General features: G+C 44.3%; 1 protein-coding gene across 3 annotated transcripts; it reads right to left on the minus strand.

Annotated features, from left to right (window-relative positions):
* Positions 1-912: 912 nt before the first annotated feature.
* arhgef25b (Rho guanine nucleotide exchange factor (GEF) 25b) lies at positions 913-50467 on the minus strand. 3 transcript variants are annotated; one of them, XM_018725978.2, is made up of 16 exons: positions 50039-50467; positions 18695-18993; positions 18069-18176; positions 12669-12796; positions 12206-12272; positions 11832-11935; positions 11434-11503; positions 8956-9045; positions 8480-8572; positions 7242-7292; positions 6763-6840; positions 6342-6533; positions 5691-5871; positions 5280-5494; positions 4000-4140; positions 913-1206 (listed from the first exon to the last, which is right to left on the minus strand). In XM_018725978.2, exons 1-16 carry the CDS (start codon positions 50130-50132, stop codon positions 1090-1092), a joined length of 2028 nt encoding a protein of 675 aa, XP_018581494.2. In that variant the 5' UTR covers positions 50133-50467; the 3' UTR covers positions 913-1089. The 3 variants fall into 3 exon arrangements, with proteins under 3 accessions (XP_018581494.2, XP_018581495.2, XP_018581496.2); XM_018725979.2 differs by lacking the exon at positions 50039-50467 and adding an exon at positions 49315-49372; XM_018725980.2 differs by lacking the exon at positions 913-1206 and having other exon boundaries at positions 4032-4140; positions 5740-5871.
* Positions 50468-65746: the final 15279 nt, after the last annotated feature.

The following is a 65746-nucleotide window of genomic DNA, read 5'->3' on the forward strand; positions in this document are numbered from 1 at the left end:
AAGTTGTTCACAATAAACACAAGTACTCAGTGGATCCTAGCTTGGTTTATTGTTCATCCTGTAGAGAACTGATCAATTGAAAAGAAAAATGGGAAATACCTTGGAGCAGTAAGTGTGTAAATGTGTTTTATATTTTGCTGAAATTAAGGGCTGATGACTTTTAGAGTGTTCTAGTGATATTTGGGAAAGTATCTGCGGTTTCTTGAATGGGCTGGGAATGCATTATTTTTCTCCATTTAAAATAATTTCAAATAGGCTTTCTGTATCCAAAATTTCAATATCTGCCCCGTTTTCAGGAACGGATTAATTTTGTAAGCGGAGGGATGCCTGTATTATGGGCGACATGTCTCAACAAGCTCTGCTCTACAAGGTGCAGTGAAATCAGACAAATCAGTCCTTAAAAGGGCTGCTCACTGTCTCCTGAAATGTTCACAACCACAACCCTTGACCACCTCTGACCTGAAAAAATTAAAAAGGCAAGAAAGTACTGTTCAGCCACATTATCGTAAAACACAAAAAGGTTCTTTCTTTGAGCGCTGTCCAAAGAGGACTTCACTGTGGCTAGAGTCGTCTTCTCACTTTGATCAGTAGCCTGTTAAAGACTGGTGTGACTGGCCCTTATTTTAGAATCCCTCAACTGTTATGTTTACATCATTTTTACATGGGTGCAAAGCTGTTCGCTATCCTTTAAATCCTATAGAACAGAGTAGACACACTTGACAAAAGACAACCCTCTTCCTGTGTGCTAACGCAAAATCCAGAATTCTGTTCTGAAATCTCCCAGTTTAGTAATGTATTTGTCTCATTTCTCCTCCAACCAAGCATTAATTAAGCATGGAAAACAATAGTTTTTGACAAATATTTTATCCAGCTCATGTGGTAAAAAAGAAAAAAGACTACTAGGACAGAGTCTTTAACCTTCTGGTCATTTATGTCAGAATGGTGGTAAGTAAAATCTGAAAGGTAGAAAAAAACATGGACAAAAAGAGTAACATCATTTAACAACCACATTAATGATGGCATAGACATTAAGACTCTGGGGCTCCTGAGTTGGACCTGCTCCGCACTCCCCCAGAAAAGTCCATGTGTTCACAGGTCATCCTCGTCGAGCTGTGCCAGGTTGTTGGGCCACTGGGTCGCAGATGGGCCAGATGAGCAGGGCACCAGATCCCCTGTGATGGCTTTCATACACCCTTCATCAGCTCTCTGTGTTGGGAGGGGGAGACACACTGTGAATGCACACTTAGCACAGTGGAATGCAGGCTGAAATGCTGGGGCTGCGGGAGTTTAAGCAGTGGGTGCGAGTGGGTTGTGCCAGGATGGGGCAATTTGGACAACTTGTCACTGAGGTTCCAACATAAAGTGGCTCTAGACAATTACATTACAGTCATCTTCACTTTTTTGCTTAAACCACCAGATTTCCACATTGTCACAGAATATCATCCTCAAAACCTTGTAATGGAAACTGTGCAGATTTCCGTGCAAGAGGCAAACACAAAGTAAAAATCAATATACAAATACAAAATAAATTTTAACCCAACATCTGGAATAAATAGTGTCCCAGGTTTGTTGTGAATCTCTTCTTTGGTCCTTCTGAATATGATCCCATTAGAATTCAGAGAAGATTTGTTTCCCCTCAATTACTGTTTTGTATTTTTCATCAGGGTTTGATAGCTCCAAATGATAACATCATAATTATTAGTTTTAAAGGGCTGTCTCTTTTCTGCTGTGTTCTGAATGTGACAGAAATTAATTATGTATTTGTTTTCCTAACCACCTGCTTTAATCCACTACAACAATGAAACATTTCCAAAGAGGTGGGTTCGGGAGGAATGAGGTGCTAATGACAGGAGACTTCCCTCCGGTTCTTGTAGAAAAGCAAACCCTAGTGGCCTGTGTTTTCGAATTCTTAAAACCTTTGGGAAGACGGATGCCTACATTAATTATTGTTCGCAGTAAATCCCTCCAGTTGGTCCCCGGAGAGCTGCCCTGACACTTTTCTCTGAAGCCCTCTGAGAAAACACTTTGCTGGACTTAGGATGAGCCCCTGAACTCATTCCAAAATTTAAACATGAATGGATGTGTCTTCTTATTTTACGTGCATTCTATGTGCTTTTTTGCAGACCTGTTTTGTCTTTAGGATTAAACCCAGGTCATACACGAACCCAGTAGAGTATTTCCAAATTCAGCCAGTGTAATGCAATCTGTTTTCATGCAAATGCTCACTGTTTATCAGCATTTCAATATACATACCTGAATATATATGATACCAAAGTACATTATTTTCAGGTAAAATGAATATGTAAAATTAAACTAGTCAGAGGTCCAAAAACTTTTCTGCATCCCAGGTTCTTCATCGTGTAAAAAAATAAAAATAAGAGATATAATAAAAAATGAACCAAGTCAATAAAAAAAAATCTAAACATTGACATCTTTACATTAAGAACACATCTGTTCCTTCAGTGTGACCAGTTCAACTCCTGCAGAGTTTCTGCAGATGCTCGGGGAAGACAACAGGATGTTTTGAATTTGAAAAGACAAGAGAACAATTTCCTGGCCAAAAAGTACTGTAGAAGAAATGGTTCAGATGGTCAAAGGTCTTGTACACACACTGTGGCGTATGCTGGAGTGTTTAACACCAGAGAAGAGGATCCTGGGAGAGGATCCTGCTAATGTCATTCCTCCGTGCTGAAAAAGCTTTTATTTTGGACTTGCTAGGCTTGATAGTCTGAAATACAGTGTGGATGCTCATTTGTGTTCCTACAACATGGGTGATACGCTGTAGACCTGATATAATGTGGGATCCCATACAACGCGGTCAGAGCTTGGAGCCCCAGTTTTTTTGATTGAAACCTTTCCACATGTTTCAAAGGTGGGTGGTTCCCAGACACATTTCCGAAAGTCGAAAGGTATACGCAGCATAGCGACTAGTACAACACAGACCGAGGGTGAAAAATAAAAAATGTTGAAATTTTGTGAAAAACCGTTCGAACGATGCCTAGTAGATCTCTGTTGTTTTCGTCACTCATGTTGTAAACCCTTTTATTTCCGTGATCTTTTGGTGTAACTTTGCTCTCTTGCTCCAAAGCAGTACAGCTTTAAATTGTTCAGATGTTGGGATACTCACACACACACACACACACACACACACACACACACACACACACACACACACACCATCTGAAACCGTTTGGCCCACACGGGGTCGCGGGGAGCCGAAGCCTAACCTGGCACCACAGGGCATAAGGGTGGGGGGGGGGGGTACACACCCAGGACAGGATGCCAGTCCAGTGCAAGGCACCCCAAGTGAGACTCAAGCCGCAGACCTACCGGAGAGCAGGACCCGGTCCAATCCACTACGCCACCGCGCCCCCGATGTTGGGATACTCCATTGCCTAAAGTGACTGAGGTTCTAGCAGCCATGGATACTGCGCTTCAATTGCTAGAGTCCGGAAATGTGAACAGGATTCACATCCTATCAATATCGGTGTGTCATTTTTGTAAATATCTCTAATTAAGTAATTTGTAAGGAAGTGCATTTAATGTTACAGAACTTATCACATGTGAATACTCTGGTTCATTCCATTGTGGTTCATCAATAAAAACAAGAATTCTTGAGTTGCACTTTATCCACTGTTAATAGTAATTGTGAATTATACATGTGTGGACGGTTGTTTTTATTTATGTTAATCTTCTCTCAGCAGCAAACTCGAGTTAAACTTTCTTGAACCTTTGTCGAAACCAGAAACTCGTTACGACACGGACTCACTTGTAACGGGGCATGAAAGTTTGGATCCTGCTGAGCACATTATATCGGGTCAATAGTGTATTTTGTATTTTCATAGAAAAACAAGTACTAGAAAGGAAGAGAATGGACTAAAAAAAAAAAAAAAAAAAACTGTGCACAGAAAGCAATGAACAGCAAACTGCTTTAGAATGCGCCACTCCAAGAGTAGACTTCCCCAGCAGGCGGCAATGGCAGATAGCAGCCGCACGTACCTGTGTATTGGGGTCTGCAGGGTTACACAACCCATTGGATACTCCTGGGATTGCATCGGACTGCTCAGGGAAGGCCAGGTGGATCTGGGCAGGAGACACTGTCCGGTTGTTCAGACTGGATACTACAGAGCGGCACGGACCCTGCACACAAAACCAACACACAGGTATAGATGGGAATGAGGCAAGAGTTCGATCAAAAAAAAAAAAAAAAAAAAAAAAATCATTGCAAATTATTCCTTTAAAATAGAGGCTCCAATGGTAGCATCTCACATATACAGAACACAACACTAGTCCAGGCTCGGTAAATATTCATTCATTCATCCACCCATCCAGACAGTATCAGTAACTCCTTGTCCAGTGTAGGGTCACGGTGGTTTGGAATCTATTCCAGAACCATAGAGTAGAACACCCTGGAGAGATATCAGTTCATCTCAATCACAGACTTATATGTATGAACGCAATGGACAACTTGACTCATCAGTTCACCTGAAATACATGTCTTTGGATTGCAAGAGAAACTAACATTAATAAGACCTAAAACTCCACGCAGACTAAGCTGGATTCAAAGCCATACACCGCGATGCACTGATAGTGCCCGCTGCACCACTGTGCTACCATTCAGTAAGCATATTGCTGTTGTTGGTGTTTGCGTTTCTTTGTCCTGGTTCTTTCAGAAGAGATTGTACATCACGGTACTCTGGTAAGAGCTCCAAGTGCTCTTCTATTACCCCAAATTATTTCATAGCTCAAAGGCTGTTCATTCAGGGCCATAAATTTCATATGAGGTGCTTCTCTTGGGGTGCGGTGGCGCAGTGGGTTGGACCGCAGTCCTGCTCTCCTGTGGGTCTGGGGTTCGAGTCCCGCTTGGGGTGCCTTGCGACGGACTGGCGTCCCGTCCTGGGTGTGTCCCCTCCCCCTCTGGCCTTACGCCCTGTGTTGCCGGGTAGGCTCCGGTTCCCCGTGACCCCGTATGGGACAAGCGGTTCTGAAAATGTGTGTGTGTGTGTGTGTGTGTGTGTGTGTGTGTGTGTGTGTGTGTGTGTGTGTGTGTGTGTGTGTGTGTGTGTGTGTGCTTCTCTTTATTTAGTATAAAAGCTGATTTGCAAATGAAACCCAGGCACAACTAGGAACTGTGGGTTGAACAGGGTTCATTGGTGAGACCTTTACGGGTGTATGACAGACCTAATAAGACAGAAAGGAGCAGAGTTGATAGCCTTTCTATATTCAGTCCACAAGTGCAGAATTTGCAAAAGAGAAAGCAAGGGCCCCTGAGAACACACCTCTTGCAGTGAGACCCCCTCCGGAGGGCCCTGGCTGGGGAGGTAAAGGGCGGGCAAGGAAGTGTTGTAAGAGCGCAGACAGGGCATTCGCTGCCGATCAATAGAGGCGGAGGAGTGGGGTCGTAGGGATGTGGTGGGTACTGGGGCCCGTATGGCCCGGCCCAGACTGTTGGACTTGCTTTCACGCCGCTGGTACTCAATAGGTGACTGCAGGGCTGTCAGGTGAAAGGGGACCGGAAAAGAAAATCAGGCACACCTGAACCTAGCACTGTCCAGCTACACAATTTCTCTGCATTTCACAGTGAGGAGTTTTGTGTTGAACTTTTCAAAACACCCATAACCTGCTTCTATTTTGCCTTCGCATGCGATAAAGGTTGTTTTCCAGTCTTTTTCCTTGTGCTTAGTGGTTACCGTTCAGGAAGTTGCGCTGCGTCTCAAGGATCTGGCCCACGTCGCTCACCCAGGCCCTGGAGATTTCAGCTGAGGCCGCCTGCAGGGTGAAGCGCACTGCATTTCCATCAGCCCCGCGGGACGTCAATGCGAAACGGCAGGGGTCTCCGTCGACACAGCTCTCCACTCCAAGACAGCTTACCTAGAACATGAAGTAGACAACAGGCTACCATCGGATCTTCATTAGGCCAACAGAGCCGCAAGGACACACCACACACGCATTAACAAGTGAGTGGGCACTCCGGAGGCCGACGAAGAAGACGTTTTCATGGAGAATTTCACGTAAAAATATTTACATCTAAGTGACTAATGAACAGAGACATCAGTAAAACAGCATAAGAAAGAGCATGGAGACAAAGTTATTGACATTTATATCTGGATTTCACTGCAGCTCTTCTGGTTTAATGGAATGAATGAGTGTGCAGAGCACTGATGCTTGAATGATAGATGGAAACTGAACATGTGATTTATGACCAGAATGTGACTATTTCCGTTTCTTTCAGTTCCTCTCTGGATACATATATAGACACAAATGTCACCAGGTCAAACACATGCAAATACATATAATAGCTTTAATACTGAAGCGTATAGTAGTTACAAAGACAAGCAAACCTTGATGCTGTTTTTGAAGATATATCCTGGAAGAGAGAAGCCTTTTTTCCTGTCTATTGGCTCACTGAAGATGACCAGCTGCTCAAACAGGAAGACCCTCCTCTCCTTGGCACGAGATAGGAAGCTGTTGTCTTGCTCAGTTACCATAAATGTGTCCTGCTGAAGTAATTTTCCTTGAGCTGTGATCTTTCCCTGAGAGTAAAAAAAAGACAAGGAGGTGTTATAAGCTACTACTGGTTGACCTCATTGCAGGCGAACAAATGGAGAAGCAGTTAAGGATAAGCAAGCAAATACTTCAACAGTCAATTCTTTCATGTGGAATGGAATTTGAATAGACCTCTGAATTGTCTTGTTGTGAAGTGCTGCAAAAGATCAGACAGCAAAATGATACCTGCCCTGGGTGTGGAATGTGAAACCTCACCTCAAAACCTTGTAGCCTTCCCACATTCATCATGTCATTGCAGCGTTTGGGTACAAAGCACATCACTTCCACAGCTTTCTGCTCAGGACAGAGGTAAGGTTCAGTCAGAACAAGCACACATGTACTTTCTCATTCAGTAAAAGAACCAGACTAGAGTGGCAAGTGAGATCTGTAAACAGGGGGTGCTGTGAACTTCCAGAAATAAATGAACAAGGCACTGAAGGAATATAGTTTTATAGAAGGTCATATATTAATATGTATTAAATGGGAGGAATTTTTAAAGATGCCCTCTCATATAGCAATACAGTTTATTCTAACTGCTCAACAAGGAGAAGTTAACAACGGAAACTACAATCTAACATTTTATTATATCATATTCTTGGTTTTGAAAATACAATTATTTTGTGTTCTTATAGGACATTCTAACAGGAACACAGAGGAGTGACAGCTTCCACTGTGGCCACGAAGCTAAATGGTACCTCTAATTCTGTCGTGTCCATTCCAGCCTTTGTATAGTACTTTAGGAAGTCCTGTGGGACAAAGCAAAGCAGGAGGCATTATGGGATGTGGAGATCAATACGTTTCAGCGTCCCAAACAGGGAAACAAATGCAATGTTAATGGGACAAACATTTGATTTGTTTCAGATTAGATGTCTGCCAATTCTGTCTGCCCAGGCAGACTGCCCATGGATGGATTCTGCACATGTCCATCGCTGCATATTAGATGAAATCTGGCTGTAGAGCTTTTTTCATTTCATCATGATTGTGTCCAGCCGCTGCACACTCTGTTAAGGCCCAAGGTTGTTCTGTATGACTCAGTCACACTTTGAAATGGAAGACATCATAATACATTATTACATAGATAGATAGATAGATAGATAGATAGAACAAAGCAGTGACAGAAAACACTACCATAACACTCGAAGAACAAGTACACACTTTTACATATGAGTAGAAAAAAGTGCAAATAAAAAGTGTGCAATGTAACACAAAAAAGTCACTTGGACAGTAAGAGGTTAGTATCATCTTGCTAGAGAGAGGATTCAATACAGAATTTAATAGCCACTAGAAGAGCGCAGCTGGGCTGGTCTATTAGTAAATATGATGTTTTTCCAGGATGACACGCAGAGGGTGAGTCATTGTCAACGATAGCTAGGAATTTGCTCTGAGTCCTTCTCCGTACTTCCTCCTCTCGGGAGTCCAGTCTGTCTCGGAGGACCATACCTGCCTTACTTTATTCATGTCTGCTGGCATCACCTACACGTGCATGCCTTTGAGTTACTTACAATTTCACAATCCAGTATAGACATTCTCAGAGAAGGGGCACGGGGTACAAGACTTTAACCTCTTTACCAGCTTTTACATTTTTCAATACAGCAAGTTCTCAATCAGAGCATTTGCACTGGAGTTCTGTCTGTTTGACAGTGCGATGACTGTGTGCCTTTTTAATGTGGAAATAAAAATTGCATATATTTTTAATACTTATCACTTACATGTCCTCCTGGAAGTTTTAGGTCAAAAGAACAAAAACAAGCAGCCCGTGTCCTTGAGAGGCCTAACATCCTCTGATTTAAGACACAGCTGAACTGGAGTTAGACCATTCAGCATTATCCAATAGAGCCTTCCCTCAGCTACCTGTAGCATCCATGCTGCACAGCCGGTGGTGTGTCCTAGCGCCACCCACTGGCAAAGAGGCAGCACCAGCAGCCAGACTCACCTTGAGCAGCAGCTGGTACTTCATGATCCTTTGCACGGGTTTGATGAGCAGATCATTTAGCTGCAGTCGGTGTCCGAGCTGCTGCCTCAGCTCCTGAGCGCAGGAAGGAAATGTTATCATCTTTTTCTACCTTCACACACAGTCACCTTTCACTCTTCAAACACAGTCATCTTCCACCATTACGTAGTCACCTTCCACCTCTCTCACTTGTTCATCTCCCAGAATAAGAGATTCCCGTCTTCGACCATTACAATAGCAACTTAAATGTCTCTCACTCAGCTGTAGAATCTCCTCATAACACTTATTATCTACTGTATACACAGTTCAGTATATACTAATACTATCACTACGGTACACTATCATATTTATATTCAGTCATATAGTTGCATTTACTTTCAGCCACATAAAGCATAGCTCTGCATCCAGCTGTGGTCTCAGCTTTTGGGACAAGGATGTCAAGGACAGCTCCCACTCACTTCGAAGTAAGTCTCAATGTACTCTGACACGATGTGCTCAGACTTGGGCTTGTTCTGACAGTACACCACGTACATGTGTAGGCGCCTCTCCTGGCACAGAAAAATACAAGCAATAAGCATCGCTCTTGGTACCTTAACGGCCATTTGAAGAGCTCGGTAACAAATTACAGTCCATGAGCAAATTTACATTTAAATGTGTTCATTTAGCAATCTCTGAGAACAACAGAAATGTACCAACAGAAGGAGAGTTTTGGATGTGGCCACATGATTCTTGAGCACGGTGAATTTGCCACATACTGCTGAGCACAATTCCTACTCGAAAAGCAATCCTAAAAGCCTCAACATGTATAAAAAAGCTTGACTGTTTGAATCAGTGAAACAAGTGAATGATTTGCCATTTCTGGTTCCTAAAATAGTCAAATTTTACTTTTAATCATTGAAATAAGGAATAGAAGCAAAACCAGTTATCAGTGAAATATAGGCAGAGCTCAAGATTTATTATTTTGAAATAATCTGAAGACTTCAGTAAAATGTAGAAATTATGTTTAAAATGTGCTTCTGCTTCCTTTCAGGCTGGAGTAGTCATAGGAATAAATATTAGTTTCAACTGTTTTGCAAATAATGGACAGCAATGATATGTTGGCTTGCAGTCGGGATGTTCATCACACAATAAATGAAAGCTCCAAGATAACGCTTGTTAATTCATGCTAAGTCATGCTTTCATACAGGATAGTCCTCCAGACTCATGGGCACAGTAGAACTGAATGTGAATGAGCATCATTTCATATATGATTTAACCATGTTATTTAACCACATTATACTGAATGCAGCATTAAAATTGGTACAATCTGCCTAGCAGCTGCTTTCTAGCATGACCTGTAAACAACTGGCTCTCCTAAGGGCAGTGCTTTTTGAAGGATCCTCAGAGCCCGGGTGTACTGCTCTGCTCAAATGTAGGGACCTATAGCCTGAGCAGGTGCCTCGACCCACCTAGTGAGCTGCAGGAAGAATCAAGGGCATGACAGGGAGTGTGAGGGTACTGTCACGTCCACACCCACAACTCAACCAATAACACCTGAGTCTGCTCCAGCACCTGACTAACCGCTCACCCTTCAAAAGATCCTCCTCAGCTCCCATACCTTTGCGGAATCTCGTCAGGGACAACCGCCCTTCCTTGTGACTCCTCACGCAAACGCATCTCCAGTTCTCAGTTCACGTTCTCCGGTTTTGACCCCTAGCTTTGTTTCTCGACCACGTCCACGGATCTTCGTTTCAACTCCGATCGCCGTTCGACCAACTCTTTGCTTATTCTCCTGACCTCGCCCATGGATTCCCGCTCTAACCCCGACCGCCGATCAACCGACCCTCCGCCTGTCCCCGATAATGAGAACTTGCCTTATATTTCTTTCTGACTCCAGAAAGAAAAACTCTGCACTTGGGTCTTTCCGTCCCGATTCTTTTGGCCTGTCGTGACAGGTATGAGGCATCTCTCCCAGCAGACGACAATGAGCTGTCAGCTTCTATTTCTGAACTTCTGCCTGGTTTTCATTTTAGCTGCACTCTCAGCCTCAACTTATTCTCATCATGCTTCTTTGGCCATTTGACACGTTCTGCTTTTCCCCTCTGCCTCAAAGTCTATTTAAACTGATCGCGCAGAGGACGCATTTAATTGCATTATTTCCTTCCAGAGCAGCATAGAGCTGCACTTTACCGACTGCGCCTAATTAAACAAGTGCAACATAATGAAAGAACCCGAAGAGAAGAGCAGGAGCCACAGCACCAGGAAAAACAAATCCATACTGATTCGAACTTCCAGCCAATACATCCATTCTTCTTCATTTCCAGTGCGCCCGATTTATTCATATGTCGGAGGGGTTACGTAACTTTAAAATTATTTATTCGGCTAGAACTTCAGTTTAGCGTTAAAGAATTCCTGATGTTTAAGATGCTCCATTTATTCATTTAGCTGACGCTTTTCTCCAAAGCAGCTTACGCGGTGTTGTGCTGTGTACAACTATTTAACCATTTACACAGGTGGGTAATTTTACTGGGGCAATTCAGGGCAAGTACCTTGCTCAAGGGAGCTACAGCTACAGGTGGGATTCAGACCTGTGACCACTGAGTCCAAAGGCAGCAGTTCTAACCAGTACATTACCAGCTACTTAACAGTCATGCACTGTGGAGCAATTGTGGTGGTACGTATTGTCATGTCGCTGATTTCTTCTTGACGCTTCCTGAACGGTCAGATGAGATCTGGATGGCCTGAGCCAGAGTGACTCTTGAAATTTAGACAGGGTTCTGAGTACATGAGTACAGAGCACTACGGCAGGGAATCGCACTGTAAACACAGTAAGGCTCATGCCGGTACATTTAAACACCCTGAGTTCCCCAGAGTGATTGTTTTTGTGTTTCCTTCTTTGCTACATTGTGCGTTTGTGCAACCGTGAGCGTGACAGCTTGGTGCACAGCGACACTCACGTGCTTGATGAAAAGCTGCGCCAGTCTCTCGGGCTCAGCCACACACTTCTCCAGCTCCCCCAGGAAGTAGCTGTGCCGGAGGAAACCAAAGAGTGAGACACTTGCGCTCCCATGGATCCAAGACCCAAACAGGATCCAGTACGAACAGTAAGCGCACTGGACCGGGAACTACGATTTCCTCTCACGCGCTCTCATCCAGACACGTACACACAGGCGTGCACGCTGTTTCTCACAAGCGTATTGAAACACACGCAGACACCCACTGGAGTTCTCTCCCGCACGAGATCGCATACATGCACACAAACAGTTGGTCACGCATACACGCATGGACTCCCACATGCACATTCCCACAGATATTATTTACAATACACTCAAGCAGACTTTTGGTAGAGGCTCACTCTTTATGCCAGTCAAAGATCTGGTGAATGTTTCCAAACACAATCTTATCCTTCCCCTTCATGTCGTCCGGCACTCCCTTCTCATTCATTGTGGCAATGTAGCCCTGCAGCAGAGGCATTCAGTTACCCAAAGTTACACTTGCACTGTCTGTACCATATACAGGTATTATTACTCGTTGCACTGTATGCAATTTTGTCTTTGAAGCATTGACTGAAATGCTATTTGCTAAAAAAAAAAAAAAACATCTTTGTTCCTGAATTTTAAAATGTCATCGGTCTGCGACAGTATAATTAATAGAAGCACAGCCTTGTCCTTTTCCAGTGAAAGTTCGTAAGAATTTGTTTCTCCGGAAAGCTGAAATGAGTAAGATCACCTCCACAATGAGCCCGAGGTCGTTCACGTAAAGCTTCTCCGTCTCTATCAGCTCCTTCAGCACGTAGCTTAAAGGTCAGAGCAACAGTAGACAAAGTAGAGTGTTAGATGCACAAGACCGTGATAATGTGATAACACTATTAACACTTTGTAAGGTATAATCAAAGTACACCTACACCCAGTAGCTCAGAGAATTCTCAGTAATGGCTTATAAATTAACTGAATGAATTCCCACACAACTGAACACAACTGTTTAACTGCTTGTGATTAACAGCAATTTATCAATTTTCTGCCTGGATCTTTGTGAATTTTGATAAAATTAACTTAGGAGGAAACAAATTAATTCCTTCAATGGATTAGAGATGACTAGAGAATTCACAGGTCAAGTATGTCGGTGTAATACTGGACGCACTTTGCTTCTTTACCGTCAATAAGGAAAGGTGACAAAGGAAATTAGAACCCACATGCTCTTTTCTAAGGCACTCTTCTTCTCTTCTTCAGCGTCCAGTACGGTTGATGATTGGCTGGATGCATCATCCATCATGGGAAAGCCATCTTCATCTGTGAGCTGATTGGAGGATTCCTGGTTTTGCTAGAACAGATTGGACGGGAAAGTTTTGGGCTGAGCAGTCAGTAAGCAAAATCTGAACACATTTTTGGAAAATTTCCCGTCAGTTTCTCTTACATCGCGTCTGAACGAACTGGTACCATTTTCTAGGAGAATTGCAACAAAAAGTGAACTGATCTGTCACTGCTGGTGCCGGGTCTTAAAGAGTAGGCAAAAGCCATGAAATCCAGGATGACTTAAAGCTGCATTTCACCGGCAGTAAGGAAACACCAATAATTTTACCAGCTGTAGAACTCCAGATGGCAACAGACAGATGACACAGCACCGGCTTGGACTCTGACACTTGGTAAGAACGCCATCGCTGTATTACGTGATACACAAAATACAAATACCTAGCGAGAAAAGTTAGGTCTCGACTTCACAGTATGATATCCACTAAGAGGATCGCTTCCTTCATGCATCAGCACAGAAAAGTAGACTCGATGAGGCACTATGATACACTGAGCACAGAGAGACACGTTATAATAAAAGAAGGGAGTGAAGAGAAAAAGTGAAGGAAACGAAACAAAGCCACGGTAGAGCAGGTGTGGAAAGGAACAGAGCTTGCTGAGGTTTTCCAGATGAGCATTCAGCTACAAAAAGAGAATTATAAGCAGCACGACAATCGTTACTAATAATTGTGTGAAGGCTATGCAGCAGCAGTGATGTCCAGCTACCCAGCCTGACCTCCAGACTCTAAGGCATGAGTGATGCAGGCAACCCAGCTCCTCTAAGTCCCTGAAAGACACTTTATAGGCAGCAAAGTAATTTGGATAATGAAGTGCCAGGCCTTCACTGGGAAAGAAAACAAAGGACTAATTACCCTACAAGCAGAACTTACACGAACAAATATAGTTAGTGTGCCATGGACTTCTATTGTACCAGACCTGCCAAGCTCTGCTGTTATTCCCTCACAGCAAACATTTTTGTGCTCATTTGTTTGTTAGTTGTATGTCCATGAACCATCAGCTCCCCCCCCCCGCGTCTGCTTTTCCTTTCCCTGAAAGCACTTTTTCTTCCTTTCCTTAAAGCGGCATCTGTGTTGCAGCCTGCCAAGTTTCATCGTGTCTCATGACTCACAAGATGCCAGCAGGTTCTCCGCTGAATAAACTCATCAGTTTATATACCGAGCAGGCCACATCAAGTGCCTGCTGGAAACGCTTTCATGTCACTGGTCTCTCATTTTTTAAATATGTCGATTAAATTGAGAAACAAGAAATATATGAAATTCTTCAAGCTGCCTCCCCAGCGCATAGGACAGGGTGTGTAATTTTAATGATCCGTAGGCATTCATGGTGTAAAAGGTCTTTTAGAAAGGTTGACTCATGTAAAAATGTTAAAAGTCTTAAAAAATACCAATGGGGAAATGTCTCTTTGAATGTTAAAGCCAAAACTTACACACACAGGCTGAAGCCGCTTGTACCATGTGGGGTTGCAGGGAGCCAGAGCCTAACCCAGCAACACAGGGCACAAGGCTGGAGGGAGAGGGGACACACCCAGGACGGGACGCCAGTCCGTTACAAGGCACCCCAGGCGGGACTCGAACCCCAGACCCAGCAGAGAGCAGGCGCAGGCCAAACCCGCTGTGCCAAAACTGCCAGTAGTTTTCAAATGAGATTTGATTTTATATCTTTTGGTTTTCCTTGCCACAGGTGCACCTCCATCATTCCAGAGCGGATGCAGGATAATATAAACCCCGTACAGATCTAAACACGACGCGGATTCATGGTTAGGAAGGGCTCACGCAGCCTGTCTCAATACGTGGGATAGGAGTCCTCCCGATGTATGGTCACATGACATGACCTGCACCGTTGTGCAATGACAGTGACGCCCTCTGGCAAGCAGGGCAAGTAGAGCGTGCGGATGCATCAGAAGCGGAAACGCTGCCTTCCTAAATCTTCCAGAAGTAACAGGAACAAAATGCAACAGTCAGTTTTAAAAAAAAGTGCTGGCACTTTACATACGAAAAACAGCGAGGAGCAGTGAAAGGCCTTTTCTCCCCGCAGAGGTGTGCGTGCAGCGAACCATGAGTGGTGCAGATCTCCGGCTTAGCCTGGCCTCCCACGGCCCTCGTGCTCAGCTCCTAAGTCTGCCTGACAGGTCGGTCTCCCTTCCTGATTTCTTCCAGATGTGCTCCGTCCAATCCCACAGGAACGATCCCAGCTTTTTTAACTTTTTTTATTTCGGCTTCATTTGTTGTTTCGCCCGCAAGCTATTTTTAACGCGCTACACTTTTCATGAAAGTTGCCCTTGCGGTAAATATTACATTTAAAAAAAAAATACTTTCATTTGCAGCGTACGGGCTCATGTGATGCATGGCTGTTGTAATAGAGTTTATGGCTTCTGCTGCCCCCCCCCCCCCTTTCTTATCCTACTTCACATTTGACCCCATGACTCACATGTGGCCTCCAGTAAAGTTTATCCACACCAGTTTTCCTGTTTCTGGGACAGAGATAAACTCTCCAAAGATGATCTAATATCCTAAACATGTTTATTATGAGTACAGAAAAGTTGTTTAATTCTGTAAATATTTGAGGTGTACGGTCTCCAGTGTTGCTGAATACTGTTTGTTTGCCTACTTCTGAATTTGGTGACAGTACTTCACATTAGCTTCTAAGTATGTAGTTAACATCCTGTTCTACTGTCCAGTGGATTATTCTGCTCGATGTATAAGTACAGAATGTGTGGATGTGGAAGGCGGCCCAAAGACACAATTCATAAAAGGCAGAATGAAATGATAATACGCTCAGTATAATTTGGCGAACAACGGTCTTCGTTCGTACGCCTGGGAAGCGCAGCAACAGCTCGATGTAGAAAATGAGGTGCTGCAGACTCATTTGAATGAGTTCGGTGCTGGAAGTACTTGATGTAACACACCTTTGCCCTCCCTCTTAGAAGGTGGAACTGAAAGAAAATACTGGAATGTAGATCGGAACCGAGCGCAGCTGTTCGTGTGCAGTGAGACAGTTTGCTGTGCAGCAGCCCGCTCTTCCCCAGTAATTCCAGGGCCCGGTCTGCTGACTGTGGTTTAGCACTATCTCCCTCTGCAAAACTTATCTCTGTCACTTAGTCATGTCCTTATGTATGCTTCACTGATTCATTTGCAACAGACCACAATGCTAATTTCACGACATTATCTGCTGTACCTTTCAAAGCACATCCGTGGAGCAGCATGGAGGCATGGAAGTTACTGTATTAAACCTAGCAGAGATCTACTGAACATAGGTTACACTAGTTGAGCCCTGGTTACTGTGTACAAATGCATCAATAGAACTGCTCCCGGCTATTTACGGGACTTGATCAACCGCTACACCCCAGCTAGCCCCCCTTCGCTCGTCTACTTCTGCTCGCTTGGTGGTCCCGCGCGCAAAAGGCAAAGCTCGGAGGTTCTCAGTTCTGGGTCCGTTGTGGTGGAATGACCTTCTCGTGTCACTCAGAACTGCTGAAACTCTGTCTATATTCAAGAGGGCTCTGAAAACTCACCTTTTCCAGATCCACTTTGCCCAAGATCTTTCCAGCTCATTTACGGTGTAACTGTTCACGCATCGTAACTCCATAAGCATCCCCAGATACAACCTTTATTCAGCCACTACTCTAGCATTGTACTTGCTTCTTTGTGTATCTTTTATTAAGAAAAAAATTGGTGGGAGGATATTGGGATTTGTCTAGCCTGTGTTTTATGCACCTACTCGACTGATGAACCACGGTGCAGCAAGTGGTAGGTAACGAACTAGGTTTGCTTGAGACGTTCATGTCTGCAGCTATGTCTCCTTCTCTTAATGTAATGCATAAATTGTACTTTTGCAGAGATGTACGTCGCTTTGGACAAAAGCGTCTGCTAAATGAGTAAATGTAAATGCAATGTAGTAAAGAGAGGTGTACAGAGCGGTAGTTACAGTGTAAAAGCAAATGCAGGTGTACAGGTGTACCAAACTACTGTTAGAGAGTGAAAACACTGCGGATGTGTACTGAGTGGTGGTTATGATGGTAATGATGGTTAAAACTGAGGGCTGTGTGGAGTGCTGTTTAAAGTAACGAGGATGGGTACAGTGCTGAAGTTGGGATGATAAAGCAAAGGGTTTCAACGGCGTTTTAATGCCATTGTTGTCACCATATCAAAGTAGAAACATTTGCTGTGTGATGGCATTTTGTTTTGAAATATTTCAAAGGAAAAAAAGAGACGTTGGTGACATTCTGCAAAATTGAGTTCCGTTGTATTGCGCATGATCTTGTTACAAGAGTTTGTGCCAAGCTGCTGCAATCTAATATTCACTTGATTCACTTATGTTACTCAGTCAGTGTTTTAAGTTAAAGCACGCACGTGAGAAAGCTTTTAAACAATGTCTTCACTGATTGTACATCAGAAATGTTAGTAAAGTCTTGTTCTGGCTCTAGCTCAGCCGTAGTAGTTGTCAATGTCCTCTTTGATATCACGCAACGTACGGAAAATATCACGCGAACTCTATCCACGCTCCGGTCTTGTCGTTTTCTCTTTGTTTCTCCTTTGTCTTTTGAGCCACAAGAATAAATAAGAAAGGAGTGTTTATTTTTGTGGAACTACGGACAAGACACGAATGAACTGTAGCGCTTGAGTGTACACTTTTGCGGAATTATGCAACAGGCATGGACAAGCTGTGGTGTTGCGCTGCTCATCTCCTCTTTTTCTTGCCTTCTCCTATGCTGACCAAGTTACTCCCAGGTTGAAAAGATGATGCTGTACTGACCAGGGTAAAAAAAAAAGTCTGTGGTGAATGGGGGGTGACCTACACATGTGAAATTGAGAATATCTCTGAGTGCTTTCATTCCACCCATTATCTGGTAGCTGACAAAGCACTGGATTTACTATGGGGGGCAGCTGGCAGCAAAGTGGATAGAGCTGCTGCCTTTGAAGCCAAAGTTCATAGGTTTGAATCCCAGCTGTAGTACACTTGAGCTAGGTGCTTGCTCTAATTTGCTCCAGGAAAATTACCCGGTTCTATAAATGGACATATAATTGTAAGTCACTTTGGAGGAAAGCATCAGCTAAATGAATAAATATAATACAGCCAGTGATGCGACACTGGGTTCACCTTGAAGAAACAGCCCCACCCTGCAGACATTGTTCTTCAGCAGATTGCGGACAACATTAACCCACTATGTAGGCATGACTTCAGCTGCCAGGCCTTCTCTTCCACTGCAGGCTAAGGAGACTGCTGCGGCCATGCGGATCTCGGGTGATGGTTTGGCCGGAGTGCAGCAGAGCACAGGTATCGCTCACCTGTGTCAGGGACTCCGTGTCCCCAGTCTGCAGCAGTTCACAAAGGTAGCTGTCACACAGGGGGTTCCCTTGTGAGTCGTCAGGGTGCCTTGAGCTGTCTTTCCATTCCTGATAAATACACAACATGCCATATTTTTTTTTTAAAATACAGTCTCCAGAAAAATGGTAGAATAATAACGACGGCGGGCGAGATGAGCAAAGAAAATGAAAATCAATTTGCTCTCCGGTCTTTGCGATGGAAGAAAACTTCAATCTGTAATCAAGCGGATGTGGTTTGGAAAAGGAGCTATTGTCACACAGAGTCACGGGGCTGGGTGATTGGTGTACTCTGAGAGCTGCTGACTCCATATTTTGAGTTAATAGCTCTAGAAAGCGTGCATCGAAATTCCCTGTGGTTTTCCTCTGTGCCAGTACTCCATTAGTTACTCGGTGTTGTGTGTGCATCCAAGTAATCCAATTTTTAATTGCCCCATTTTCCACTCCTCTCTCTCCACAAGTCCAAACCTTTTTATTATATTACTGCAGCACTAAACTTTCCGTAAGGTTGAATCAACTAGCTGACAGCCACTGTTGTTATAGTAACAAGCTTAAATAAAGGCTGTAATGATTATGGATGTGATTCTCACCAGCTCCTTGTCTGCTGTGGGAGGGGCGGTACAGTGCTCCCCCTGTTCCCCGGGGGTCCCCAGGCTGTGCAGGCGGGACGGAGGCTTGTCTTCCAGCCGGCGGACCTGCCGCTCACCTTTGCCCACCCCACTGGCCCCCGAACTGAGTTTGCGCACCGGATTTGTGAGCCACTTCTTCAGAGTGCTGACAGAACGGCGGGAGCCAGGGGAGCCGGGGTCGGAACCACCTGAGGCCTGGGGGGGCAGGGAGGCCACGGAGGTGGAGATGCTGCCCTCGCTGCCTGCCACGGAATATGACTCTGCAGAATCCATGGAAACACACGCACTACCAATTAGCTTTGCATTGTAGAGCAGATAGAAGAGAGTAAATGAGAACAAGGTGGGCAGTGAGGACCGGCTGGAGCAATGGTGTGAAAAAGAGGAAGAAGGAGGAGAAAGGAAGAGGCTGTGATGCTGGAAAATACTGAATGATTATCATGTAAAGGAAATACAGATCTGTCCTATAAATGGGATGAAATAGCAAATTTATCATTATTCCTAAAACTAAGTCCATCTATCCATCATCAACAACCGCTTGTCTGGGCAAACCAGAGCCTCGCTCAGCAACACGGGGCACAAGGCTACAGGGGGAGGGGACAGACCGAGGATAGGACACCAGTCCACCGCAAGGTACCCCAAGCAGGGCTCAAGCTCCAGACCTCCCACGCAGTGGGCACCAGCTGAATCTGCTGCACCACCATGCCCCCCCACAGTATCAAGTCTTGGAAGGGTAAAAGTTAGAGGCAATGTGATGTCACACTCTCTCTGAAACTACTTGTCCCAAGCGGGGTTGTAGTGAACCAGAGCCTAACCTGGCAACACGGGGCATAAGGCTGGAGAGGGAGGGGACACACCCAGGACAGGATGCCAGTCCATCGCAAGGCACCCCAAGCGGGACTCGAACCCCATGCTTACCGGAGGGCAGGACCCAGCCATACCCACTGCACCACTACATCCCCCTAATGTGATACCAATTGTTTTATTATATTAATAAAAATATATTAATTATATTTATTTTATTATATTAATTGTAGGGGTGCGGTGGCGCAGTGGGTTGGACCGCAGTCCTGCTCTTCGGTGGGTCTGGGGTTCAAGTCCCGCTTGGGGTGCCTTGCGGCGGACTGGCGTCCCGTCCTGGGTGTGTCCCCTCCTCCTCCGGCCTTACGCCTTGTGTTGCCGGGTAGGCTCCGGTTCCCCGTGACCCCGTATGGGACAAGCGGTTCTGTAAATGTGTGTGTGTGTGTATATTAATTGTTTTGTCAATATTATATCGCAAAATCATGGATGGATGTACCAACTCAAGCATACAGTTCCCTAATATTTTGCATTGCATGAAAATAGACTGTTCCTGAAGTCTGTGGATGATACTGAATTTAAATGGAAATTCTTAATGTCCATTTAGAATTATTTTTGCATTATCCTTATGTATAATGCAAATAACTTGCATGCAAGCAAAGATATAGTATATCCATCATCCGTTCCATTCATCATCTGTCCCCAGTTACCTTCGCTGTATGAATATGCACAGCTTGTTTTCCTGTGATGTTCATTTCTTTAAAATTGTGATTAGACACCACAATAGGCAGAAGTGAATGGCATGCAGTTTTGTGCAGACACCAGAAAGATGTGATTTGCACCAAGGTTACTGTAAAAAAGTCAAGCAGAAAGGGAAAGAATGGGAACAAAAGAAGACAGAGAAGAAAATATTCAACTACTATTAATAAATATATACATATACACATACTATTCAAGGTGTGATTTAGCAGTACCCAGTGGCATGGTTTGCAAAAAAAAAAAAAAACTCTAATTTCTAAATTTTCGCTCATATCAGCTGTTGGCTTGTATGCACATATGCCAACTTTAAGACATCAGTAGGGGATGTAATCACACATTAAATACCGACTTACAGGTTCATCTAAGTTGGTGCTTAACCGACGTGTGACCCATAAGCACCAGCTATTAATAAAATGTATACTGGCAAAAAATAAGATATGAGGATACCTAGAACCCGTGTCTAATGGGAACGCAGGCCACAAGACAAGATCAAAGAGAAACAGCAGGTCCGAGGAATTCAGTCGTAACCAGACGAGACTCATTTATTTTTCAGCCTCCCTGCTTCCTCCTTGTTTTCCACCCAGTCTCTTTCCTTGACATGAGGTTTGTTTCAGTGTGTGAGGGTGTTCTTTTAATTTAATCTGTGTGTCTTTTCTATACCAGTTTTAGCTTCCAATGCCTATATAATAAACCAATAACCCTTTTTGTTCGTTTTTGGCTTATTATGTCAACTTCTAGGTAAATTCAAGCATGTGTGTAATGGCTTAATTGTCAAACTTGTGTTGTGGTTCAGAGTCCTTACAAACATGTTTTCCAGTACAGGGTAGGGTAAGCGCCTCCAAGCTGAATTCAACACATGTCGACCAAATGGTGGTTTTCATTCTCACATCCTGAACAGGATTTGATCCTATGTCCAAGCATGCAGCTCAAAAACGGCGAGGCCCCGGCACTACCGCTACACGACCGTATTCTAGCGTAGTATTTTCTTATTTCCTTTCTCAGGTCTGAAACCAATAAAGAAATGAAGTGGTTTATAGGAAAGTTGCACATTCTAGGAGTGTCTCACATTAAATGTTCAAACCAGCGTGATGTAAACATCTTTGTTCCTTACCAGAGCCCACAGTGCCACATTTTATATGGTGAAACTATAAACTGCAATTTCCTTGATCTGCCCACACAACAGAATGCACATTTTCACCAGAGAAGGAGTGGACATATCCAGAGGTGGATATGCGGCAAGAACTCCTTGAAAAAAAGAAAGCGACGTATATGACCCAACCTGTAATTGCATTTAATGCTATTTTCAAATTACACATCGGCACGGGGAAAGAATGGAAGTGTAAGCCCATCCCATCCGTTTCAGGTGATTTTAAAATTTGCCCCAGGAACACTGACTGACCCCCTTAGCAGGTTTAACATCATTCACAGTTACACTGCCCCATGACAGGAAAGTAAAGCCATTCTGCAGGCAACAGGCTGAAACTGCCAGCGGCTGAGACATGAATGGATGGAGAATAGAAGAGGCTGATAGGAGTAGTAGCTGGGAGAATAGAGGCTGAGTCACAGGTAAGGTAAATAATGCCTAAGCAGTCATGAAACACTTTTCTGAAGTGTGAGATTGAAAAAACTATTCAGTATGATTCATGAAAATAGTTTTGAATTACAAGGAACAAAGGACAACTGCCCCATTTCTTACATTCTGCCTTTAGACCCATGGTCTAATTTCCAGCACAAAAAATCCCAGAGGTACTTAAATTCACTTAATAGTCAGCTTCTTTGCAAGGCAATCCCCTGGGTCTCAGTAGATTATGGAAAAAGAGGATGATTTGCAGGATGTTTGATTTATTAACCACAGAGAGGGTTTTTTTGCTGATGCATGCAAAGGGTTCATTCCCCTGTGGCTCCGCTGCCACTCTGCTCAGCATCGGCAAGGCCTGGACACGTGGCCTGCTTCCCACAAGCTACCCACAAAAACGCTCCCAGTCAGCACATTGAGGACAGCTATAGCTGGAGATGAGGGCGACTGGGTGAGAAGGAGTTGAGGAAGACTGTTCTCCCATGTGCTGCGTGGAGCCGTTTTTCACAGATGACAAACTTAACATGGTTTCACTCACAGTTTCTGATGCACATAATGACAGCCTTGCCAATGTGGAATAATTTAATCTGTAATTTCAGTGTGTCTCCGAATGTGCGGCTCTGTCTGAGATAACAGCAGTGACCATTCAGTCCAGTGGAAACTGCTAGATTGCCAAGATCCTGTCAGAATGCCAACCTGTACATTTCAGGGCATATGCATCAAGGTGTGTAATCTGTACTGTATAGTGAGTTACTAATTTGTTAACAGTCATCATCAGAGACATTTCAGTGACAGGTGTGTGGACCAATCATAGAGTTAATTGTGGATGTGGTGACACTGAAGAAGTGTGACCTTGTGCTACTTGTCCTTCCCGTTCCTATGCCATGTAGTAAGCCGGTAAACACCTCCGTTTAATCTATTCCCTAGACAGAAGAATGTGTCACTGTGCACTTCTGTATCTGGGCATAAATATTAAACCCATCAAGACTGAGTGTGCTTTTCAAGGGATTGATTAAAAAACTGAGCAAGATTAAATTTGCATTTCCACTTAAAAAATTAAAAATGTACCATTTACATCACTATAATTTGCCGCAAGCAGCCTGACATCATGTAGCAACGGCATAAATTCATTTTTGTAATGTTAATGGAGTGGGATTGAAAGGAGGCAGATTAAAGTACCGCTCTTAGTAATTCACCTAGAGCTGTTCCAGTTCCAGGCAGATCCTTAATTTTCCCTCAGCATCCATATATTCCGCTGCTGGTCTAAACCCAGCATCACACACTGATGAAGCGTTATTATGGTTGACAGGAGACCAACTGAAGCAACTCCTTGTCTAGAGTCACAACCATACCTGGTGAGGACTCTTGCAACCAATCTGACTGCATCCAGAAAGTCCTTAAAATCATCAAAGACTCGCTCTTAGAGTGGAGTGTCAATTTTTTTAAACTTTGGATTCTATAGTCAGAAAGAATTTGACAGCTTTGAGTTAGAAGTTTGACTTTTATTATCTGAAGGCCATTGTTTGTGCAACAGTGCTAAGAAGGGTTACTATACATTAATGTATTGAAGAAAAAAGCAAGATTTAGAACAGACCACAGAAACCTTAAGATTATCTCTTAAACACAGTTTAGGAATTCATCAGGTTATTTTTCATTTGTGTCATGAACACGGAAAGAAAAAGTCATTGTGGGGGCAGCAGTGGTGCAGCAGGCTTGGCCAGGTCCCGCTCTCTGGTGGATCTGAGGTTTGAGTCATGCTTGGGGTGCTTTGTGAGGGACCGGTGTCCCGTCCTGGGTGCGTCCACTCCCCCTCCAGCCTCACACCCTGTGTTGTCGGGTTAGGCTCCGGTTCGCCATGACCCTGCTCAGGACAAGTGATCTCAGCCAATGTGTGAAAAAGTCATTGCTTTATAATTGAACCTATTAATCAGCAGGTTTGATATATACTCCTATCTATGCAATCTATAACAATTTATACTGCTTGTTTGCATGCCTGCCTAACAACTTTAAAACGGACTACCATTCTCTCAGTTGTCACAGCACTGTGGACCATGTTCTCCAATACAGATTTCCGTTGACCTTGCAGTATTCTGCCTGTGTAGTCAGCAGTCACCATTCCCTCCAGACCCTGGTGGCAATGTGATATCACTGTGCACTAAATAAGCAAGTTCTTTACTAGACTGACACAAGTAGTGCCCCCTCTACCAGAGACACCTCGTTGTCTGGGCATCTGACTCTATTCCCTCTTTTATGATTATTTATAATTACTTTCTGTGGCTCATCTTAGAAGCACTGTGCTGCTGGAATCATCAGCTCACCTGTCATTCCACCCAGTCTCTTACTTACTGCCTCTGAGTCATCACAAGGCTTCTCAAAGTTGAGACATCCCGTGTGTGAAGGCTGAGAATCATACTATACTTCAATGTCTTCTCATACCGCAAAGAGCACAATGACTCACCTTTGTTTCCTTGTTAAACAACACAGGTGAAACTTAGGTGAGCACAGAATGTACCTGTGGATGCTTTTGTGTTATTATTATTATTATTATTATTATTATTATTATTATTCCGTCAACCAAAATTTTGAGCATTAAAGTTGTATTGTCATTTTTGAGGCTACCTGCAATGGGCTAGTATCTCATCAGGGTTGTACTCTGAATAGCCTAAGGGCACCATGCTCCCACGAAAGACTTTGGACCCTGCCTGAGGATAAGTGGTTACCAATAGTGAGGGAGAAGGAATGAGTGCTATATATATATATATATATATATATTTTTTTTTTTTTTTAAATTTTGAGTTAATGAATCTTTTCAGTAACTCACTGGTAGTTCTATTTTTGTTGAAATTATATTGACAGCCAAGTAGGGATGGCAAAATTTCACTGAAATCCAAAACAGAAAGCAAATACAGGAATCCATGTTAAACAGGCTTATACAGCCTAAATACATCTATATTTCAATTCGTTTTATTTTTATATAGCGCTCTTGTTGCCTCAGAACACAGGATGTATCAAGGTTGGTCATGTTGGGTTAGTGGTTAGCAGCAGCGCTGCACAACTACAAGGAGATGTGGGTTTGCATCTAGCCGTTGCCTTCATTGGGGTTTCCACTTACAGACCAAAGACACGTGATTCAGGTGATCTGATGGCTCCCAGTTGCTCTTTGAGTCAGTCTATGTGTGTATGAGTGCCCTGGGATGGACAGTTACTCTCTGCAATCCACACCCTAACCTACCGCACTATGACCCTTGTAGATTACAGGAATCAATAGTGAAGTAAAATAAATAATCTAGACGCATATTGATTTCGGTTATACTGTATTGCAGTGTAATGTCAGCTTTAGTCTATGATGAAAATGATCACTTGTCCCATAAAGGTTTTAATGTCAACACAGGTCCCCTTCTACAGGGATATTTGGTTATGTCTTATTGTCCTTCCCACATTGAATGTACAGTATGTTGATTTACCACTCAGACGGCAACAATTTATATGCAAAGTGTACTGATGTTTTATGTCCAGAAGGTAAGAAAAAAATTTCACTCCACTCCAGCCTCCAACTGATCAATCAATGAAGATAGATTGTGAACAGTGAAGAGGGTGGCAAGTCACCAAAGTCTCCATTAAAGCCAAAATGGCAGTGGAAATGCTATAAGGGCAGAGGGCCAAAATGACACGTTATGGAACTCAGAGTAGCAGGTATTTCAGTATTTTTTAGGTTTTGTTTTTTTGGTTATACTACACGAGGAGGTCAAGAGGTCGGTGCAATTCGAGCTGAAGAAAAAAATGTGACATGTATTTGCAGAATCACCATGAACTGAACTTTGGGTTTATCATTGTGTTATTAGTCAATAAATGCTGACATATGGAGTGCTGGTTCATTGACTCTCTAATCTGTTCCTCGTCCTCCATATTTTTGTGGACTGTACGCTTCTTTCACTACACCCTCCCAATGTGCTTTTTCTCTGCCATGCCTATATTACAACATTTACATGTACATTTATTCACTTAGCAGACACTTCTCTCCAAAGCGACATAGTTCTCACAGAAAATGAAATGTGTTCATTACATCAGCAGAAAGAGCAAAGCAGGGGATACAGCATCAAAAAGTTTTTTTCTGTATGCTGATGGAAGCACAGAGTTGCATATAGTTCACATGGTTTCTTAAAATAAACCGATAAGTCACCTACTGTCATCACCTTTGCACAGTGTTCCACCACGCGTATGAGTCAAACTTCACCCAGACTGAGATGATTCTGTTAGCAGAATGAGACGTATATATATATATGAGCTGTAAAAATACTGTAAAAACAGGATCTCATAGTTGCTGAGACACTTACAAATATCTTGCTATTTCTCTTGGATTCAGTAGGACGTTGCTATCTAGCGACTGGTCTAACACACTTGCAACACACTCTGAGAACATGAGACATTGCCTGTTCCAAATATTGCCATCTGCAACCACTGTTGAAACACCACATATTTGCCACTGTCTTCTTCAAAAGGATCTTTAGTAAACACACAAACATTGTCTGAACCGCTTGTTCCATATGGGGTCGTGTGGAGCCAGAGCCTCACCTAGCAACATAGGGCGTAAGGCTGGAGGGGGAGGACACACCCAGGACGGGACAGAAGTCCATTGCAAGGCACCCCAACCAGGACTCGAACCCTGGACCCACCAGAGAACAGGACCCGGTCCAACCCACTGCGCCACTGGGCCCCCTGAGCTTTAGAAAATGATTTTTAAAATAAGCATTTCTAAAATAGTGTTTCCTCGGAGGTTTATGACCTGAACATTTCAAAACGTAATTCTGACGCTAGGGCAAAACTCAGAGATGACAGAACGCAAAGGGAGCACAGAGAATGACAGAAAATGACCAGATACACACTCTCCTTTGATGATATGACACACTCCCATACACTGGAATGCATTAAATTCAAGGAAGAGATAATACAGTACTCTACTCTCCAAAAAGCTGTATACATGGCTTGTGTGGTTATTACCCTGAGCCGAGAGAAATACAAACTTCATTTCCTTTTCGGTGCTGCGGCTAAGCTGACTGACAAGAAATGAGATGTGATGGCATTTCTTTTCAGGCTCGGATAGGATGCGAACCTATCACAGGGAAATCAAAAAAACACTCATTCACTCACACATTCACATGCTACGGGCAATTTGGAGTCACTGGTTCACCTGAAACACATTTCTTTGGACTGCGCGAGGCAACAGGAGCACCCAGAGAAAACCCATGGAAAGACGGAAAGGAATTGCAAACAAACAGCAATAGAATATGCAAACTCCACATAGACTGAGCTGTAGTCGAACCCCATTAAAACGCACATCCTGTGGCCGTAACAGCTGTACACATTGTTTTTATAACATCTTCAAAAAGCAAAAGTTTTACAGCTATTAAATACTCACAGACACAATGTCTACAACTGCTTGTCCTAAGAGGGGTCGCAGTGAACCGGAACCTAACCAGGCAACACAGGGTGCGGGGACACACCCAGGACGGGACACCAGTCTGTTACAAGGCACCCCAACCAGGACTCGAACCCCAGACCTGCCGGAGAGCAGGGCCGACCAAACCTGCTGCACCACCGCACCCCACTACTTAAACGCTCATGCAGCAGAAATTTACCACTGGTTTTCACTCTGGTGGCAGCACTGAAAGAGCACTAAACAGAGATGCTAATGACGTACTGTGATTGAAGAGGTTTCACCATGCTAAACGCTTATAGATCCCAGTGTTGGCTTTGATCGTACAGTTTTTTTTAATATATATATATACACAAATAAAAACATATGCCTCTGAAATTGACCTGTCTGGTCTTGTGCTTAAGTGGCTTACTTCTGATTTAGGTAATTACTTCCAGTATGTGCAGACTTTGGCTAACAGTACCATCACAGATGTTTCTAGTTAAATTTTGAGTTCCGCAGGGTTTCTGCTCTGCCTAATTGGTTTTCCCTTTACAGTCTCCCCCCACCTTACAAAGGTAATGGATTCCTGAAAAAAAACCCTTTGCAAGGTGAATTTTCATAACTCACAGACTCATTTACCATTAATTTCATCATCAATTATTTCTAATTTAAACATGTATGTTTTTCTGAGCCCCTAATTGATATTTACACTAAAATATTACCAAATCCCATTAAAATGGACACACCTACTTCAGTCATTTACATTTGTTATCATAACACAGCATAACAAGGCAGCGTTCCTTCATTAATTACAGTTGTCCACCTGTGTTCAGCCACCGCTTTCATAACTATTATGTACGGCACACATAACAAAGATTCAGAAACAGAACGTACATAGTAAAGGACTAGTTAATCCATTAATGCAAAAAAAAAGAATGATAAATGCAGAAGAAATTTATTAAAACAATGCAAATTAATTCAAACTACTGAAACAAACTGATAATGTTATGATGCGAGTCAAAACAAGGGTCATGATTACCAAGATCATAACAGGTGAAATGTATTCAGTCTGTGTGGAGTTTACATATTCTCTCTGTGTTTGTGAGGGTTTCCTCCTACAGTCCAAAGACATGTGTTTCAGGCCTATAAATGGCCAGTGTGTGTGTGTGTGCGTGTGTGTGAGAGACATGGCTCTGCTCTGTGGATGGCAAAAGTATTGTAAATCACCTTGGATTAAGGTGTCAGATAAATAATACATAATAATCATTGTACGCTGCTATGGAGCAAAGTGTCTGTTAAGTGAAAGTAAATGATTTGCTCTGTGCAGCTATCAGGAGGAGCCCAAAGTGTAAATTCACTCTTCATAAATGGTATGAAATGCCCCAAAAGGTGAAAAAGAAAGTCAAAACTCCTGGTAAATTGTCATAACTAAGATTAGCACAACTCTGAATATGACTGTATGTATGCTACCAATACGGAGGTTCATATAGGGTTAATTTCAGGAATATAGGCGTTATTTTTACCAAGAATTTTGCTTGATATGTATTATTTAATATGTCGCACACTTTCATCAGATGATGCAAATTCTCTTGGCATTTTTGGAATTAAAAACTTTTGGTAAAAAAACCTTCCTCTATAGAGTCCTTCTATTATCTAGCAGTACTCTATTATCCCAAGTCAGTGATGGGGCTTTTTCCTTCACTCGGTGCACTCAGATGTTCATTTCGGTATTGAACCTGTCCAGATGTCATTATATGTGGTGACCATTTATTTCTTCTTCTTCCCCGACTTCCTCGGACCGTTTCCAGTTCACTTTGGTCACCCGCAGTTTTTGCTTTCTCCTTTGTCAGCTTTAGCAGTTTTGTTTATTCTTCTATTTTAACTCTGTATTATTGTTTCTAATTTGCTGCATGTTTTCTGGGCTGTTTATTTTTGTATTATTCAGTGTTAAGTGGTCTGAGGCACTCTGTTGAAAAGCTGTTTTAGCAAAATAAAAAAAAACTGTTTGCTGAAGTGGCAAGCTAAAGTGTACCAGGAGCTGTATCTAGAAATGAGATCTTTGAGTTAAAAGAGAACACGTTAAATATGGTTTCTTTCTGCGCAGGAACCCAAGCATACCGTAGCTCATACACTCACCGGCCACTTTATTAGGTACACCTTGCTAGTACCGGGTTGGACCCCTTTTGCCATCAGAACTGCCTTAATTCTTTGTAGCATAGATTCAGCAAGGTGCTGGAAGCATTCCTCAGAGATTTTGGCCCATATTGACATGATAGCATCACGCAGTTGCTGCAGATTTGTCAGCTGCACAACCATGATGCGAATCTCCCGTTCCACCACATCCCAAAGGTGCTCTATTGGATTGAAATCTGGTGACTGCGGAGGCCATTTGAGTATAGTGAACTCATTGTGATGTTCAAGAGACCAGTTTGAGATGATTTGAGCTTTGTGACATGGCGTGTTATCCTGCTGAAAGTAGCCATCAGAAGATGGGTAAACTGCGGTCATAAAGGGATGGACATGGTCGGCAACAATACTCAGGTAGGCTGTGGCACTTAAACGATGCTCAAGTAGTACTAAGGGGCCCAAAGAGTGCCAAGAAAATATCCCCCACACCATGACACCACCACCACCAGCCTGAACTGTTGATACAAGGCAGGATGGATCCATGCTTTTATGTTGTCTACACCAAATTTTGACCCTGCTATCCGAATGTCACAGCAGAAATCGAGACTCATCAGACCAGGCAACGTTTTTCCAATCTTCTATTGTCCAATTTTGGTGAGCTCGTGGGAATTGTAGCCCCAGTTTCCTGTTCTTAGCTGACAGGAGTGGCACCTGGTGTGGTTTTCTGCTGCTGTAGCAGACCTGCTTCAAGGTTCGATGTGTCGTGCGTTCAGAGATGCTCTTTTGCATACCTCGGTTGTAATGAGTGGTTATTTGAGTTACTGTTGCCTTTCTATCAGCTCGAACCAGTCTGGCCATTCTTCTCTGACCTCTGGCATCAGCAAGGCATTTCCGCCCACAGAACTGCCACTCACTGGATATTTTCTCTTTTTCTGACCATTCTCTGTAAACCCTAGAGATGGTTGTGTCTGAAAATCCCAGTAGATCAGCAGTTTCTGAAATACTCAGACCAGCCCGTCTGGCACCAACAACCATGCCACGTTCAAAGTCACTTAAATAATCTTTCTTCCCTATTCTGATGCTCAGTTTGAACTTCAGCAGATCGTCTTGACCATGTCTACATGCTTAAATGCATTGAGATGCTTCCATGTGATTGGCTGATTAGATATTTGCGTTAACAAGCAGTTGAACAGGTGTACCTAATAAAGTGGCCGTGAGTGTATATAATATGTACTTACACCTCATGTGGTGCAGCATATTTTCACGTCAACGTCCAGAAAGGCTTATTAGCTGGATGCTACCAGGGATCACGTCACGTTCCCTTTTCTCCAATCACAAGGATAGCACGGTATCACATTCCAAGGGACTGGGCCAGCCGGCCGTTCCCCCTCGGCTCTGGTTGGTCCTGTCGCTTTCTACGATTTCTTGCTGTCACAGTGCCTCCATGACAGTCCTCACTTCACAGCCAAGCCGTGTATCCTCAGAAGGTTTACTGTGTGGCAGCAACTCTATTTTAAGATCAGAAGTCTACCAAGAACCCAATCAACAGATACTGCCCTGGTGAAAATTAAAATTCTAAATGTGCTTTAAACACCTACTTATTCACACATTTTGTCCTGTTTTTCTTCTCCATAAAGCGACACTTTTGAACAGCCAGAGACGTTGTGATTGGTTAAGGGATTAATGGGAGATAATTGTAATTTTAACTCATAATATATCACTTATTTACTTGTCTGAAATTTCTTGTACTGCCTGACAAAATCAATGCAAAACACACACACACACACACACACACACACACACACACACACACACACACACACACACACACACACACACACACAGTGACCGCTGTAGGAACAGCTGGTAGCATAATGGTTAGAGCTGCTGGTCGCAGATTTCATCCCCACCTCTGGCTGTAGTACTCCTGAGCAAGGTACTTGACTAATTTTGCAAGGTAAAATTACTCCAGTAACATTACCCAGCTGTATAAATGGATATATAATTGTGGGTACATTGATATTGTAAATCACTTTGGAGAAAAGCATCAGCTAAATGAATAAATGTAAATATATGCAGTACATATGGGTATATACAAACATATACATACAACTCCTCACACAATTATTCAGAACCGCAACCAGTTTGGCACTGAAATCTAATTCTCTAATACTTTATCTGAAAACACTAACACTAAATTAACTAAAGTGGCATTGATTTATGTTAGAAAATATTTTAAAGAAACTGAAATATGATTTCTGCATAAGTATTCAGTCATTGTGCTGTGGAAGCTCCAAGTTTACACAGGTGGAAAACAATTGCCTTAATGAGAACACAATTGCCTTACATTTGGTCTCTACCAGCGTACTCATGTTACTTTTAACTGTCTTGTTTTCTGGATACCGTTAAGGGATTATTAGTTAGGGTGGGTATCTGAAGAAAAGGTTTGAAAATGAACACTAAGGACATTGCTACAGAAGATAAAGTAATACAAATGCATAAATTAGGAAAAGAAAACAAAATAATATCCAAGTTACAGTTATGATATCCCACTGGATACTGTTGGTTCAATTATTAAAAAGAGGAAGCAACATCACACCACCTAGACCTAGAAAATGCCATCCTCACGAAGGAGTCTCATGAGAGAAGCTTGAGAGAGGCCAACAATCACCTTGAACTGCCAGAATTCAGTAGCTGAGAGCAGTGTGAAAGAGCTTTGGATAATAGGCCTGTGTTGGATGGTGGCACATGCAGTGGGACTGTTTTTCATCAGCAAGGACTGGGCATGTCGTTAAAGTGGAAGAAAAATTGATGCAGCAAAATACAGGGAAGTACTGCAAAAGAACCAGTTTCAGTCTGCTAAAAATCAAACAAGAAAAAAAAAAATAAAAATTTCAGTAGCATAGTGATCCTAAGCACATGACCAGACAAACATTGGAACGGCTCAAGAACAAAAAGATAAATGTTGTACAGTGGTCCACTCAGTCCTGATCTCAATTCCTTCAAGAATCTGTGTCCCTGTTTGAAAACTGTGGTTGACCATCATCATCCAACCAAACTGAAGAACACCTCCCTAGAATGGGGCAAAATCATTGCCCAACAGTGTGAAATGCAGGTACGTTCTTATTCCCCCTGTCACATCCCACGGGGTCACTGCCCCTCCTGGTCAGAGGGGGCGCCACTCAGTGCCGCTAGCTAACGCTTACCTATCAAGCCTTCCAAGGCCTGTCGACTGATTCCTCTGAAAGGTCTACCTACAGCCCTGGAGACCGCGGAACTGCTGTTCCAACATGTCTTCCGGCTGTATGGCCTGCCAGAGGATGTCGTCTCGGACAGGGGACCCCAGTTCACCTCAAGGGTCTGGAAGGCCTTCTTTGCCCGCTTAGGAGTCTCAGTCAGCCTCTCCTCTGGTTATCATCCACAGTCTAATGGGCAAGTGGAACGCCTCAACCAGGAGGTTGGACGTTACCTGCGGAGTTACTGTGCTCAGAATCAAGCGGATTGGAGCAGATACCTCCCCTGGGCAGAGTACGCCCAGAACTCCCTGGTCCATTCGTCCACAAACTTAACTCCTTTCCAGTGTGTGCTCGGTTACCAGCCTCCGCTGTTCCCGTGGACGATGGAGACCAGTGGGTTGCCAGCTGTGGACGACTGGTACAAGAGGAGTGAGTCGGTGTGGGAATCCGCACATGTCCGTCTCCAGGAGGTGGTATCCAACCAAAAGGAGAAGGCCGACAAAAGGCGTAGGACTGTATTGTACCAGCCAGGGCAGAGAGTATGGTTGTCCACCCAGGATCTCAAACTGCATTTGCCCTCGAGGAAGCTTGCCCCCCGTTTCATCGGCCCCTTCAAGATCCTGAAGAGGATCAACCCGGTTTCTTACCGTCTTCAGTTGCCCTCGCATTATCGTATCTGTCCCACGTTTCATGTTTCGCGCCTCAAGCCCCATTGTGTTTCCGCCCTGCAGAGCCCAGCAGTCTCTCCACCTCCACCGTTGGATGTGGATGGTTCTCCTGCCTACTCCGTCAGGGCCCTCCTGGACTCCAAACGGAGACGGGGTACGCTGTACTATCTGGTCGACTGGGAGGGCTATGGGCCGGAGGAGCAGTCTTGGGTACCAGCACGGGACATCTTGGACCCAGCTCTTATTGAGGACTTCCATGAGTGTCATCCAGATCGGCCTGCTCCGCGACGGCGGGGGCGACCGCCTACCCGCCGGCGTTCTGCGGCTGGAGCCGCCCCTGGAGGGGGGGGTACTGTCACATCCCACGGGGTCACTGCCCCTCCTGGTCAGAGGCGGCGCCACTCAGTGCCGCTAGCTAACGCTTACCTATCACCTCACAGTCTCGTAGGACATGGAGGTATAAAAGGAGCCAGCGGAGCAGAACTAGTCGCGGATTCTTAATCAGCAGTTCTCTTGTGCTTCGTTGGCGATTGGTAGTCTCTTGTTCCCTCAGTTTGTTTCCTAGGTGTGCATGTTCCAGTCCCGAGTGCCCGTCCCGTCAGTTCCTGCCTCTTGTTCTTCAGTCCTGGTCCATCGTTCCTGTCCGGTATTTCGTCACGTCTCAGGGTTGCGGTCAGACTCACAGATTAGCGTTTCACTGTTCACCGTAGTTCCAACACCGTGTGTGTTTCCTGGTCTCGTGTTTCTTGTTTCACTTCCACCGAGTGTCTTACAATACTCACCGTACACGTCTAACCTCACACTGCACGTGAAGTCATAATATATTTCGTCTGTGTTTGGACGTAATAGCAACGCACGTCCGTGTCGGACTCCCGTCCGGACGCTACAGAAGAATCCGCCTGCTAGTATGACTTCAGCGGAATGGCGTGAGCTGGCGGATCTGACAGAGGCGAACCAAGAACAACTCCTGGTTTGCACAAACGCCGCTAGCCGCCTCACAGATCAGTTGGAGCGGTTGACACGACTCCTCAGTCACGGTGGGCGGGGCGCCGATCCGACCAGTTCGCAAACGCATGATGATTGGCGGACATGTCTTTTTGATCGTCTTTATGCTTCCTCGGGTCCTCGCGCGGAGCCCACGAGCCCTGTGCAGACCAATGGGATCAGCGCTACTGAGCAGCTGTCCGTTCCCTTCCAGGAGGCTTTGCAAGGTAGCAGAGGTGAGAACCAGAATTACACAGAATACTCAATCTCCAGTCCAGCCTCTCTGTTCCCAGGGCCCTACTCTCCTGAGTCACCCCCTAGCCCAGACAGAAAGACAGAGAGACAGTTCTTCCCCAGCACCAAGAGTTTTCAGGTGCGTTCCTGGTCTCCAGTGGAGAAGACATCCAGCCCCCGATTGTCAAGACCACTCTCTCAGGAGTTCTCGCCGGATTACCGGAGCAACTCCGGTTCCAGCCGGACCCCGACGCCGCCAGGGCAGCAGGTGCCCTACAGCCCTGTGGACCGTGAGCCGGCTCAAGCACGCAACCTTGTCAGCTGTGCAGGGCTCGAAGAACAGTGCGTCAGACAGGGAATAATACGACTCAGTAACGGGCGTGTGACAGAGGAGGAAAGGAGGCGCCGTTTTCTGCAACGCTTGTGCTTTTACTGTGGAGCTGCGGATCACGTTCAGGTTTCCTGCCCAGTGCGGCCACCCCGTGGATCCCAACGGACCGACTTACTGGTGAGTGATGTATCTCTCCATACCTCCCTGTTGACATTACCAGTTACAGTCTCCTGGGGTTTCCAGCAGCAGCAGACGAAAGCTATGGTAGACGGTGGCGCTGCAGGGAATTTCATGGATCATGATATGGCCGCGTCCTGGGGCTTGCCCTGTGCCCGATGCCCAAAACCCCTGGCTGTTAAAGCTATTGATGGCGCTCCAATCGGGTCGGGGCGTGTAGAGCAGCGCACAGAGCCCGTTACTATGCAGGTAGGGCCACTCCATAAGGAACAGATATGGTTCTATCTGATTAAGTCCCCTGATAACCCCATTATTTTGGGATACCCATGGTTATGCACCCATGACCCTATTATCTCTTGGAGTGAGGGGAAACTGCTGTCTTGGGGACAGCAGTGTCCCAAACACCTGGAGACGTCTTGTAACTCCACATCCATAGAGAGCCCTAATGCAGATCTGCCCCTGCAGCTTCCAAGGGAGTATGCAGATCTAGTGGCGGTGTTTAGCAAACACAAGGCTGCAGAACTGCCTCCTCATAGACCTTGGGATTGTGCTATAGATCTTTTTTCGGGCACTACACCCCCTAGGGGGCGGGTATACCCTCTTTCTCAACCTGAACATCAGGCAATGGAGGCTTATATAACGGAGGCACTAGAAGCCGGATTCATCCGGCCGTCTACCTCTCCAGCTTCCGCTGGCTTTTTCTTTGTTGAGAAAAAGGACGGGGGTTTGCGCCCCTGTATTGATTATCGGGGGCTAAATGCCATTACTGTGAAGTACCCGCACCCCTTGCCTCTTATCACGTCGGCCCTCGAACAGGTTTCCGGTGCTACCATCTTTACGAAACTGGACCTTAGGAGCGCATATAACCTGATTCGCGTTAGGGAAGGGGATGAGTGGAAGACCGCTTTTAGCACCGCCCTCGGCCATTATGAGTACCTGGTCATGCCTTTTGGCCTGGCGAATGCACCTTCCGTATTCCAGGCTTTTGTTAATGAAGTACTCAGAGAGCTAATTAATCGCTCAGTATTAGTGTATCTGGATGATATCCTGATCTTTTCTCGGTCCCGTGAGGAGCATATTGGACATGTCAGGGAGGTGTTGCAAAAGCTGGCAGCACATAAGCTGTACGTGAAAGGGGAGAAGTGCCAGTTCCATGTGCACTCTGTGGATTTCCTGGGGTACATCCTAACACCCAACGGGGTCACGATGGATCCACAGAAGGTCTCGGCAGTTCTGTCATGGCCCCAGCCAAAGACAGTAAAGGACCTGCAACGGTTCCTAGGTTTTGCGAATTTCTATAGGCGCTTCATAAGGAACTTCAGTTCCGTTGCAGCCCCGTTGACTGCTCTGTTAAAAGGAGCCCCTAGGCGCCTGACCTGGACTCCTGAGGCGAGTCAGGCCTTTGAAGACCTAAAGAAGCGTTTTACTTCTGCCCCAATCCTGAAGCACCCTGATCCCAAACTGCCCTTTATTGTGGAAGTTGATGCTTCTGAGGCCGGGGTAGGGGCAGTGCTCTCACAGCGCCAGGGAAGTCCCCTGAAGCTCTATCCATGTGCGTATTTCTCACACAAGATGTCGCCTACTGAACAGAATTATGATGTAGGAAACAGGGAGCTCTTAGCCATAAAGATGGCCTTAGAAGAGTGGAGACATTGGTTAGAGGGGGCTACGCACCCATTCTTAGTGTTAACTGATCACCGGAACCTGGAGTATCTGCAGAAGGCAAAGAGGCTCAATTCCAGACAGGCGCGGTGGGCCATGTTCTTCACCAGGTTCCGTTTCACGGTGACCTATCGCCCTGGCTCCAAGAACGGCAAGGCCGATGCCCTGTCCCGTTTGTTCGAGGTATCGCCTCAGCTCTCCCCACCAGACACCATCTTGTCCCCGACGCAGTTTGTGGCTCCTATCCGTTGGGCTTTATTGGACGATATCCAAGCAGCCCAACGTCAAGAACCCGGTCCCAACGAGCAGCCCCAAGACAAAGAATACGTCCCGTCCACTGTTCGGTCCGAGCTCCTACACTGGGCCCATGATGGTCCAAGTACAGGACACCCAGGGGTCAACCGAACCTTGAAGCTTCTCGCTGAACGCTTCTGGTGGCCATCCATGAGACAGGACGTACGAGACTTCGTCCTTGCCTGCACCACATGTGCCCAGGCCAAGGTCCCACGGCAGCTGCCAGCAGGGCTTTTAGAGCCACTCCCGATTCCCAACCGTCCATGGTCCCATATAGCGGTGGACTTTCTTACTGATCTTCCGTGTTCTGATGGAAACACCACCATATTGGTCGTCATAGATCGCTTTTCCAAGGCCTGTCGACTGATTCCTCTGAAAGGTCTACCTACAGCCCTGGAGACCGCGGAACTGCTGTTCCAACATGTCTTCCGGCTGTATGGCCTGCCAGAGGATGTCGTCTCGGACAGGGGACCCCAGTTCACCTCAAGGGTCTGGAAGGCCTTCTTTGCCCGCTTAGGAGTCTCAGTCAGCCTCTCCTCTGGTTATCATCCACAGTCTAATGGGCAAGTGGAACGCCTCAACCAGGAGGTTGGACGTTACCTGCGGAGTTACTGTGCTCAGAATCAAGCGGATTGGAGCAGATACCTCCCCTGGGCAGAGTACGCCCAGAACTCCCTGGTCCATTCGTCCACAAACTTAACTCCTTTCCAGTGTGTGCTCGGTTACCAGCCTCCGCTGTTCCCGTGGACGATGGAGACCAGTGGGTTGCCAGCTGTGGACGACTGGTACAAGAGGAGTGAGTCGGTGTGGGAATCCGCACATGTCCGTCTCCAGGAGGTGGTATCCAACCAAAAGGAGAAGGCCGACAAAAGGCGTAGGACTGTATTGTACCAGCCAGGGCAGAGAGTATGGTTGTCCACCCAGGATCTCAAACTGCATTTGCCCTCGAGGAAGCTTGCCCCCCGTTTCATCGGCCCCTTCAAGATCCTGAAGAGGATCAACCCGGTTTCTTACCGTCTTCAGTTGCCCTCGCATTATCGTATCTGTCCCACGTTTCATGTTTCGCGCCTCAAGCCCCATTGTGTTTCCGCCCTGCAGAGCCCAGCAGTCTCTCCACCTCCACCGTTGGATGTGGATGGTTCTCCTGCCTACTCCGTCAGGGCCCTCCTGGACTCCAAACGGAGACGGGGTACGCTGTACTATCTGGTCGACTGGGAGGGCTATGGGCCGGAGGAGCAGTCTTGGGTACCAGCACGGGACATCTTGGACCCAGCTCTTATTGAGGACTTCCATGAGTGTCATCCAGATCGGCCTGCTCCGCGACGGCGGGGGCGACCGCCTACCCGCCGGCGTTCTGCGGCTGGAGCCGCCCCTGGAGGGGGGGGTACTGTCACATCCCACGGGGTCACTGCCCCTCCTGGTCAGAGGCGGCGCCACTCAGTGCCGCTAGCTAACGCTTACCTATCACCTCACAGTCTCGTAGGACATGGAGGTATAAAAGGAGCCAGCGGAGCAGAACTAGTCGCGGATTCTTAATCAGCAGTTCTCTTGTGCTTCGTTGGCGATTGGTAGTCTCTTGTTCCCTCAGTTTGTTTCCTAGGTGTGCATGTTCCAGTCCCGAGTGCCCGTCCCGTCAGTTCCTGCCTCTTGTTCTTCAGTCCTGGTCCATCGTTCCTGTCCGGTATTTCGTCACGTCTCAGGGTTGCGGTCAGACTCACAGATTAGCGTTTCACTGTTCACCGTAGTTCCAACACCGTGTGTGTTTCCTGGTCTCGTGTTTCTTGTTTCACTTCCACCGAGTGTCTTACAATACTCACCGTACACGTCTAACCTCACACTGCACGTGAAGTCATTATATATTTCGTCTGTGTTTGGACGTAATAGCAACGCGCGTCCGTGTCGGACTCCCGTCCGGACGCTACACCCCCGAAATCCTTAAAGCTGTTAGCGTAGTAAAAGGTGGCTCTACCAAGTATTAAAGTGTAAGGAATTAATAATTATGTAAAGAGCGTATTTCGCCTTTTTTAGTTCATACTCTAGCATCCAAAAGAGTAGTAGTGCTGATCTCTATTTTACAACAAATGCTGTAAAACAGAAGTTTGCGAGAAAAGCCAGGTCAGCGGCCTGCCACTTCCTTCGCTCCTAGCCTTTTCTCTCCATCTCACCCAGTTGCATCTCACACTTTGTTTTATTCTGTCCTAGAAATCAGCAAGTGAGCTGTTTTGAACATTAAACGATGAGGTAAATCACCTTAGTTCGCCTAATGACAGAGAACAAGATACTTCTTTCCTAACTACCTTATTATCTGAGAAACTCACACACATCCTGCTCTTGGAAGCAGAGTCCAGCCTCCACACGCAGATGACTGCCTGCTCAATTCCCCTCAGTCAATATGCCACAGCTGGTATTGATTCGCATCAAAGAGGGCTGCCGGATGCTGCGAAGCTGCACGCTGCTGCGTTGGATGACCAGCAACACTCTGCAGCAATGCTTGATTACGCCGCTTTTCCTCCATGCCGACATGAAGCCTTGCCCACTGCTCTCTGGCTGTGACTTTCAGCTTGCCTGGGACTGTTTCATTTGTGTGTCTGGAGAGAACCTGGACACCAGCCACCAGTCAAAATAATTCAGGTCAAGTTGACTGACCTAGGGGCTCTGGAAAGCACGTGTAAGCATTTGTGCTCTTCTATTTACCCTCACAGTGGGGATGACAGCCTACTGGCCTCTTTAGTGTCTGGTTACTGTGGACAGGGACATGTTGTGTACCACCCTCCTGCCCCTCTTTGAATTAATGTGACAGAGGGAGGGCTCACTTCCCTTGAATGTGTCAGTCTTCATGTATCGTGTCTCATCTGGAGCTTAAATTCACTCATCCTGCTGTCTGTCTGCAAAAGTTAGGCTTTGAGTTAAGGTATCATGGCTAGATCTGATATAGATTTGAGTGTTATAGGGGTGGGCTGAGGAGTAGATTTTAAAGTCAGATACTCACCATCCTCTCAGTGCAAGTGTCACTTTTTAACCTTCAAAGGTTGTTTTCTCTGCAAACTAGACCATACTGATATTGTAATGATGCTGTACACACGCACATCTGAGGCCAGGTTGGTATTTTACGGGCAGAAGTGTAAATAAGTCCTCCGTGGAGGTCAGCTAAAGATATAAAGGCATCTGGGCAGCATTCTGCAAGCCTGCTGGAGTCCCTTCACTGCATGTTCACAACTTTTTTGCACACGCAGGTCACTTGCTCAGAGATCCAGTGGTCACCTCCTGATTTTCCGACCTCAGATTCCTTCGGTTTCTCATCTGCCTTTCTCGTGCCGCGCATTGCCATAGCAACTAAACCCAGGAGAATGAGCGCGGGAGCATGAAACACCCCCTGAAAAGCCAGACCAACAAAATGATGCACAAAGAATAAACTGATATATGTTGACCCATACGTATCTTAATAGAAGAAATGAGGCGCCATCAATAGGTCTGCATGGGAAATATTATTAATATGTCTATCTGTAATTCGTCTAGGGATTGAAATGTATGGGGGAAGTTTGGGAATTTTCATAGCAGCAAGTATTGTGCTAAAACACAATGTTTCTGCAATGTTTGGCTGACATGACCAAGTAACTGCATTAAACATTTCAATGTTAGCAAGAAATTACATCTGTGGTGTGGAAAGGGGGTCCACAGCGTACACAGGATGTGATTTTAAATGAATCCCCTGAAAGGTAAGAACTACCACTTGGAAATGTGAAAATGGGACCTGAATCCTTAAGGCTTTAACTGGAAGGGTCCACATGGGCACAGTTGAGCAGGTACAAATGCAGACAAATTGATGGTGCACATTCGACTGATCTACTTATCCAGCAGTCTGACCGTGGTAGCATTGCCATGGAGCTCTACACTGAAAGGGAGAGCACAGATGTATTAAAGAGCAGTGCCACTGCACAACTGACAGGGGATCAACAAGCTGGCTAGTGTGTGATGAGAGGCCCAGGGAGGGGAGGGGAGGGGAGGGGAGGGGATGGGAGGGGATGGGAGGGACCCTCAGGGACAGGAGATCAGTATCCCACTTGTCCTCTCCTCCTGTCTACTCCTTTGATGAGATGCAAGCAAAAATGTTAATTTTTAAAATGTAATAACTATTTTATTGGAGATTTCCGTGTCAGACTTAGACATGAAATTATGCTGTCCAGAACAGGAACATTAAAGTGCATTTCATAGTGTATTTTGTACATATTTCTTGAATATGATAAGGAAATTAATGCTCCGGTACTGTTTAAACAGCTTTTGTAAAAGTTCTGCGTTCTGACAGTAATGACTGTGCTGTCAGGCCAAGTGATGCTTAAGAGAACACCAAGATATCCAGCTATAATGAGCTGTAATCATCCCTCAAGCAGAGCAGATCCATTACCTGCCATTGTAAGTTCTGACTGAATTTTTCCATAAACAAATAGAAACTCAAGCTCTTGCGAAAGTTTAAAACGAGGACTGAGAGTTGGAAATGTTGAGGACAGGAGATGGAATGACTGGGATTTTGTTGCTTTTAAGCACTGCTTGCCATGCACTTCTGGGTTTAATAACATGTACTTTTGCTCTTCTCCGCAGCATAGTTACAATTACAACGGGGCAACAGGGTCTTTACGACGGGTGAAGATAGGGGAAAAGTCAAGGAAGGGCAAACATGGAGAGTCTCAGAAAAATGCAAAAATTCCAAGCAAGAGAGAGGAAGACAAGAGGAGCGAAGGGTTAAAACAAAGGCATTGCCTGGGTGGGTGCTGCCGACTAATACAGGCAGGGGAAGAGAAAGAAAGAGGGAGAGGGAGGAGAGTGTAGCAGGGGGTCGGGGGGGTCGGGGGGGGCGGGGGGAGCTTTTCCCTAGGAATGATATGAATGTGACTCTTGATGTTCACATTCCTCACAGGCAAATCATACAACTTGGGGCCAAAAATTCGGTCCGGGCTTTTTTCTTCATCTGGTTTTCAGATCTCTGCAGACGTTGCAGAAAAGCCCCGTGAGTCACTTTGCATTCGGAGTTATGGGAAGTAATTCGGGGGGGGTGGGTGGGAGAAGGCCCAGGGATTAGTATAAAAATATCAGCCGCCGCTAAACAGAAAGCAGTCTCCAGTTGCACCGCACACTTGTACTTTAGGCTATTTTTGCTGCATTTTCCATTGTGTGCAAGCGGGACAACATTCTGCCTTATAAGCCAATGGTCGCAACAGTTTGGGATTGTAATATCGTGAAATAAAGAGACAAGCTCCGTCCCTTCTGCCAGTGATGTCATCAGTCAAATGACAAGGCTGACAGCGGAGGGTAAGTTTGCGCTGAGCAATTTCCATCTTCCTGGTGCTCGGAGGCCCCCGGAATGATTAAAGCCAGGCTTTCAGAAAACTGATCCACAAGAAAGAAATATTTTCAGGGTGGAAATCACCAACTCATGCAATGAGAGTTGTAGCAACAAATGACAAATCCCTTTTCTCGAGCCTACGATGCCAGGAGCAATTTCATCACGCTGGGTGTCTGAAATTAACATTATTGATACGCATTACAACTAAGTGCTGCAAGCAGATGGTGTTCAAGACCTAAGGCACCGGGGCATTCCAGCAAGGCACTCGAGTAGGACACTCCGGTAGGACGCTCCAGCTCCACGCTTCCAGGAGTTTGTTCTTGTGCTGTTTCACCGTACCAGCAGTAACCCAGCACGTGTCTGAAACAGCCCCAGGATGGACAGCTATGCTCAGGTATCAGCAACGGCGCAACACAGACACACATGGTAGACGGAGGAAAGGGGGAAAGAAAATGAGAAAAACAGAGTGGGCCAGGCGGCTGAAAGGAAAGATGAGGATGAGTTGCAGGGAGGCTGAGAGGTGAAAGGAGAGAGAGGTGATCTCAGTTTTGGATCTCAAAGCATGACCAGCTGCCACGGGGCTCAAGGGGATCAGAGGTCAATACGGGTCACCAGAGGTTCGGCAAAATTCCAGAGCGGACTTACAGAGTCATTGTTCACCTAAAAAGCATGTTTTCAGGCTGGCATTAACTTACATATTGTAATCAAGAAAGCACAACAACAGGGTGAAGAGGAAAATATTGCATCCACTGTAAACTGGATGGAATTATTATGATGTTTGTTTGTGTGGCACAGCGACCTAGAGCTATTACCATTTCAGCTCCCAGTAGTCGACCAAGCGGCAATAAGTAATTATAGAAGGAGCTAATGAAGAATTGCATTTTTCTCTTCCTTTGTCTCATTCCCAAATGACTGTGTTTCCTGTAATACCTTGTTAAGTGTTTTTATTCCTCTTTCACACAGTTACCGGTCAGCGGTTAACTCTACGCACCGTGCCCTGAAGGACAGCTGGTGAGCACACACTGCGTGCCCTGAGTGTCAAAATGACAGCGCACAGCTCGCACATGAGCCGTGGCTTGAGCTACAGGACTCGGCCTGCATTCCAAATGAGCTTCTGTACCTGCTAAGCTGCGTGAGCAAAGTTGATGGGTTCAGTTCAGTAAGGCAGTTGTGGTTGTATTTTGCAAAAGCACATTTTCAGCACAAAATTTGTGAAATTCTTTCAGTTTCGCCAAGGTTTTCCATGCCATCTTTATCACACACACACTACCGGAAGCTGCTTGTCCTGAGTGGGGTCACGGCGAACCGGAGTCTAACCCTGCAACGTAGGGCGCAGGGCTGGAGGAGGAGGGGACACACCCAGGACGGGATGCCAGTCCGTCGCAAGGCACCCCAAGCGGGACTCAAACCCCAGACCCACCCCATAGCAGAACCCGGTCAAACCCGCCCATCGCGCCCCCCCAATTGTTATCCGGTTCACCAAAAACTTCCCATAAATGTGATGGCTGGAATGCACGATTATCTTTTAATTTAATATTTTCTGTTTTAATTCCTTCTATTCCCTGACCTAAATCCAGGGGAGTCATTTTCTGGTCTGGCCATTTCTGCAAGCTAGGTGTTAGGAACATCACTAGGCCACGTTGTGACACACTGAAATTTGAACGTCTCAACGGCCGGCACGATGGCACAGCAAGCTTTTGTCTCACAGAGCCTGGGTGATGGAGATGGATGTGGGTTTGATCGCCACTCAGCCTGTGTGGAGTTTGCATGTCCTATCTTTGTTTGGGCAGCTTTCTTCCAGGTGTTCTGGTTTCCTCTCACAGTCCAAAGACACACATTCAGCTGGATTGAGGGCTCTAAAATCACCCAGAGTGTGTGAGTCAAAGAGAGGAAATGTGTTTCACCAGTATATTGATGAGTAACTCATTGTAATTAGTGTATCTAGCGCCGTAAGTCGCCTTGGGGGTACAGGATTTGGGTTGATACTACTAAACAGAGTTTTTCTCCAAAGTGACTTCCAATTACCTGCTAAATGTGATTGTTCTGATTCTTTTAATATTGCAGTGAGATAGTATCAACACATCTCTATGATCACATGCCTACTATATTTATAGTTATTCATTTAGCTGATGCTTTTCATCAAGACAGCTTACAAAGTCAAGTTATTACAAGCTCATGATTATTTACCCATTTATAGAACTAGGCAGTTTTACCAGAGCAAGTACCTTGCTCAAGAGTACTAGAGCTGGTGGAGAGATTGAACTTGCAACATATAGATCCAGAGACAGTAGCTCAAACCACTACACTACCAGCTGCCTCTGTCCTAGCTCTCCTACTGTATGAACGCAAGTCTTTTTAGAATTAGATACAAAGAGACAGAAACACAGGTGAGTGGGGAACCTACTTAAGAAATGTACCATCTTACAGCATTCACGCAAGAGTATCATCAGTCGCCCACTTAATTCACACCTACACTTAATGTTCGGGGCTGAGCTCTCCAGAATGATCTCATTCTTGGTTCCCATAATCTGTTGTGCAGAGATAAGACTGTTCTGAATGTTCTGATTTATGAAATCCAATTTGCACAAGAAACTAAACATAGGGTTGGAGTGGCATTAGCTCAGCTCAGCGTGTGTGTATTGTAAAACAGGAGTAAACAGCAGATCAGAAAAGTGTGGTACTGCTCTACAGAGCTGCATCGCAGCAGATCGGAGCAGTGACCCTGTTCCATCTCCCCCAACATATACACACAAGCACTCTACTCTGATTGGCCAAAATATCTGCTGAGGGAGACACTTGTTTGACACCACCAGACAGCATAGCAAGTCCCACTATTGTATATCTACAAGGGAATGTTGTATTGAAGTGCAGAAGATAACCACGTTCACCTTGCCTGCTACACCAGGGTCACCCACACTTTGCTTCAAGTGCTTCATTTGTTTTAGTTAAAGGATGCCCTTACCCCATCGCTCTCTCCTACTCGTACCCCATTCATTATCCAGCTCTGTTCTGGGTAGCCCTAAAGTATAACAGAACAACAGCACAAGGACAGCTTTATGTATGCTGATACAGAGGTGTTTCACCATTGCTCTTTCCACCTGACTCAGACCCATATTTCTCCCTATACAGGTTCCATACTTCTTGGTTCTGCATGGATCCAAAACTCATGCCTGGGGGAAATGGTCATGATGCTGACCATAATGCCTCAACGCATCCTCTTCACAGTGAAAGGTAGAAAGGCACAGAGCTCTGCCACACGCATAGACTGTCTGAAACCACTTGTCCCATGCAGGGAGCCAGAGTCTAACCCAGCAACACAGGGTGTGAGGCTGGAGGGGACACACCCAGGACAGGATGCCCATCCATCACAAGGCACCCCAAGCAGGACTTGAACCCCAGACCCACTGGAGAGCAAGAGCCGGTCAAGCCCCCTGCGCCACCACACCCCCTTGCGGAGCACTAGCTTTTGTCTAACCTTAACCCCTTTTCAACTGCAGAGACAATGTCAATCTAGGACAAGACCCACACTTGTACATCACCTATAAAGCTGCAAGTCAGATGGAATGAAGATGAGGGGGTCAGTGTGACAGGCAGAGCAGGGAGTAGACTGGGGCAAAATGGGACCAAACTGGCACAGTAAGATCATATTGCACACAACAATACAAACCATATTTAAATAACCACTCTTTCAAACTGTCCTTTGGCCATCACGCTGCCCTCATGAGAAAAGGCGGAATTGGACTTAGCAGATTAAACTCTTACAAACGCAGTGTCTAGTACAGATATAATCCCTGGCAACATACTGTAATTCACATGTGTTCAGCTAGCAGGAGAAAAAAGAGAGCTGGAGAGCAGAGTCATTCCCTGAGCTCAGTCATGTATGCAAACGTTGAGTTGAGAAGCACAGCATGAAGTGATCATTGAGTTATTATCAAACACCATGTTGATATAGTACATCTTACATTTCAAGCCCTTTGCCGTTCACTTGTTTTGCAGTGAAATCTCCATTCCTGCAATGCATTCATTACTGTGTTTTAGGGCCTCGGTTCAGAACTGGTCCTGGCATCATAAGTGGGCAGTAGCTTTACTGAAAATGATGAAGATTCATCTGGCTCTTCTTGCTGCATGTAAACACACACCATTGACAAGGTTTTAGATTCTCAATTCTCCTGTTTCCCCTACCTTGGCTGAGAATTGGAATTGAATTTTTGTTGTATCAGAAGACAGCCTGATGAAAATGCAGATTTTAACTATAGTGTTTAAATGGTTTTCTCACAGTACACTTTAGTCTGTGCTTCAATCTTGCTTTGCTTCTTTCTGGAGAAGTACAGGTTTGGTAATGCAAAGCGATTTTATTGTAACTCTCCTGCACAGTTTGATTCAGATGTTCCGCATTATGGGGCATGTCCTGAAGCCACTTCTTCAGTGCTGTCTATGGCTGAGTGCAGCCTTCTTAGTTTGCCCCAGAGAGCTAGAATTACAATGGCTGTTCTTTCAGATTTAGCATTGTAATATGAGACAAAGGCATGTTAATCGGTTGATGTTGCATTTATATATTGTCAGTATTGTGCTGTACTTTGCAACTTGGATATTTCAGTTACGACGGCACTGGGTGTTTATTTCTCCCTAAACGAAGACCTCAAATGTGCGCACAGTTGTCAAAGGAAGGGTGTCAGATTGGAGAAGTGTCTCGATGGGCCAGCAGTTCACACACATACTGTGGAGTGTCTGCGCAAGACAACTGTCTGGTTCAAAGTTAATCACACGCATCGTGAACTGTCTGCCCTACTGGTTTCAATACGAGTAAGATATCTAAAAACGAGTCAAAGATGGGTCAGTTTTCACATCTAAGACTGTTTTCTGTTTCCTGTATTCTACTAAGATACCATCAAACACAATGGTTATGGCTTTGCACTTTTAATATTTAATAAACCCTGCACACAGGTGAATTAAGGACTGTTTTTCTTTCAGCTGCAGTATACCACCACCTATAATCTTTATGAATCTGTAGATTACTGATTCTTGCAAGTAAACTTGCATTAGCTGAGAATAATTGCACTTAATGGGAGTTTAAAGTCATCCTTTACTTGTTAGTCAGTAAATACTGTGTATAAAAGGGGCTATTACAGATCAAAGTTTTGGCTAATTCATAATAAGCAAAATGAAGAAATTAAATGAAATAAAAGATGAAAGTGTAAAAGTTTCAGAATATGAAAAATCTTATAAAATGGTGAGTGATGGTTTCTTACACCCATCCCTCTCTGACCCCAAACACCTAGTGAAGTGAAGACTGGAACCTAGACTTCCTACCGTGCTTAACTCTTTAAAGTTCACTCTTGCACCATAAGTCTTCTCACTAGCTTGTGTGTGTGTGTGTGTGTGTGTGTGTGTGTGTGAGAGAGAGAGAGAGAGAGAGAGAGAGAGAGAGAGAGAGAGAGAGAGGGAGACATGGGTCTACCATCAGGTAAGAGGACGCTTTTGAGGTGAAAGACGAAACAATAGTTTTCAGCCAGCTGATGACAGCAGGCCGTTGACAGTTACTCCCAGTGCTGTTCACATTGCTTGCTGTTTCTCAACAGTGGTTTGAGGTTTGCCTGGACGTCAGTCAGCTAAAGGCTTCACTTGCATAACAACCGACTTCTCACCTGTAAACATACGGTCAGCTCTTCGTTTCCTGTGTGATCGACTTCTCTAAAAAATTAGATCATGGTCCAGCAGCAACAGTTATTTTTCTTGTTGCTGCCTTAAGAAGAAGAAAGCATATCTTGTCTAGTTACTGTTTGTTTTCAGGCCCCAGGCCGGGGTTTTGTCTCAAGAGCCGGACCCTGGCAAGAGAAAATAGGTGAAAGGTACAAAAAACAAGCAAGCATCTCAGAGGATGGAGTGGATTCCAGGGAAAGAATGGAAGACATAGGTCAGCTGTTGTCCTGCACATGGGGTGTACACATCTTTCTGCACACAATGTTTTCCCAACAACTGATGCTATAGTTCATGGCATAAATTTGCCCTCTTACTTTGAACACTACATGTATAGTAAAAGCTACCGCAAACCATGCGGAATCCAAGAAAAGTGAAAAATTGCAAAGAAAGAACAGCAGATAAATTGAAAACAACAACAGTCAATGGAGCCAATTTTCAGTCCTCCGCAGTACATTTCTGTGCTTGTTGGAAACTTCATGATGAAGCTCATGAAGACATACTGGACCGCATTCACCTCAGCCAAGATGGAATCGGTACAGCCGTGTGAGGGAAGACAGAGGAAATGAGTGCAACTCGTGTCAAAAGAAAAGGACCGGTGTGGTCTGTAGTTAAACAATGCACAGTACATGTAGTAACATCATGGTACACTAAATCGAACAAAGAGATCCTCAGACCAGAAGACATTAGCCATTGTGCTGAGCTAGAATGAAATGATCTGTTATGCTGTGCTGAACAACCTGCAAAGGCTGGAAAACTGATGTCTAAACAGCAGAAGAAAGAAATCTTCACCAGTGTCACTGACCATATGAATTGTGTATTATTTAAGTAGGGACACAACAATATTAAAGCACCAGTAACTGTAAAATCCTTACATATGTAGAAAATATGCAACAAGTCACATAGATTTGTAAAAATATCAAATCATCACTACTAAAGTGCATGTTAAGAAAACTGTTAGATGTCTCAATTCAATGCGTCGGTGTTCATATCTGCTCAACACTCCATTAGTATGTACTGTATTAAATGTACTGTCCACAGAACGTAGACATCAGTGTGTAATTTGTATTCTGTCAACACCGTTGTTTCACCTTTGTCAGAGAGAAGCTCTGGTTAAGAATCAGTCATTCAGCAAGAAGCGGAAGCCCTGACTGTGTATGTGTGTGTATTTAAGCACGTGTGTGTGTGTTTGTGTGATTTCTAAGAGCTCAGTAAAGTTCCAGATGTAGGGAATTAGTGTTAAAATTACCGTCTATCTATTTAGTACCATTATTTTTGTATACATACCCCACATTGCATCGCTGCTGCTGTGCCTCATCACCCCAATTTTGTATAACTGGCTAAAACCCTGAAATGGACTTCTTCGGGGTGGGGTTGGAGGGGGGGGGTTGCTTTAAGCCTGTCTTTTTGGGGAAAGGAATTTTCTGTATGACTCAGTGCTTCAGTGTTTCCATGATCCACAGGCTGCACATACCTAGACAAAGGCACACTTCCAGATGTGTACATAACAGTTGCAAGGTTTTGGTCACACACACACACACACACACACACACACACACACACACTGGTGTTGCTGGCCACACTTAGCCTGTATTTGTTTTTAAATGTGCAGTGATAGCGGTGTCAGCCGTCACCATCCTTTCCTCCTCTGCGCTTGGATTTTTAGAAAGTGCATTAAGGGGGAACACCGCGGGACTGGGTTGGCAACAAAACATCTGTTGCTCATGCTGGGGAAAAGCTTTCAGGAGCACGAGGCAGAGAGGGAGAGGGAAGGAGAGTGGGTTCGGAGACCCAGACCAAGGCATCACGACGAGGGACGCGTGGACACAGGGTGGCTGGGCCTTTCTCTGTGATGAAGCTTGAGAGAAATAGACTGACACGTAGAAAAGAAGAGGGAGAAGGAAGCCTCTGTCTGCAACCGGGCGTGGAGGAGAAGAGCGATGCTGTTGTTGCTCGTTCTACCGGTAGGCAGTAGAAGGATGAAAGTGGAGGATGAAAGAAGATCACTGACCTCTGACCCTGGCATAGCAGCAGCCGCACTTTGCCAGTACTTTTCTGAACAGGTGCTGGCAGGCGCAGCCCCGGTGATGGTGGCCCCCCTTCATGGTGAACCCCTGTCGCTAGTCACCGGACTGTCGGTGGCGGTCATGGCACGGCACGCGTGCACAAACGCACGCACATACCACCGATATCCTAGTGATATAGCCAAAGAGAAAAGAAATCGGAAAAAAACCCGGCGAAAAGCACGCTTCACAGTCCGAGAATGAACAGCCCGAAAAAAAAAAAAAAATATGGGTGGGCTCAAAAAACAGTCCGCTGTTCCTCAGGATCTCATTTTTGAGAGGAGGCAGAGGTAGAGAGGGGAAGAGGTTGGAGGCAGTCCTTAGCTCTCTTTCTCTGTGCGTTCCTTCCCTGACTCTGGGCAAATAACGGCTATCAGTCTGGTTGAGAGCGCGAGAGAGAGAGAGAGAGAGAGAGAGAGAGAGAGAGAGAGAGAGAGAGCAAGAAGGGGAGGTGGCGAGGAAGGTGGAGTCTGCAGCTATGTTGGCTCTTCCAGGATAAACTCCCCCCCCCTTCTTGTTTTTTCCTCCCTCTGTTCTGTACCCTTTATTTCTGAGCTCTCCGCTGTATCTCATGTTTCTTCTCTCTTTCCTGTTGTTGGGCTTCCACATTCATCTCACATCAGCCTCTTCCCCCACTCCCCCCATTTTCTCTTCTCCTTCCTGCAAGCTCTCTCCGTGCCGCGAGATGCGAGCTCCCCCGTCAGCGTGCGCACGGACCCCCTCCGAAACTCCACGCTGCCAAGCGGTTTAAATGGTACTCGGCCTTCTGGCGGCACAGAGAGGTGGGCGAGGACACAAACAGGCTTCGGTTTACGGACACAACACCAGACCGGCAGACCCTGGTGTGCAGCGCACGCTCAGCTCACCTTCGCAAATCCGTCTTATGTCCTTGAGGTGTAAAAGCTGCAAAAGACAGATTTTCGTGCAGGTCAATTAGCATATTTTTTCAAACGGTAATTGGACTGTCAACTCGCACTTCACAGTCAGTGCTTTTCACTTGCGGTGTGTTTTGCTCCGTCCGAAAATTTCCTAAAAAATCTGAAGCTTAGCCATTGTGACTTTTTTAAACAGGCAGACGAAGCCGGGGTTCAGAGAAGAAGCAAACAAAAATGAAGTGGGGGGAAAAAAAAAAGGAAAAAAGTTGGAAAAAATCCAAGATAAACTGGAGTTAGTGATGGGGGATGTGTGGAGCAAGGAGTGCCAATGAGTAAAGTGTTACTATACATATACACACATTTACCTGACACTTTTCTCCAGGGAAGCTTACAACTTTCTACAGCTGGGTAAGTTTACAAGAGCAACTTAAGGTAAGTACTTTGCTCAAGGGTACCGCAGCTGGAGGTAAGACCAGAACCTGCAACCTTTGGCTCCCAAGGGAGCAGCTCCAACCACTATCCTACCAGCTGCCCCCGGCCACAGCCTGCCCTCGGAAGGACAGGCATTCCTTATTGCTTTGGATGGCGTCTGTCCCACCAGGCAGCTACCCACAGACACTGTGCCCATTACCCTGCATGACTGATGTATTTAATATTGCCTTAACCCTGGAGCAGAGACCTCATTTTAGGACACTTCTCTTTACTAATGCACTATGATTTAATGTGAATAATGAATTTGCCCGCTTTTCCTTGCCGGTGCACTTAGCGTATTGCATTTTGCCACAACGGCCGTGTGAAATATAAAAGGTAAATGGAAATTCTGCTGGAGGAAGCACAACGCAACAGACAAGAGGCCATGGATCCTCTGCGAAACATTTGAATAATTCCATCTACGAGCCATGTACGGTTAACGTGCTTCACCCTTGATGTTGCTCCGGCCTCTGCAAAACTGACACTGATGTACTGCCAAAGCTGGGAAAGGTTAAGCAGATGTGATATGGAAGAGCATCATTTTAGGAGGTGGGATATATTCTCAAAAGGTAGTCAGGGTGCTTCACAACAATGTATTGAACATTTTTAACTGAAAACATTTAGTTTTCACAAAAGGGGACCAGATAGACTTTGGACTAGGCTGTACAAGCTTTCTCATACTTAATCAGATTATCACACACATTCTCCCTTCTTTATTTCCCTTCTATTACTATACAAGTAACCTAGTAACTAGATAGTAAGGGCTGTATGCATAGCATTGTTCAATAAAGAAGTGACGTCTTTATTATAATGAGTTTTATAGCAATGAGCTTTGTAACAATGGGCTCGTCTTTTTTTCGTCTTCCCGAACACCTCTTCAAGAAGTGGTACGATTCAAAAACACGAAACGTCAACATCAGCTCTTTGACAACGACATCGAGAACACCGGTTGCCCAGCAGTGCCGTGTAAAAATACCGCTCTTGCGAGCAACTGCAACCTCACCCTTCTGCACATGTTTAGTAGCGGCAACAAGCAAAAGGGAGGGAGAGGCGGCCGCCGGTCACATCAAAGTAAAGCTGAAATAATGATAAATTCTCAGCGGGTGGCAGCAGGGCAGGATTACCGGGGTACTGGCTGAATACCAACTGGCCCATTCACAGGGAGAGGCAGCAGGAGCTGGGCGGCACAGGAGCTGGAGAGTTTACATTCTTCTTCATAACCTTCTGTCTCCCCTCCCCCTAACCCTCTCTGTCCCTCACACTCAGCTGTCTTATTAAGGATGCTTCAACAGCTGCATCTTAGAAGGAATTATCTTCAAGAGGCAAGAGTTATAGTTGGGGCGGGGGATTAGATGCATATTTTCAATTTGTTTAATAGCTGCACTGTAAGATAAAACTGAGAATATTACAATGTACATGTACATTTACATTTAGATTTGCATTTATGCATTTAGCAGACGCTTTTCTCCAAAGCGAAGTACATCTCGTAGAAAATACAATGTGTGCATTACATTAGGAGAAAGAGACATAGTTGCAGATGTGTGACTCTTAAGTACAGTTCGTTTCCTTCACCATGTGCACCGACGTTCATCACACAGGTAGCCGCATAAAACTTTACCGGAATAATTTTTTTTTTGAGATACATATAAACATTTACGTTATGTTACAGAGTAGCTCTATAAAGAATTGATCCGAGCACGATCATGAATATTTATGTCTTGCATGACCTTTAGAGATCATGGGCAAAGTGAGTCTGGAAGAGGTGAGCATTAAGACCCTTTTTAAACGTCCACAGAGATTCAGCAGCTCTTCACGCGTCAAGGCATAAACATGTGTGTGATATGAGGGTGTATCATGCAGACTACTGGAGTTCACACCAGCAGCGGTGGCTGACCTCAGTTCCAGCGCAAATACCCTCCAGAGCTACGGCTTCTTTCTCTCCCCCTCGCGCGCGTAAACATCGGCGTCACGCGCCAAACAGCGCAACCGGCAATATCAATCCACCCAGGAGATTAGAGCTATAAAAATATCAAAATGTGGGCCCTTCAACATTCAACTTAAGCCTCTTTAAAAAGCCTTGGATTCATGACAAGCCAGTGAACCACTTGGCGCTGATGATTTTTCCAGCAAGCCATCTGAGTGCAATATTCGTGCAAAGAAAATAATGACAAGGTAACCTGTATCTCAGATGATCCTCAGAAATCTAGACTCCCCCCCCATAGCCCACACCGTTCCATTGGTCTAATATGAACCATTTTACGGCCCACTGTGCAGTGGTGGCACAGGGATGTTTGATGCACTTTCCTCACTTTATAAGCCTTCACAGATGTTGACATTAATCCTGCGACAGCCAATGAGTTATTGTGTCCACAACAGCTGTAACTCAGTCCTCATGTGCATCTCACATACTCTAACGTTTTGTATTATCTCTTAAATATTCTATATGTGTTTTGTGTCACGTTACAAAAAAGTACCGTGTATATTCCGGTGTTCGGTTTTGCAAAGCTTTGTCGATCCCTATTTTTTCTCTTTCGAAACCTCGTTTCCTGTTCTAGAAGTGTAATGTTTAAAGGCTGTGTACTTCTGTTATCAAGTATTTCCTGGTCATGCAGTGATCATGTACTTGTGTTTGATGTGGGTCCAAGCCAAAGCCCCCAAAGGCAAACATCTACTACAGTATTTTTTTTTTTTTTTCGCTTGGAATTGCTTAGACAGATGCTAGTGCTGCTGGCATATTGTTTCAGTGTTTGGGGGATTGTTACTACTCATATTTGGCTCGGATTTATGAAGTTGACAGCGTTTCATGCTACAGTTTTGCTTTCTTACTTTTTACCCAGATTGTCATGAAAATGTCTGGGGAATTAGAGGTGGCCATAATCTGCACCACCATTTGTCGTTTTGTGTATTTATTGTAGTGTCTCAGACCAGCTCTCATACAAGGAGCCTTGTTTTAGTCATAGAAAGAGGATTTTCCAGCTTTTTAACATTCTGAGATTTTCCTGAAGCTGAGCCAACGTCACTAACATTTTTTGAAATCACAGCGTAAATAATAGATTTTCTGCAGATGCTAAATCTGAAAAGATTTACTAAATTCCAGAAACATTTCCCCAGCAGCACTGGTCAGCCTCAGTAAGTGACGTGTCCCAATTATTTTGACAGTGTTCATCTATGTGCTGAACTATGTATTATGAATCTTTATTAACTTTGCTTTGTATGAATGAACACAACACGGAGGCTACAGCTACATGAAAATATAAAATATTCAATAACATTATTATCAAGTTCTCCTGCTTCAGAAATTCTGTATAATTTCATTTTGCTCAGCTGATCAGGGGTGTGGGGGCACAGCAGGTTTGGCTGTGGCCTGCTCTGTGGTGGGTCAGGGGTTCGAGTCCCGCTTGGGGTGCCCTTCAACGGACTGGTGTCCCATCCAGGGTGTCCCCCCCAGCCCAGCACCCTGCGCTGCCAGACTAGGCTCCAGCTCGCCGCGACCACACTCAGGACAAGCAGCTGTAGACATTGTGTGTGTGTGTGTGTGTGTGTGTGTGTGTGTGTGTGTGTGTGTGTGTGTGTAATTGTGAATGTGAAGCCAAGTCGACAAAATAACTTGTAATTCTCTGTGCTATGAATTGAATGCATGGCTAGTTTAACCACAGCAATGATATAAAAGGAGTTCCACCTGATTTATACAGTTCAGTCACTAAGTTTCTGTTAAAACCTTGAGTATATTTTTTAGCAGAAAAGCTCTATGAGCAAAGCTAATAGCATTGCATGCTTCGAGGACACTATTTTTCTTGAAGCTGTCAATAAAGTAATGGTATGCCACCGTTGAATGGTTATTCTCAGCTCAGCTGGCTTTCTTATTTCACAATATCATTTTCATGCTTTATTAGAAAGCCAGTGCTCACTTCTTCCGTAACTAAGGTCTCCCTTACTTACGCGCTGCGTGCTGTAATACATCAAGCCGATGGTGTGCATTTATAAAACTCAAACCGCACGGTTTCGAGTGCTCACCTACAGTTTATGCATTGTTCACCTCACGGGCAATATTCTATCCACCACTCAACAAAACCAACCAACCTATGATAAAAAAATTACATGCTTACAATGACTGATTAGTAGCGGCAACAAGCAAAAGAGAGGCATAATCAATCAGAGGAAAAAGTCTAAAGTTTTCATTATTTTGTAGGACAATAATCATTACTGTTTCTGAACAAAAGTTTTACTGCGAAGTAAATATGTAAAAATTTGATCTGAAATCCTTAAGTTTTGTTTCTTAATTAGCTTTGTAGCGTTCATTATATTATCTGTTTCGGCATACTTCCACTGTCAGGAGCGAGGACTGGATGCAGGTAAGTTTGTGGACCCAATTGCGGGTTGGACTTCAATCTCGTAGGACAGGTCCACGGGACAAGGCAAGGTCAGAGTCAAGAACAGGCTTGGGTCAATCAGAGACGAATGTGGCAATACAGGCAATCCAAACTTGGTGGTCGAACAAAGAACAGGCAAGGGTCAAGACACGAGAGCAGGCTAGGAACAGCTGCTGAGGAGAGACGCTGAGACTGCAAAGGCACAGAGCGATTGCAAGAATCCGCGCCCGGGTGTGGACGTGGAGCTTCTTTTAACCCCGGTCTTCTTGAGTGGGAGCGGGTGTCTCCGCTTTGCTCGTTCCCGGGGGCGTGACATCCACTCTAGTGGCAATGGCAAAAAACATATAGCCGAGCGCCAATGGGAATGTTAACATGACTCATCAGAAGACCAAAGCTAAAGATGCAGTAGAGTGTATTTAGAGTGTAAGAGTTTGTGCATAACTGGAAATGCGGGCAGTATAGTCCAGGACTGTAAAGGTAACAGGTGTATTCTGCTATGTTGCCTTTCACAGTCTTCTCTATCAGAAGACATAAACATCTTTGGCCACTGTCATCAAGGTGGTCCAACAGCAACAAGTTCTGGTGGTTCCATAAGGCAATGTGCACCTGCAGAGGAGGTAAGCTCATTTCAGCATCAGACAGGATTACCGAAGGCATAGCTACATCCTGAACGTACATCATCACGCCACGCTACAGTCAATAGGTTTGTGTGTTGCGAACATCTTGTTCGGACTCAACATCAGATTCACGCACATGGCAAAATGGTGCTGCATACTGTGGCTTTTTTCAATCAGTTGTATACATAGCTCCCACTGCTGAGAATAACTCTGTTTCCCATTTGTCTCTGTTGTTCTTGGGAAAAAAAAATGAAGCTTCCAAAAACTGAGTTGATTCTCTCTGTAATGAGCCTGTTAAAGTGGGCTGTGCAACACCGGTGCCCCAGGGGTCCTTCCTTGGCAGACGCTAAAAGGATCGTGTAGAAATACACACACTGCACAGCTGTTCATGCACAAAGTGGCTCAGAAACTGCATGTATGTAGACCTGCAAACACACTCACAGCAGCAGCAACGTGGAATGAAGAAGTGCTCGTGTTTTTCTGGCGCAGAGTTACACCCATCTATATCAATGAAATGGTTATGCATATTCTTATGTTTATGTTTTGAATGCACACAAATGAACATGAAAGTGAAAGAGGGAACAAGAGCAGGAAACATCTCGAAACACACACACACACACACACACACACTCATTTGTGAATTGGAAGGCCCCTCCACTCCAGAACGCAAGCCGCCCCTGGCCTGGCCCATTTCCTGCAGTCCCACTCTTGAGTTAAATTACTCCCAAATCATGTTCCTAAACTGGCCTTTGATTTTCCCCCATCCTCCTCCCTTCTCCATAAGAGCGAAGCTCCAGTTAAGGCAATTCTGCATTTGGGAAGCTGGGAGGGTGTGCTGGCGCTGAGGCCGTGGCCATGGGGAGGGAGCTTTGACTGCCTTGCGCCTTGTTTACCGGCCTGTCCGTGGTAGAAATCAAGCAGGGAGCGGAGCCCAGCTGTGAGGAGATACAGAGCTCAGGGTTGAGTATGGAGAGCAACATACACAGTGGCGTGTACTGCACTCTAGTGCCAAATCGGGGTACTGGATCGGTATGATGGACACCACTATTGCCGTCCTATCGCGCCTGTTTCTGTTCAAACTTTGTACATCAACCTGCCGCAGTTGTCATGTAACTAAATCGCATTGCCTTCATATGTACTTAACCGTGTAACATAAATCGAAATGTGGCTGCGAAAAGCGAAAACGTTCAAATACCGTATCATCTGTGACAGGTCTTGAAGGCAAAACTGTTTACTAGCACCTTTTGTTGTTCGTTACAGTACAGGTGGTCCCCGATTTACGATGGGGTTACGTTCTGCAAAACCCATCATAAATCGAAAACATCGTAAGTTAAAAATGATTTAATACACCTAATACACACCTCTGCGTGGCAGACTGGAGAGAGTATCGCACTGCATATCTCTTGCCCGGGAAAGAATCAAAATTCAAAATTCGAAGCAGAATTTCTACTGAATGTCTATTGCCAGCTCACCACCATCAAGTCCAAAAAATCCTAAGTCGAACCATCGTAAATCAGGGACCACCTGTACAGTATACAGTATAACACTTTGAAAAAGGGATGAAATTGTCCATCAGTGGGAATTTGACTTTCTTCCCACTAGATGCAGGTAACCCTGCTCTCATTGCACCTGTGCCGTTCTTTATGCCCGTACGTTATACGTGTTGCTAGGCCTCCCTCCAGAAGCTCTTATTTGTGAGCGGCGGTGCAGAAAGGCTTGGAGTCGACTGCTGTAAGATGTAGGAGCTCTTCACTTCCTTTCTTTACAGCATAGGATCAAAAGCTTGGTTGGTCTTGGCTTTTCATCCTCAGAAATAGGCTCTTTCTCCAAACAGAAGCCCCGACTTTGAGGTGTACTCTCCCACTGCCCTCTGATGAATGTTAGGCAGACTTATGTTTGAATCAAGGGGCAACATAAAGGGCAAAATGCCCCCCCCCCCCGCCCCCCGCAGAAGAGACCAAGTCCGGTTCCTTGTGTCAAACACTTTGGACTCTACTGTAAGATTTTCGGGATGAATCAGCATATCAAATACTGTACTGAAGCATTAGAACAAAGGCAACTTTATGCTGTTTGTTATAGTGACTTGGCGTCTTAATATTATTCTGCACAATTCCTGCGAAATTTAATTTCTTTCATGTTTTGATTTTGCAATGATAGAGCAAAACCTTTGCAGTAATAAGAATTGTTGTAAGTGAAAATTATATTTGTGTGTGTATGTATATATGTATATATATGTATATAATACAGGGGGGCGCGGTGGCGCAGTGGGTTGGACCACAGTCCTGCTCTCCAGTGGGTCTGGGGTTCGAGTCCCGCTTGGGGTGCCTTGCGGCGGACTGGCGTCCCGTCCTGGGTGTGTCCCCTCCCCCTCTGGCCTTACGCCCTGTGTTGCCGGGTAGGCTCCGGTTCCCCGTGACCCTGTCAGGGACAAGCGGTTCTGAAAATGTGTGTGTGTGTGTGTGTGTATATAATATGAAAAAATGTATATATTTATAGTTATTCATATATGTATAATATAGATATATAATATGTATATTACCTATACATACATGGTGCATTATCCTTGCTACTGTTGTACATACTCTATAGATATTTATATATGTATACATTACTACTGCTACCTGCTCAACAGTTTCTGTACGTACTCTCTGCCATATTCTATTTATTCAATTGTTGTACGTATATTTCTTATATTTAACTGCACTTGTTCATTTCCACAATTCTACTATTTGCGCTTCTGGTAGATGCTAAACTGCATTTCGTTGCTGTGTACCTGTACTATGCAATGACAATAAAGTTGTATCTATCTATGTGTCTATCTATATCTTTCAAATGAAGTCCATTTAATAGACTGAATGTGATGCTAAAATCAATCAAGAAAAAAAAATCTTATTAGTGAATTAAGAAAAAGGTGCATTTGGTACAATATAACTCACACACACACACTTTCCGAACCGCCTGTCCCATACGGGGTCGCGGGGAACCAGAGCCTACCCGGCAACACAGGGCGCAAGGCCAGAGGGGGAGGGGACACACCCAGGACGGGACGCCAGTCCATCACAAGGCACCCCAAGCGGGACTCAAACCCCAGACCCACCGGAGAGCAGGACCATGGTCCAACCCACTGCACCACCGCACCCCCCTACAATATAACTCACTCATTCAAACTTGGACCCACAGCATGCGACTCAAATTATTCTGAAGTCAGACTATGTTGAACTATGAAACTGAACTGAATTCAGTAATAATTTGATTTTGCTTGCTTATGAATGTTGCTCCAATTCCTATTACATTATTTATATGAAGGGGGTGCGGTGGCGCAGTGGGTTGGACCACAGTCCTGCTCTCCGGTGGGTCTGGGGTTCGAGTCCCGCTTGGGGTGCCTTGCGACGGACTGGCGTCCCGTCCTGGGTGTGTCCCCTCCCCCTCCAGCCTTGCGCCCTGAGTTGCCGGGTTAGGCTCCGGTTCCCCGTGACCCCGTATGGGACAAGCGGTTCTGAAAATGTGTGTGTGTGTGTGTATTTATATGAACGTTTGAAATACTTGAAAATTGCAATGAAAATTACGAAAGTGGAATCACAGAGAAAACTGCTTCAGTTAATTCAGTGAAACAAAAACCATTGCCCTGTTAATCTTTATTTTATGTTGAATTTTTCTGGCTTTTGCTAGCTTTTCCTAACAGTTATTAAATTCAAGCACTCCCACTTCCCCAGAGCAATGAGGTTGCAGACAGTTTACGAACTCCCATTGTCTACTTTAGCCTGCGTCCGAAGATATACAGGGAAACACATTCTCCGAGCAGGAAATTTCCAATAATATGCTGTGAAACAACATTACTGCAAAAGAAAGGCGGTGAAGAATACGTCCTTATCAAAGTTTATAATGTGAAATGTTTATTCTTTTTGCTGCAGCGTGGGAGTTCAGCAAGCCAGTAACATTCTCTACCCTTTATACATTCAATAAATGTGAGATCCCTTCATTAATTTTATCATTGGTTTGTTGTCATTTTTATCAGTATCTGGGTGTATTTTCATAGCCGATAGATATGTAAATGACAGGTGGGATGAGGTAGTTGTGTAGAATCTTTGAATATTATAAAATTTCTTTTAAAGATCTCCCAGTTTTATTCCAATACTCAGTGCAATTGCTCAGATTAAATAAAGGTACAATATTTGTTATGGTGTGTCATTTCATTGTTGATGTTGCTTTTTGAAGGGAGGGAGCTGCATGATTAACATGCTATATTAGTATTCATATAGAGTAATGTTATTGACAGTTTGTCTCACAGTAGATTATCAAATTATTTTTGCAGACAATGAAAAGAAGAGGCAGCTTCACTTTTCTGTGGGTTATTTTCCTTATGGTATCACAAATGCACCTCTTTTTGATATCTGAGGAAGAAGGCCAAGGGTTATATAAACTCACATGACCTTTATTTAGGCAATATATTTGTATTCATCCTAAGTATCAGCTGTTTTTTGACAGTCCACTTTTTTGTCATGCATTGCATATTACAGAATAGTAACTGATACAGAAAAGATTAATGCTGGAAATACCTAGATCCAAAGCATTCATCTGTATGCTTAGTATCCCTCTTGTGTTTTACATTTAGATTTGAAGTCTACCAGGTACATCAGACCTTTAGTAGAAACAGGCAAGGATTTCCATCCAAAGAAACAAAGTGAGGTACAGAAACCAGTAGAAGATTCCTAAAAGAGTTAACATTTCAAACAGGATGTTACTGATACATGTACTCTGGATTTTACAGCTTTCAATGTACTGGCTATATGGGCTGTACCATTGTGGTGACCCCAAAGGACAGTGGGATCTGCATGCTGAAATCTGAACAATTACCCAATATACCTACTTGACCTTTCTGGCATTCGAGTGAGATTACCTCGATGGAGGAAGTTTTGTTTGCTGAACAAGAGAAAAGAGGAGATCATGCAAATCCACTATAATACATCTAAGTAGTTTGAAGAGCGATGAAAGCGATGAAATCTAGTGGAAAAAAAGTGTGGCACGTGAGTTAAATATCATTAGCATTCTCTTTTGAGCTGTTCTGCATACTTTTATCTAATGTGATACACATATGTTGAAGTTGTTACAGAAAGAACATATTAAATGCCCATTGTTATTAGTCAAAAATGTAAAGTTCATCTGTGAACTTTACTAGCTCCAGTAAAAGCTTTACCCTGCTACATAAACTGGCCTACTTAACATTAACATTATTATTAACATTAACCATTAGCCTGTTAATATTATTATTAACAGTATTATTGTAGTCTTTACTGTGTATTTCACCGTGTATGGGATATTTTACTGTGTACGTTGTGTGTGTATTGTGCATTTTATTCTTGCCCCCCCTTTTCTTAAAGTATTTGTTTCCTTTTTTAATGGTATTTCCTCCTTTTTTTAGTATTTACCTTCTCTATTACTGTAGTAATTTTATTAATTGTATTATTGTAGTTTTATTTATTGAAGTTTTAGTGTATTTATTGTGTACATGTTGCTTATACATTTGACTCTTTCAGCATCGCAGAAGAATTCCTATGTGCCTGGACCATGTGTACGTGTACAAATGAAATGGCAAATAAAGTTCTATTCTATTCTATTCTATTCTAGTCTAGTCTATTCTATTCTATTCTACTTAAACAGCACAAATGGGAAAGGAAGTCTGTAACTTTAAATCATGCATATCCGTTCAGTACTTCATGATTGATAAAATCTTAATCATCAGCTTAATTCTTTAATTTATTTGTGGATTATGTGCTGTTAAAATCATTGTATAATGCCACCATAAATTTTGAAAAAATTGCTGAAGTTTTCAATACTGAACACATCAGCCATGAGACAGGGTACAATGTGGATGGAACACAAGTTTCTGTCATTACCTTTTTAACATGAAGCAGCACTGACGCCTACTTTAAAACAAATGAAAATTAAAACTACTTAATTTTCACCACCTCCGAGGAAGCATTAAAATACAGAATAATCACATAACATGTTTATCAGCATTTCGACACTTTCAGCTTTGCAATCAAAAAGCATAACAATAATAGACATGTACCTCTATTTATTCAACGGGTACTTTCTGTAAAAGTTTTGGATGTAGCTATAATAAAAATACACTGAATTAAATCCCCCACCACAATTTACTCCCCCATCTTCCTTTTGAATGCATTTTACTGTCCAACAGTGGGAGGAATTGGAAACTCAGATTGCTTTTTTGCTCCGCAACAAGAGAAATTTTCGAAAGTAGAATAGTGAACACAATGCAATTAAGCTTAAAGTCAGAAATGTGTGCATCTTCAAAACTTCACTTCAGACTTCAGATGTTTATCAGATGAAGTACAAGTGTATTTTGTATTTGTGTGCAGTATTACGTTCCTTGTACAAAGTAAAACATTCTGGTTGCTTTATTGTAATTTCATTTTCCAGCAAAGCTGTGCTAATAATGTACATAAGGCCTTCTTAACCCAAATTAAGGGTTCTTAATCTGAGGCCCGTTGGGTCCCTTCAGGAGGTCTGTGAAGCTCAGTGTAACTAAAAAGATGTTCAAAATTAAAATATTTCTGTGCTATTACTGTGTTACTATAATAAAGAAATTTGACCTATTTCTTTGACAAGACATGAAGTTGGTATTTAATTCTCCTTACCATCTTGTGTTTTTCTTTTCTCCAGACTGACCTGGAACTCCTGATCTACAGCTAGTTCTTTTGGTCTCCAGTGAACCTCACATGTGTGTTGTTGCTCCTCTTTCATCCCATGTGGCTCCCCGCTGATCTGTGCAACCTGAAATACAGACGCAAGCAGTGAAATTTAGGTCACGTTCATTCCATGCTCAATTACGGACTTCTTCAAAATGATTAAACTGAAAAGAGCCTTAAATCTGAAAATGAATTGTGGAAAAGGAGCTATAGAAGCCAGAGATGGAAAGCCTGCTCAACAAGTGAATAAACACACTGTAAATACTCATCCAGTGTCGCCAACCTCAGTGTCTAGACCCCGGAAAAAATACAAGAGGGCTCCCTGACCGGAGTTCTAGTGGCCACTCCTGCACTCCTAACTCCTTCTGTACTTAGGAAGCCAGTTCAACATGCACATTACAGAATCTTGTTTGTTTTCCTGAGCTCATGAAGATCTTCAGATCCTCTCCCTCCATCTCAGTGTTGAGTTGCTCTCCAGAAGATTTCACCATTTTTTCGTCTTTTGTGTGAACAAACACAGGATGCGGAGGCACAGTGGATAAATCTGATGCCTCACAGCTCCTGAGCTGCTTGGTGGAGGTGGGGTTTGCATCTTTCTCCACGTGTTTGCATCCTCTGGACATGCATGGAAGAAGGTGCTATCAAACCACTCTCATTCCTCCCTTTCCATGGAAACCATGTGAGTGGGTGCTATAAGCGGTGGCACAGTGGCACAGTGAGTAGTGCTGTTGTCCCACAGTGCCTGGGTGGTATGAGAGAACGTGGGTTTGATCCCTGCTCAGTCTGTGTGGAGTTTACATGTTATCCCTGTGTCTGCATGGGTTTTCTCCTGCAGTCCAAAAACATGCTGTTCAGGGTTCCACTGATGTATGGATCAGTGACACAGTGTAAGTAGTGTATCTAGCAGTGTAAGTCACCTTGGTAAATAAGGTGTGTGGGCTCATAACACTACACAGAGTTCATTGGAAGTTGTTTTGAGGAAAAGCATCTGCTAAATGAAAAAATGTAAATGAATTGGAGTACCATTGACTCCAGCATCTCCAGAACAAAAAAAGGGTGTGAGATGGTCAGTGCTTCAACAACTACATATTTGATTAATTCATATTTTCTATTCCAGATCTGTCCATTTAAAGGATCTCTTCAGATTTTTAATAAGTAATAATTTAGTGGGCTTCATTTTTTAATTTAGGTTATTTTTGTGGAAATACAGGATTGTAACACTTCCAGGAAATCACTTTTTATAAATCTGTCAGAGGGTTAGGAGAAAAGAAGAAAATTGAAAAACCTATAAGAAAACATTATAAATTAAAATCTGGGTAATTATAGATTGCTTTATATTTGCATTTACATTTATTCATTTAGCTGATGCTTTTTTCCAAAGAGACTTTTCCTAAGCGAGCATTTTTAGGGCAAGTGCCTTGCTCAAGGGTACTGCAGCCAGAGATAAATCATAGACATATCAAAATATGATTAGTCAAAATGATGTCTGTTCTGAAAGGAGTAGCGCACGTATAGTTAGACATACAGAGAAAGATAAGGAAGGTAGCCCTCCTGAATTTACTGACATTCAATTCTGAAGGGTTTTACTTTCAATGGTGTTCTGTAATATTCCCTGCTGTCTTTTTACGGCCTAATTCAATAAACTCTGCTTGGTTTGTTAAAGTACGCCACATATAAAACTGTGTACTGTTTAATTCTGCATTATTTTTTATTTAGCAGGGGGAAACACAGTGAAAGGAGTCTGAATCCCACCTCCTATCATAGTACCCTTGAGCAAGATACTTCAAATAAACTCTTCCAGTAAAAATGGATAAATCATTGTAACTATCTTAACATTGTAAGTTGCTTTGAGGAAAAGCAGCATATAAATGTAAACGCTGTCAAACAAATATACATACGTACACAATGATGGCAGTGTTCCTAGTTGGTCATGACACAGGCCTTTTGCGAAAACTGTGGCACATAATACTACAGAGGTAATAAAAATAATCAGCTGCATCATGTTACAGCAACAGGGATATTAAAAATTTCATTTATATTCAATGAAATGTAATAAAGCATTGGATCTGTGCCATTTTTCCCAGCAAATATAACAATATCTCTCATATTACTGAATATTGCAGGTAGTACAGGTGCTGTGTTTGTCTTCTGTGTTTTGTTCTCCGAGTGAAAATACGTACATTTGGTTCGACCCCTAACCCACTAGGTCTGTGACAGATTGCCTTTCATAAAGAATTTTCAATAGTCATCATTCAAATCCACGCCCGCCGAGGCTTTAAATACCAAATTCACAAAAAGATGGGTATGCACTTTTTTGTAATTTCTAAACTATTAATGCAAAATAAGTCAGGAAAGCAGTTCTGGGAAGTTATAACTACTTTTGTGTTTGTTTATCAAATGAAAACTCAGTGGTTGCCAACAGAAAGTGCTGCACTGAAGGACGACCAACACTCTGGTGAAAAGTTCTCTGCCAGCTTCTGCAATCTTGTATGCATGTCAGATGAGTATGGGGTGTTTATATAAAAATTTTCACTCAGTGATTTTTCTAGGTTATTTCAAAGAGCCTGTATTCAGGGAGGCACGTGTTTTGGCAGACTCATTCTTTCAGAGGTG

This window comes from Scleropages formosus, chromosome 22, assembly GCF_900964775.1.
Source record: "Scleropages formosus chromosome 22, fSclFor1.1, whole genome shotgun sequence".
Taxonomy (NCBI): Eukaryota; Metazoa; Chordata; class Actinopteri; order Osteoglossiformes; family Osteoglossidae; genus Scleropages; species Scleropages formosus.

What these genes read in the sequence shown, in the direction of transcription:
- arhgef25b (XM_018725978.2), bottom strand. Translation starts at nt 50,132, where the DNA reads ATGAAGGGGGGCCACCATCACCGGGGCTGCGCCTGCCAGCACCTGTTC. An exon ending in CTGCTATGCCAGGGTCAGAG is followed by an intron (nt 18,994 to 50,038) that starts GTCAGTGATCTT and finishes TGGATTCTGCAG; the next exon opens with AGTCATATTCCGTGGCAGGC. An exon ending in ACATTGAGACTTACTTCGAA is followed by an intron (nt 8,573 to 8,955) that starts GTGAGTGGGAGC and finishes TCCTGCGCTCAG; the next exon opens with GAGCTGAGGCAGCAGCTCGG.